The sequence below is a fragment of the Rhyacophila brunnea genome, unplaced genomic scaffold (genome assembly GCF_057557595.1).
Source record: "Rhyacophila brunnea isolate RB1 unplaced genomic scaffold, BYU_Rbru_1.0 scaffold_1, whole genome shotgun sequence".
Taxonomy (NCBI): Eukaryota; Metazoa; Arthropoda; class Insecta; order Trichoptera; family Rhyacophilidae; genus Rhyacophila; species Rhyacophila brunnea.
Genome location: NW_028232751.1, coordinates 4,474,498 through 4,546,586, shown reverse-complemented (window position 1 = coordinate 4,546,586; position 72,089 = coordinate 4,474,498). Strand labels below are relative to the sequence as shown.

Here is a 72,089-nt window from a genome sequence, read left to right as displayed (position 1 = left end):
GTTGTTCATGCGATGAGTGCTACACACACAATAGCACAATCAATTTCAATAATAGTCAATCCAAATTCATCATCGTTCATTGACAAATGGATTCCCCTCCACATCCTGAAGCGGGCCCACCTACCTATCGCTGAGGTTAATGGTAGTGTGGTGCTCTAATGCAGTGTTTCCTAAATTATACTTGGGAGTTATCGTTAAAGTATATCAATCATCATATAGGTATCACATCAAATTGCAACGCACAGCCACATAATTAAAATATTTAATAGCATTGAAACAACGTAACGCCGCAGGCGACTTTTTTTACTATTAATAAAATAATGTGAAAAGTGCATTAGCAAACGAACCAAGAACTCAGTAAAAAGATTTTTGTTTGGCTCAATATATCTGGCGCAGAAATCATTTAAAAGTGGAAACGTGGCGAACTTATTTTTTTGTAATTTTGATTTCCAAAGCTCCAATTTTTTATGAATGCAATAATGGTCATTACATTGATTTATTCACTATTTTTTTTAATTTCAATCACATAGACAAGTTTAACAACAAAGTTATCGTTCCTAAACAAATTTGCCTCAAATTTCAACATTATGATTTGACCCTTTTATTTCATTTCTTCACGAGATAGCCAGCGCGCTTCACGATAGTATAGAAGTGAGGTATTATAAAATTAGTCTCCATATTTTCAGACAGGTTTGCAAACAACCTTTTATGGGACTATTTTTTATGAAGTTTACAACTAGCGGCCGTTTTATAAACTATGCATTTGCAAACTGCAAACCTGTGGCTACATTAATTATTGTCTTAAACTTTTCACGCCTACCTTTGCTACACTCCGCGCCTCCCCAGAGAGGCGCGCCTCCAGTTTGGAAATCGCTGGATTAGATGAAAGGTAGCCGAAATGTTACATGAAATAATATTACAAATTGTAACACCGTCCCTTTATAAAACAAAATTGTCATAATCACAATAAAATCAACATTATATAACCAGTAATCAATTCCATGAGCATGGAAAAAATAGGAATTGTTGTAATATTATATACTTACCACTAAAATAAATTATAATAATATTATTTCACTGATTGGAAATGTAAGAGTAAATGCTTCATTGGTTTTATGATCATTATTTTTCCAGTTCAATAAATGATTTTCTGGTGTCAGAGATGCCTACGTTATTATAATGTAAATTATTATTATATATCGGGAATGTTAAGCCAAAATACTCTTGAATGATGAATTGCAATTGTACAGGAGACTCATTTGAAAATAATTTATTTTTTAGTTTCGTCATAATAAAGGTATCGATGACCCAATATTAAACAGTAACAACTCAAAAAACTTAGTTTTGAGATAATCATGTTATAATATTTTGAATATTTTACAATACACAAGATTTAACAAGTTTTAAAAGAATAAATGTCAGAATTTATTTATTCTAAGTTGAAACGTATGGTCAATCGCCAGTTTTATATGGAAATAATTCGAAATGGATCTGTACAAAACTGGTTTTTTTTTGAAAGTTTGTAAAATTTCATATGGGTTTTTGGCTCTCAAGGTATCTAAATTATTTTTTTCGAATTGTTTCTGTCCAAAACCGACAAGAGCTCATTTGTACGAGTATTTTGATACCAATATCGCGAAATGTCGAATTTTTGACTTGTTACCGTTCAATACTGGGTCATCGGTACCATCAACTTGTATAGATATAGAATTACAAATTTAATATCTGTTTTTCTTAGTGTCAAATTATATGACCGCAATAATAAATTCCCAGCTACTCGTATGTCCATTGACGCATGTGCCATTTGGTCGCTGATTCGATCAAATAATAATTATTTACTAAATTGTAATGTTTAGATATTATTTTGATTGTATAAATACCGAATAATAATTCATCGACGATGTCACTCGAATATACGTGTACGGCATGTTACTATCTCAATCTACGTACCGTCCTGCACAACATCTCATTGTACCGAGATTCGGACCTCGGAACATTATCATAAGTATTGTAACATAACTATACATACTATTGTACCGACTGTTTACCCCGCAAATAAAACTCGCTCCTGCATCCATCTTCGACTTCTTCATCATCATCCTCAACACCATGACCTACGACACGTCGACGACTCTCACAGTGGTAACTCACATCGAACCCCACAGACTCAATATATTATCTTGCTTAGTAAATTCTAAACATTCTAAATCCATAAATAACAGCTTATTTTAGGCAAATCCTCAATGCTTTTTAGCTTAGTAACCTCGGTAGGTATACTAGATTATAATAAAATTATTTTTATTCAATAATTAATAGTGTATCATTCATCGAACATACATAATTTATTTGAAACTCATCTGAAACATAAATATTTAAAAAAAAAATCTAGAAAAAATGTTATACTGAATACGTGTTATTTCAAACCATGTAATTAAGTGCGATCATCTTTTTTGCAACGTTTTTATTAGCTCGTATTCTTGTTTGTCCGGTGGTTGTTTGTCCAGTACAAATCTTGCAATCGATTTTTAACTAACTTCCCGATTAGCTAGACATTTGAAACTTTTAGAATATATCAGAACACGATGCCAATGCATTCTTTTAAAACTTTTAGCCATCTTTAAGCAGAATTGAATTCATTTTCTGTTAATTCTGTTTTGTATGAAAAGTTATTTCGGAAGAAATCTGTAATCTAATCCACTATTATTGGTTGCTAGGGGTCTGGGGTCCCCGTGCCCCGTGATAAATACGTGCTTTACTATGGAAATCAATATGTCAAAATGACATTTCAGTATTATTTCTACTAAGTTTTTTATATGATTCAACGGAAAATTTGAAAACGCTGTATATAAAAAGTTCTTTTTATCTTGTAATTATTTAATTTTAAATCAAGAATTGATTTTTTGGAGGCGTCGAAATCACATATTTTTTCAGGTTTTTTTAATTGGTGTGTTTATCAGGCTATTTCAAATTATTATACTAGTATGTAATAAATAATGTTTTCTTAAATGTATGTACCTATGTAGGTCCATTTTACTTTCACCTATCCTTTCACCTATCCCCAACACATATTATTTTTTTTATTTCAATTTTTATTCGACTTACGCGAAAATCTTCTGAACGAATTAATCACGTAAGTCGAGGATTTACTGTATGGTCTAATTTTGCCTTATCACTGAGGTACGGTAGAGAGAAAACTTTTTTTCAAGCGACATCTTGTTACGTTGTGTCAAAGGTACTTTTTTAAGCAAATTATGTTTTATAAGAATAATTATTGTAGGCATGTCTTCTAATTCCAACATTATGATAGATGTCTGGTGTACATACCAACATAGTAGGTACCGCTTGTCAAATTTTGCCACATTATGTTAGTTGTTGTTTATTAATTATAATTGATTGGTATCTAACAGGATATTAAAACTATTTGGGATCAACCAATGTTTCTAAAATAATCAGGGATCAACTGAATTTGCTCGCTATAAGCGGTACTCGTTATATCAGAGAATAGGTATTTTTAAATGAGCGGTCACAGCAAAAAACGTCGAAAAAAATTAGTGATCATTTTAATATTATTGAATGAAAAAAATATTTTATATAGGTACTTAATTGGTGAGTTTTTTTATTGTTTCAAGCTTCATCAATTATTCATCATTTTTTATATTTAAATTTCTCTTTTTATAGAATATAATAATAATCGCCAGCGTTAATAATGCTGAACTTCTGTTTCTCATGGAAAATAATTTTTTGAAATTTAGTTGATGTCAATTTTAAGTAATGGGGTATCTTCGCACTTCATGTCTCAGTTTAGAAAGCGAAACATAAGGATGTATGGGGACGATTTAATTTATTAAAAATCAAATACACGACAATGATTTGAGTTTCGCGGTTTTTTGCACGGCCGTCTTCATGACGCTATAAACGTGTCAGAATGAAAAGATTTTAGTGCCACACTTCCTTGTCCCAAAGCGATGCTGCACGGGACTGATGTAGCAACCATGCACCTTTTGATAAGTGACAAAATGTAGAAATGCATTTAATTATACTGTCATAATTTATGCGACGCCCACGATGTGTCACGACTACGCGTCGGCTTATAATGCCGTGGGTCCTAGGCTCGAATCCTGGGTCTGGCAAATACCCATATTGTTTTTCAAATTGTGTATGGAGTCAGAGTATGGACCTACTAGGTTGAGCAAGTGGCTAACATTCATTTATTGTAAAAACCAAAATATTTTAATACAAACCTCCACTATCTGGAGACCCATATGATCCTGTTGGGATTGCAAATGGCAAAAGAAGAAAAAGAATATTATTCACAGTAGGTAGCTTCTTCTTTTTCATTTTTCACACTACATCCCAGGACGGGATTTATCTTCCTCCACCACTTCCTGTTAATCCATCTCTTTCGTTGTCTTTCTTTGGGTCGCTTCCACTGGGATACCTACTTGATGAGGGTTTTTGGTATCTTGAGAATTCCATTCTTTCAGTTTGACGTCACATCGCAGTATTTGCGACCATCCCAATAGTTTTCTATTTAACTGTGTACCCGACACATGGTTCATCTTTATTCTGTAATTCCTGTTTTTTAAATACATTTATTTCATATTCAAATTAACTACTGGTATCTAAATAATATTTACAGATGAAGATCTGATCGCTGAACATATTCAGACGCAGAAAGGGACATCCTAGGGCAGTGGAGGGCAAACTGCGGCCCGCGGGCCGCATGTGGCCCGCCGGGTATTTTTTTGCGGCCCGCCATCATTAATTGTACTTTTGATTACGAATAACTTTTTTTATAATTTTTTAAAAAATATTGACAATAGATTAAAATTTTAAGAATTAGTTGTTTCGTAAATGTATTATCTCAGTACATCTTCCTTGCGTCTCGTCTCGCACTATGTAAGCACTATTTTCTACGTTGAACATCGATTTCAATAGATATTGATAGTGTACCGACAGAGCTACAACTTGAGATTATTGATCTGTAGTGTGACACTGATTTAAGAGAATTGCATCGTCGTGAAGAAATCTCCAAATTTTACAATGCCCTTAATTCAGACAAATTCGACCAACTTAAAGATTATGCAAGAAAAATGTTCGTTATTTTTGGATCAATCTATATATGTGAACAAACATTTTCGATCATGAACCTCAATAGAAATTCTTTACGATCAAATATCTCCGATGCCCATTTACAAGAAGTTTTGAGAATATCAACTACAAAATTAACATCTGAATTAAAAAACAATGTATAACAGTTTCATTCTTCTCATAATTTTTTTTAATGTTTATTTTTCGTGATAATAAATAGTGTATATCTAAAAATGGTATTTTACTTGCGGCCCGCCGCTCATTTTGAATTCTTGAATTTGGCCCTCCATCCAAAAAGTTTGCCCCCCCCTGTCCTAGGGCATGGCCCACAGGCCGGGATGCTTGGCGGGCCCACATACCAATCGCTAAGATTAAGGGCAGTGCGATGTTCTACACTAGTGTTCCATAAATGGTATTCCCCAATGGAACCCCAGGGTTCCGCAAGGTAAAATTAAAGACGTTTCGTGTATTTTTAGTGATTGGTAGTATTTTTAAATAAATCCTCTTGAATTATTGAGTTGTCGGCACTCGGCAACTATTATAAAGCACTGATCGCCATACCTTTTTATGGTAGGTAGTCAAGTAACATGCGACCCTTCAATATATTTGATGAATAGCCATTTTTATTTGTTTTGACACACACTAAAACCAAGTAAAATTAATGTCTACACGTGAATCATATCACACCGAATTGCACCACATAGTCACATATTTGTAAATTTTAATAATTGGTTTGAAGTAAAATAGCGCCGCATCAATGTTCCCTGTAAGGTGTGCGCGTGTGCGCGCGCACATCGACCAAAATGTGTCCGCACACATATTTTCATCCGCCACACAGTCCTAACACAAAAATATTGTAAAAGAAAGTTTCCTTTGCCTGATTTTAGTTTTGCTTGAATGAACGAAACCATCACATGCAGAATTCTTCGACTCATTTCTCGGAAGGCGAAGGTCAAGTGCGACTAACGCGAGCACGCAAGTGAAATTTTACGTCAAGCGAGATCACTATATCCGTCCCGTTCTATCGCGTGCCAAAGTATATGAAAAGAAGATGCGTATTTTAGTGTTTATCAATGACCACCTATGTGCCGGATCCTCAACATTATTCATAGTCTTTGACATGTTTCAACTTGCAAGAAACATTGTCAGTAGTTCCATAGTAGTCCTTATTGTGAAAACATGTAACATTCGGAGAAAGATTTTTTTTACGTAGTTGAAAAATTTATAAGAAAAGTATTTGTTACATCAACTTCGAATACTTTTATTTCTTTATTGCCTATTTTTTTATTTATGTACCTACTTCAAAAATTATTGTTAGTGTTATTATTATATAAAATCACGGAAATTAATAAAAACCTTAAAAATATAAGTTTTAATGAAAAATTGTATGTGTGTGTTTGTGGGGGGGGGGCGTAAATTTACCGCACCGGGTACACGGGCACGTCACTGACTCCACCGCTCAGATGCGTTGATGATCCGCACACACAATTGAAAAATTAGAGGGAACGTTGCGCCGCATGCGACTTTTTTACTATTAAGGAAAATTTGTGATGTGTGTTTATCTCACTTAACTGGTCGACCTGACACGCCGGGCCCCCGGGCTACAGCCCTGTCAGCCCCCCTTGTGGGGGCCATATCCTACAGTCTGAAATCACTCCCGGAGCAAGTAAAATAAGCACAAAATGTCTATTTGAACAGAATATTACTTACCGTGGTAGTATTATAACTTTGTAAAACACGGAAGAGTGCGGCGCAGACAACACAAACGGTCCTAACAATCAGGACCATTAGACCATGTGCATACGATAACCACTTGTGGGTATGACAGGTCGCATCGATTCATATGTCAGCATCCCACAAATGGTTGTATCTGCAAACTCTAGGACGAAACGCATGCGAGCAGCTTTTTGCCATGGTGAGTATAAACGACAATATAAAATTAAGTTAGTTATTATTTAACCCCCCCCCCTCCCTCCGTAAAAAAAATATAAAATAATCATAACTTTTTTCAAAATTGACCTCGTGGCATTTCCTATTTAAATATGTTATGCTTCGTGGGGCCGGTTGAAACCTCTGGCTGAGAACAATTGACGAGTCTATTACAAAAAGGGTATTTGTTAATCTTTATATAAATCGACATTTGAATGCCATTAGCGGCTGTCCACGATATATATCTATACCTGTTTTTAGATTTTACAAATACGTCATGTGTGAAAAATCATTGTTTCTACAAAAACGTCATTTGTTGCAAGAGTTTCAAACAAAAACGTCATATGTCACTGACAAATAACCTTTTTGTGAGAAAAATATGTTTTTTTTTGGTTGAGAAGCGTAAGTTTTATGATAATTTGATAGGATCTGAAGACCATACAGACCTTGATATTGAGGTGTCTGACAATATAGTAGTGGAGATAAAATTTGATTTATAAATCCATCAAATATTTTTCTACTACTTTATTTGTATAATAATAAAAAAAATATTTGGTCTTTAAAATTTGAAATTTTTACTCCAAGAGCCAAGAGCTTTATTTTTAATTATTCATAGTTAGTACTGTTGTGAGCATGTCTGATTATTAAATAAAATAGCTTTTTAAATTAAAAATGATTGATTTTTCAGCTGTTTTCTTACAAAAATGTCTTAAGTCAAGGAGTAAGCTATGTTTAGTATTTTTTTTCTCACGCTTCTAGATGTTATTTTGAAATATTTCTTTCTTTAAACCATGTCTCATATACTTCACTAATAAAACATATATTTTTTAAATATTTTGTTTTATATTATTACAGATTAAATGGACAGTTTTTTCTCTCTTCTTGTAATTTTTGTAATTATGTCCGCGTCTGAATATACTTTGGAGTAAACACCTGAATCATATCCCTCCAGTCAGAATCAGACGTTTCAGTTTATCGAATTATTTAGCAATTCTGCAATGAGAAAATAAATTAGGACTCGAATTGTTTACTCACTAAATCAAAAAAATACACAAAGCGTGAAGAATGAATTAATGACTCGTATCAAAAATATAGTCGACTCAACGATAGATTACGGACTATTCGAACATACTATTCAATGTTTTTAGTAAAATAGTAATATTTATATCGTTATAATATCGTCATATATTATTTCGAGTCATAAAGATTACGATCTATGATTTTAAATTACTTTTTTTTAAATGTATTTAATTATTATTAATTTGTTATGCCAAATACTGTATTATTTAATAAAATATGCATGTAGGTCGTGGCCCCTACAAGGGGGGACTGACAGGGCTCTAGCCTGGGGGCCCGAGCTCAGGGGGGGGGGCGTGGCAGGTCTACCAGATAAGTAAGATATACACGTTACAGATTTTCTGTAATAGTAAAAAAGTCGCCTGCGGTGCTATTTTACTTCATGATTATTAACATTTTAAAATATTTAATTGTGTTAATGTTATTTAAGTTACGTGGATATATTCAAAAGTACAAAAAAATCGCTAGAAATACACTGAATGCCCTTAATTTTACCTCGAACACCATTTGAAAAACGCTACTGTAGAGCGTCACACTGCCTTTTTTAGATTGCCCAATTTTAAGAAGCCCTAATTAATATAACCATTATAAAAATCTAGTTGAACCAATTATTATTTTAAATCACATCTTTCACATTACGGTTGAGTATTGACATACATTAATTTTTACTATTAAAACACCACAAGGGGAGGCTGACAGGGCTCTAGCCTGGGGGCCCGGGCTCTGAGGCTGCCACGCGTGGCGCGACTACCTTATAAATGAGATAAACACACATCACAAATTTGCTGTAATGGTCAAAAAGTCGCCGGCGTTTTTTTACTTAAGTTTTACTTTAAGAATATTAACATTTACAATATATGATTGTGTGATGCAAATTTCTATTATTGTATGTCGATATTCGAAAATTTGTGTAAAAAAATGTGTGAAAATTCAAGTGGATTTATTGAAAAATACAAAAAATCGCTAAAAATACACTGAATATGTACTCTTAATTTTACCTGGAACACCATTTGGAAAAAGTTTTTGTGGAGCGTCACACTGCTTTTAACCCTAGCGATGGGTAGGGGGGGGCGACAAAGATCCTGGCATGTGGGCCCGCTTCAGGATATGGGTGCCATGCATCTAACAGTAGTTTGGGTAGTTTTATTAGTATTTTGACGAGGTGAACAGAATAATGCTTGCCATCATGGCCCCCACAAGAGGGAGGGGCTGACAGTCGATTAGATAAGTGAGAAAATTGCACATTAAAAATTTGCTCTTATAGGAAAAAAGTCTATCTACTATAGTTTACTTCATGAATATTAACATTCTAAAATAGGTGGTTATGCGATATAATTTTTTATTATTTTTTGTCGACACTCGACAACTCTATAATTCAAGTAGATGTTTTCAAAAATACAAAAAATTGCTAAAATTACACTTAATACCCATAATTTTACATCGAACACCATTTGGAAATGCTTCGAAATGAAAAACGTCACATTTCCTTTTAGCGATAGTTAGGGAGGCCGCCAAAGAATCTAGCCTGGGAGCCCGTTTCAGGATGTGGGGGCATGCATGCTACTATATTAAAATTGGTGATTATTGAAAAAAAAATGCTTTTGATACTATACAGAACTTCTCGGTCCTTCCCAATTCGATTGAGAATGTCAACATTATTTGTGACCCAGTCAGTCCAGTGAATTTTGAGAGTATGTTTATCGAACCTTATCTAGAAAGCCTCAACTCGCCGTAGCATCTCCTGGTTTAGCGTCCATAGCTCCATACCATATAACACGGTTGAGAGTACATAACGTCGAACCATACGCAGTCTCAGATCTAATTGCTAAGGCGGTGTCTCAATTTAAGAAAGCCACTCAATTCTTTACAAGACACTCTTAACACCAGTGCTCACCTACGCATCGGAAACCTGGACATTAACTAGAAGCACTCTTTACAAGACACTTGTAAAGCCAGTGCTCACCTACGCATCGGAAACCTGGACATTAACTCTGCGAAATGAACGAGCCCTGAACATCTTTGAAAGAAAAATTCTCCGCCGTATATATGGACCGATCAGGGATGGCACCAATTGGAAGAGAATATATAATGCCGAGCTCTACGGGCTGTACGAAGATTGCAGCGCAGTTCAATCAATTAAGATTGGAAGACTGCGATGGCTAGGTCATGTGCACCGTATGAATGACAATGAACCGGCGAAGAGAGTGATGTCCAGCAATCCAATAGGACGTAGAAGAAGAGGGAGGCCAAAGATTCGCTGGTTAGATGGAGCTGCCAGTGACTGCCGTATTCTGGGAGTACCAAATTGGAAAGCGGCCACACTGGATAGGGACAGGTGGAGGGAGCTTTTGGAGGAGGCCAGGATCCACACCGGGTTGTCGCGCCCCTGATGATGATGATGACTCAATTCTTATGACTGGTCGCAATGATCCATATTTTTAAATATTTATAGTATGCTATACGTTTAATCGGTTCGCTGTTAAGGCTATACTTCAGCTGAGGCATGGTCTAAAACGATCGTGACTACGCGACGCGAAGATTGTGCAAACAACGCGTGACAAACAAAACATAATTTGTCATAAAAATTCAAGATGCGTCCATTTAATGTAATGTTTATTATTTTTTAAGTAATAATAATAATATATTCATTGTTTTGTTTTTCGAGTAAATAAATAACGTTTTTTAGTCATCTTTGCACGATTTAAGAATTAATTCCTCTGACGCCATCACAAAACAAATTGACGTGCTCACTGGTCGATCGTTTTAGACCGTGCCCCAGCTGAAGTTATAGCCTTAATAACGAACCCAGTATCCATGAGAGGACTGAATGCTGAGTTATTTTAACTCACGTTTGAAATATTATAGAAGCGAGTTCTTTGAAACTACCTACTACAATTATTTATTATTTTTATAGATAATATTTTGGTAGGACTATTGATGAAAAAGATGATGTATAAACTTGTCTATATAAAAAATAAATAACTTAAGTAGGCGATTTTATAGAAAACATCTGTAAAATATTTCTGTATTCAGCTGACGAAAAGTATAGCTATCCTCAACTTGGCATCCAAGGAAAGATCTGTGGTAAACGTATTAGAGCACGTCACCGCATTTAGTATGTTAAGAACCTCAGTGATTGGTACGAGTGTATCTCCACCGAACTGCTCCGGTAGCATATGCTAAAGCAAAAAGCGAAAAGAAGAAGATTGCAAATTAAAACGATCTGAAATATTTTTATTTATTTAAAAAGAAGGTTTTATAATTCTTACTATCGTTCCCAGCGTTTAACTCAAAAAATGTGTACTTTTGCATATAAAAAAGAACTTAAGCGTCATGAACAATAAATAATATGCATACCTACCTATCCTACAAGTAATTTTAACCGTTTAATTTAATCCATTTAAACTGATTCAAATTTTACCCTGCAGTCTTTAAATTCCTAAAAAGGGAAAATTCTTTTTTACCACGTTTTTAATAACTTGTATTCTTGTTTGTCCAGTACAATTTTTTTCTTGTTTATCCAAGATTTTTAACTAACTTTCCGACTAGCTAGACATTTGAAACTGAACACGATGACAATGCATTCTTTTAACACTTATAGACATCTTTAAGCAGAATTGAATTCATTTTCAGTTAATTCTGTTTTATATGGAAAGTTATTTCGGAAAAAAATTCGTAAAAAGTAAAACACTGTTATTTGTTGCTAAGGGGGTCCTAGCAACTATGTTATTAACGTGCGTTACTATGAAAATCAATATGAAATGTCAAAATAACATTTCAGTATTCTATATTTATTCAGTATTTCTATCAAGTACAAAAAAAGTATTTATTAATACATAGAATTGTCAAGTTTATATGACGTGGTATATAAAAAGTTCTTTTTATCTTGTAATTATTATAATAATTAACGTGTTATTTGGTCGGTTTTCAGTATATACCTACGTTTTTTTAAATATTTATTTTTATTTTCAATTGGAAGCCCATGAAATACAAAGATGGAGGCAAAAAATATATTGTTTTTAACCGATCCTACTACACTGTGTAAATTAAATTCTGTACAATATTATATAATATTATGTTTCATTTTAATAATTGATAAAACGTTTAGTATATCTTTTTCCATCGCTTTACTAATATGTTATTTTCAGAAATATGAGCAGCTCTGTGTCTTCTTTTAATTTTACTAAAAATGTTTATTCCGCAGAGAGTACTTAACTAATATCATCAATATCGATACATTAAAGAAGCTTTCTCATTTTTATCTCCAATGTCCTTGATTCTTTATAGCCCATACTTATGCTAAACTTGATTATCTCATCAATCTAACGGGTTTTTGGCAACCCTTTAGATTTATCCTGCGCTGATTTATTGTTATGGTTATTTAGAATGCCCATCTCCATTTCAAAGCCTTAAATAATATCTTCTTCTTCTTCCTGACGCTACAAAACTTTGTAAGTCTTGAGCCTCTTCTATCATCTGTTTCTCTCCATATTTGGATACTCAAGATTTTTAAATCTAGCTCGACACAATCACTACGTCTACGCTTTTTAAAACTTCCTAAATGTCAGTTTCTTTATCATGTTTTATTAGTCTAAACAATACAATATTAATTATTGTGACTACTTTTGAATGACCTAATTATATCTATCAAGCGACCCCTGCATTTAACAGTAAGTTCACATTGATGAAAGTATCAAGAGGCCCCAAGCCTCCTTCCAAAATAATCCAATATATACCTGATACTTATTTTATATACTTTAATAATATTTAAGACGTTTTAAACTAATAGAAGATACTGTCAAGAGCATGAAGTCAGTCCTGATCAGGGAACTCAGAATTAATGGGAACTGAAATACATAACGGGTAAGGCGATAGCAGGCAATGGCATTTAATAAAGACGAAGCATCTGCAAAAAAAAAATGACACTCACTTTTTTGTCGGGTCTGCCGAATGGCATAATCTGTTCTAACGCCATTGCAATACATGTGATATTGCTATAAATTCCCGATGCTTTTTGTCGGGTCTGCCGAATGGTTCGGTTCGAACGGGTTAGCTCAAATGAACATTGACACTAGAAACACTATTCTAACACCATTACAATAAAGGTCATATTGCTATAAATTCCCGATGCGTGATATCGCACAATGGAAATAGCGTGATGTCTACCTATACATGTGCGAATGTCGCTATTCTAATTTACTTGCTAGCTACTGTATTGAGTGCGTTGTCCATTAATAATGTCATTGATAGCAGGTAACCGACTCGAGTAAAGAAGAATCCGGGTTAAACTTACACACGTGTCAAGAATACGTTTTACGTCGATTACTGAAAACTGCTCTCGGTTTATGCATTTACGCTCATTTATTGTTGATGTATTACACACACTATTGCACGTGCATAATACTTGCTTCATTTTCGTAATATGACACTCACACATTCAAAACCCTGCATCAATATGCGGCGTATTGAATATAGCCTATCGGTATTCTATTTATTATCTGTTCTGTGGTCCTGATATTTGTTGAATGATATAGAATAAATTTTATGTATTGTATTTTGCTTTAATTAATACAACTTACATTTAAACTAATTTGCTTCTAATGACCCAAAATTTAACTAAGATTCTTTTTTTTTTTTAAATTTGATAGGGCAGTATAACAAACAGTATCGATATGTCTTCAGAATGTATTTCTTCTGAAAACGTATCTGTGTTAATTGATTTAGTGAGTGCGATTCTGTATTATAGGTAAATATTTAGCAACGTCTTACGCTCGACTAATTTGCTCAGGTCAAGCGGCATATCATTTTTCATTTTCGATCGATCTTCGCAGTTATAAATTAATATTCAGAAGTAAATATCAGTCGAATCAACCACTTCGTCAAAAGAACATATTATTTTTATTGCTCGTCGAAAATGTTTCTTACAGTCATGATGTCACCCATTTTATTCGTAAGCAACCAAATTGTTTAATTTAATTATTACTATAATATTATCATTTATCTGCTTTCTCTATTTATTATTATTATTATTATTATTATTATTACATTGGCGCATGCGTAGTTTTGACACGAATATAATACCTATGACCGTACAACATTGTAAAAATTACAATAATTTGTCTAGACACCATTTTAGGAGTGGCGAATGGTGGAGGTAGACTGTTAATATTCGATATAAATAGTGCACACTAAACTTTGACAGTCATACGTGATTGTTTTCATTGAACTAAGACTACAATTATTGCAGTTTAGTTTTTTTTAAATTCAATTAAACACTGTATCAACCGAGCCATAATAGATAATAGTCAAAAAATATTCATCTATCTATAAAATTTTAAATATTTTATAGTGACAAAAGAATATTATTTTATTTATTATAGTTTGGTGTAGACTGTAGGTAACATTAATTTTAAAAACTAACCAACACTATCTCCAATTTGCAGTCTTAGTTCAATTAAAACAATTAAGCATGATTGACAAAGTACACTATTGTTGTCGGATCTACTCAGCCTACCTCCACTATGATGTTTTTTATTAGGTAGGACTTAATTGAATTTTAAAAACTAACCAGCATCATTTACAATTTAAAGTATGGCTGATAAATTTTAGTCTGCATTATTTGTGTCAGATTCTAGCATCCTACCTGCACCCTTCGCTTCTGCATTTTAGAGTATGTTTTTGAATTTATTTTTAGATTCATCTGTAGTATATATTATTTTGTGAAATACATAGCGTTGAAGCGTCATTTAAAACTTTCTAAAATATGTCGTTATTTTTATTAATATTTATGATATACTTACCACATAGTGCAGATGCATGGGAGTCGTCTGAAGCTCCAGATCGCCCTGAAGGTTTAATAATAATAATAAGATAAATCTGTCAAAATTCACTCCTCAACAGCTACATAATAATATTTGGACACAACAAAATAATGCCTGTTTATTGCAGAAATATTTTTGTAAGCAATGACCATCATTTTTTGTGAAATATAATTTTAAATACAACCGAGCCTACATAACATTTTTATCTGTAGAGAATGTATTTTATATAATATAGTGCAAAATAATTTTATTTATATGAAATATTATCGTTTCAAGTAGGTACATTTGCTGTATTTCACGTTGTATACACCAGAAATTATTGATGCTTTTGCGTTTTATTATTGCCACGGTTAAAATGTTGCTATACTTAGTTAATAAAGCGACATGTACTTAAAATATTATGATTAAATGATAACCTGGAGAAAAACGACAGTTATTTAACTTATTAATTCATAAGATTGTTTTAAGTAGTTTTGGAATTATAAAATGTATCCTACTGCCACATTAATGTACCAGTGAATTGTTGCAAATGCAAAATCAATGAAAGAATTACAAGATAAAAAGAACTTTTTATATACTTACCACGTTTTTAAATTTTCTGTTGAATCATAATATAACCTTGACAATTACATGTATTAATAATTTAGGACAAATAAGGCAATTGTCAACAAATCATTTTTTTGCTATTTTGCAACAAATAAACATACAAATAAAGAATATTTAAATGTCATTTTGATTTCCATAGTAACGCACGTATATATTAATAATTTAGTTGCCAGGACCCCCTAGCAATCAATAATGGTATCGAAATAACTTTTCATACAAAACAGTTTTTTTGCTATTTTGCAACAAATAAACATACAAATAAAGAATATTTAAATGTCATTTTGATTTCCATAGTAACGCACGTATATATTAATAATTTAGTTGCCAGGACCCCCTAGCAATCAATAATGGTATCGAAATAACTTTTCATACAAAACAGAATTAACTGAAAATGAATTGAATTCTACTTAAAGATGGCTAAAAGTATTAAAAGAATGCATTGGCATCGTGTTCTGATAATATATTCTAAAAGTTTCAAATGTTTAGCTAGTCGGGAAATTAGTTAAAAATCGATTGCAGGATTTGTACTGGATAAACAACCACCGGACAAACAAGAATACGAGCTAAGAAAAACGTGTTAAAAATGAGGCACATCTATATGTCTTTTCATAATATATATTATGTGTTATAAATTCGGCTGATAAAATGATATTAGGTATATACTAAAGTTTTTATCATGCATACTAATGCTTATTATGAGTTCTAATAGATGTCGTGTGTACTTTTTACATATTTAATTGATTGTCACACATAATATTATGTCACACCTGCCACAAAATTACAGTTGCTCCACTGCATTAAAGACACTTACAAATATAATGTTTGAGGCTTTCACGGTTGTTTTTTTTTTATCTCAGTAGATTTTTGGGTTTCCACCGTGTGTCCTTCTTCCTTATTTCCTCTAATGGCCTCTGCAACGAACAACAACAAGTTTCAAATTAATATGCATTACATCACATAATATGTGTCATTAATATATATTATATATATATATATATATATACATAGGTATTGTTTTGTATTTTATTATTTTAAAAAAAATCATATCGTTCAATCGAAAATGCCTAGAGTAAAAATCTTTAATTATCTATTAATACAGCAATCTTTAATTAATTGTCTTGTATAAGAAATTAATTGAAAATAATTTCTCCAGTTCGCTTTACTCGCGACAATAATACGTTTAGCTTTAGATCAGTGATGCACAAACCGCGGCCCAACATAACATGTACTTCATCACCAAATTTTTCAATGAATACGACAAAATTCTCATTTCCTATATACTAAGTTTTTTTTTTTTTGGAATTATTAATAACCATGTCCTCGCTTTTTCGCACAAGGTGGTTTGTTAGTAATTTTGAACAATCACAAACACCCAGGCTTTGGGAAAAACACATAGATGTGTTTGTCATGACCGGGAATCGAACCCAGAGCTCTCGGGTGGAAGGCGGGCGCCTTACCCACTGCACCACGTGACCCGCTCTATATACTAAGTTCTATCGTGCAAATCAATGACATTAATATGGACGAATCATCTGGAAAAGAAAATGACACTCACTTTATTGTCGGGTCTGCCGAATGGGATAATCTGTTCTAACGCCATTACAATAAAGGTGATAGTGCTATAAATTCCTGATGCTTTTTGTTGGGTCTGCCGAATGGTTCGGTTCGAACGGGTTCGCTCAAATGAACATTGACATTAGAAACACTGCTCTAACGCCATTACAATAAAGGTCATATTGCTTTAAATTCCCGATGCGTGATATCGCATAATGGAAATTGCGTGACGTCTACCAATACATGCGAATGTGCGAATTTACTTGCTAGCTACTGTATTGAGTGCGTCGTCCATTAATAATGTCATTGGTGCAAATACATATATTATGCGTAATGAGTAATAAGAATTATAGAGTGAATAGTGATTGGAGTAACTGATAATATATTGTAACTAAGTATTTTTTTTTTTTAAATCGGTATGTGTACTTATGTACGCGCGTTAGAAGTTATACTTCTTTGGCGTAACAAAACAAAAACAAAACTTGTGATAAGCTAGATTCTTTGACTAGCTCTTAAGTATCTGGATAATTACACACTCAAGAAAATGGACCGCTTATTGGAACGCCATTGGTTTATTTCTATACACATTAACTTATATGAATTGCAAATGGCCGACAATAATAAATTCGCTGGCTAGGCAAAGTAACAATTCTAAACTATAATATTATACTGTATAATCGTCACGATTGCCGTATTATACTGTGGCGTAAAGGTAGTGCGTTCGGCTGATAACCGAACAATCGGTGGTTCGAATCCAATCGAGTGCGTTTTTTTCGTGTGAAAAAATAAATTATGTGTTACATGTCACACGCTCAAAATACACTCTGATCTGATTTCCCAAACGCGCCAAAATAAGTTTAACTTCAATAATAAAATGTATGTCGTGTTTAGTATAATACATAATTCTTTTCAACACTTTTACCCACTGCGGCCCGCGCAGAATAATTAGAATATGCATAAAATGGTCTTTCTTTCAAATAGGTTGTGCATCACTGCTTTAGATAAAGAAAATAACCATCGTGTAGTACATATTGGTGCTGTTTTCGCCTGTCAGTCTTCATTATTGTGTTTGCCCATTGTTCGCAATAATTAAATTATTCTCACATAAGCTGATGTATGAGAGATCATCGAGGAAATGTTTCACATTGAAAATAATTATTAAGTATAAGAAATTTTATTAATCTCGTTTTTTTAAATCTCTTTATTATACAACAACGTCTACATTTCTATTTATGACGCAGGGGTGGATCTACCGATAGGTACTCAGACTTGACAAGGGGCCCTCAAATTTAAAATCTTCAAAAAATATTAAGTTAAACTAGTAAAACCGACCGAAGCAGCAACCAAAACTGAAAATTCTTTTCTTACAAATATTATGAATATTAGGAAAAGATAAGTTAGTTATCGAGAAAGATGTAAAATTTCTTCAACAGAATTTATTCCCCGACCATGGGTCCATACTCTGACTCTACACAATTTGAAAAACAATATATTGTGAACTTTGCCAGACCCAAGATTCGAACCTGGGCCCCACGATGCTATAAGCGCGGCCATCGTGGGTTTAGAACAGAATTTATAGATGCTCGCAAATAGTATTTATTTAGAAGCAAAAGATAAATGTGTAATAAAACATAAAGATTCCAATATACCTACATTCGATACCGTAAATTTCCGAACTTTTTACGAAAGGAAATGAAAAATTATTGTGGAATACTAGAATCTGTGACAAGGTCATCTGTAGAGGATATTCATCAGTGACTCATAGTTGTGAAGTTGGAGAAGGCAATAGGTACACCAATGGGCGATCATATATGCCAACAGAGAACCTAGCGGAAAAATACGAAGCTTGCAGTATGAGATTTTTTTTTGATAATTTACAATTTCGATTGTATTAATTAATGAATATGTATCTAAAAACATTTAAACGATTTTTTTTTAAGTCAAAGATAAACATACAATTGTAAAAAAAATGTGAATTTGTAACATATTTGGTACATAGCTTTCGTTATTATTACATTATTTTTATGGTTATATTTATTATTAAAATTTAGTTTATTAAGTTTTCAAATTTTCACCGTTTAGATTTTTGACTAATTCATAGTTTTAATATTTTTTATATCTATTTTAAAAAACATCGATTATTATTAAAAAATATAAATATGTATAACTTGAAATCCTTTTTATTTATATCAAATCGACTTAAATATTGGGACCATACCTAAATAAGATTTCAATGCAATATTAATTATTAACCGAATTGATATATGAGCATTAATAATTAATGAGTATGTAGGTAGGAAAGTAGGTAGGTACATACTTGATCAGAGGATATTGCTTACGTATATTTTAGACTAATGTGTGGTTCTAATAGTTTTTTTTTAATTATTAATAACCAAGCCCTTGCTTTTTCCTACAAGGTGGTTGTTAGTAATTTTTGAACAATCACAAACACCCAGGCTTTGAGAAAAACACATAAATATTGTGCCCTCACCGGTAATCGAACCCAGAACTCACGGTTGGAAGGCCAGTGCCTTACGCACTGCACCGCGAGAGCCGCTAATAGTTGCTACGATTAGTTAAATCCACATCTTATTCATATTACAATTACTGGCGTCTTCCACATGATAGAATAACGTGTTATAAACACCAGATACAACGTCTAATGACGAAGCTGCGAGACATATTATTTATAATTAAGTACAATTGGCTGAAAATTTACCATTAAAAGTATTTTAATCAGGGATTTAAATCAAGGATTAAAATCAGGGAAATCAGGGATTTAAATCAATATAAAAAAAATATATAAATGCGTTACCTTCTAGGTATGGTTTTAAGAAGATTCTTTTCAATATTTACGTCTCCACCAATTAGTAATATTTGAGAACATTCGAGAGCCTTTGTATTTCCTGCGTTTAATGACTTGCCTCTCAATAAATCATAAATCAAAATAGCCGTAAAGTCTTTCTCAATGGCAACTAGCTTTCGCATTTATATCTTATTAATATGTATTTGTACAGTACTTATACTAAGCTACCTAGTTTCACCACGTTTTTATTAGCTCGTATTCTTGTTTGTCCGGTACAGATTTTTTCTTGTGTGTCCATTACATTTTTTTTCTTGTTTGTCCAAGATTTTTAACTAACTTCCCGATTAGCTAGGCATTTGAAACTTTTAGAATATATCAAAACACGACGACAATGCATTCTTTTAATACTTTTGGCTATCTTTAAGCAGAATTGAATTCATTTTCAGTTAATTCTGTTTTGAATGGAAAGTTATTATTGTCGGATTGATAAGAGGGTCCTAGCAACTAAACTATTAATATATACGTGCGTTACTATGGAAATCAATATGAAATGTCAAAATGACATTTCTGTATTCTATAATATTTATTCAGTATTTCTATCAAGTACAATAAAAAGTTTTTATTAATACATAGAATTGTCAAGTTTATATGATTCAACAGAAAATTTAAAAACGTGGTATATAAAAAGTTCTTTTATCTTGTAATTATTTGAAAATGGAACATTTTTGTCATAAGTTGGTAGTATGTCATACCTATTAGAAAAAATATAGATATAGACTCGAGCCTAAAAATTTCTTATTTTCTTTTCCAGGTATTCATATTGTGCTCCATAGTTTATAATGAAGCTGCTCCAACAACAGAAGGAAGTGATCTGGTTCCATTAAACACAACAGTAAATGATTCAAATATTACAAAGGAAATGTCTCAACACCAAAGAGCTGTCATCATAGTGAAACAGAATCTATTCAAACTCGCTACTTCAGAAGGGTCAAACGAGGGCAAAGAGACGTCAAGCATAGAAGTTGATACACGTCATAATAAAAATAACTCAAATTCTTCGTTAAAACTCGACGAAGACCATCATATAACTGCTAGTTCTGTCGAGATTACGACAATCATATCAATATCTTGCGAAAACAGCACAGAATCTGGAGATTTCACCACTGACAGTACGAGCGTGGACGACAATAGCTACGAAACTACTGAGGCCACGACGATACAGGAGGCGGAGTCCAGTTCCTCGGTACCAGTTTCCTCTTCGTCTAAGAGTTCTTTGGATTCTGAACCGGCGAATATTGAAAATTTATCCGTCAATTTGGCAGATGGTCTCTTTGTCTGAGAGATTGATGTATTGTTATTAATTTATTTCTCCCATATTAAAAATACATTGATATTAATAAAATTGTAATGACTGAATAAATTTCATAATGGGCTTAATATTACTTTGTTGAATAAAACATAGATCAGAATTCAGTAAGCGTCATTTTAATATACTTAACTAAATTGTTTTTTTTTTAATGTAACAGAATAAAAGTTAAATAAATCTATCTCTTCAAGCTTTCTGTTATCCGGATCATTCCTTTATATTTTCGACGAGCTGTTGCTATGCTGTATCTAATTATTTGTACCGAGTTAGTATTTCTCGGAAATCCACGCAGAGTCCAATGCGCGTTTCGGGTTTCAATTCTGTGAAATGTAAAATTATACAGGATATAATATAATAGCATTGTTGTTTTAATTTATTAAAACGCAATTTTTTTGTGGTACTTATTCCACTTTTAATCAATAGATTAGGACCGGTTTCGTCCGCCTCAGAGGGACATTTTCAACTGTTGAAAATCAAATTAGATACAGCATAGCAACAGCTCGTCGAAATTATAAAGGAATGATCCGGATAACAGAAGCGTGAAGAGATAGATTTATTTAACTTTTATTCTGTTACATGTTACGATGGATTCTCGGATGATAATATGCATAATAAATAACAATGCAGTCTAATTTATAAATGCACCATGGTGATAAGAAAATAGTTTTTAGTGAATTGCATTCATCATGAATGATTTCAAAGAGTAGGTATTGGATGTTGCTTCGGGTTTGAAAGCTCAACTATTGAGTTCATATACCTACCTTTGTCGATTTTAGTGGGATGAATCTTATCTTAGACTAGATGATATTATGAATGGAAGCAGTGACGTTCCGAGACAAAATGCCGCCCCTAGGCAGTGGCAAAATGCCGCCACATATTTTTATACAGTATTTTTTATCATCCTTTCATGACACCAATATCTAAAAAATCTGTTGCATATACCACTACATCCAATTTAAATGCCACCTCTGCTTCAATAGACAATATTTCGAGTCCACGGTTTCAGATACATTTAAAAATACACCTGACAACTTCCAAAACTCGCTAGTGACAGGTAAACATACCTATTTCGATAAATTTTGAATTAGGTAAGTATGTACCTACCTACAATTCAAATGTAATTCTCAGATCTGCACTTGTCATTGCTGGATGTGTCGTCCAAGAATAACGGAAGTAAACTAGATGTCGCGAACCCGACGAAAAAAATATAGTCCTGTTAAAACTTTTATAGTACCTAATTAATACATTTTGTTTCCAACCTGTGCTGAATTTTTTCATGGATATTTCTGTTATTACTAAGTTTAGGTAGCTATTAGCTATGATTCTCCTCGATTTTCCGCTCTTCGCGTAACTGCCGCCCCCAAGCAACGCTCAATCTGCCTACCCCCACGGGACATCACTGAATGGAAGGCCTCTTTTTCACCACTCAATGGCGTACATCAGTTATATTTAAAACCATATTGTATAATATGAATCTAAATAATATTTTAGCATTTACTGAAAGGACATTGGGATAATCATTTATTTAATTAATTTCACAAGCGGTTTTTGATAACAACTTTAATATCATTCGCATTATGCACTGCCGTATTAGTGGGCCAGATAATACATTTTATTAACCTATTTATAATTTATAAATTTTTCCAAATTGATTACGATACTCAGTCATGAGGATGACGGCAAGGAAGAGAACCTTCTTACATTTTTTTATATAAAATGTATTGTATAATAACTACAATGGCACTGCTGATCATTAGTATTAATTGAAATAAGTATTAGGGCGACAGAAGTGCTACACAATATAACGGGTAGAGAAATTTCAGTTCATTGTGTACAGGTCAGGTTGAGTATATGGATTGCAATACCGGTATTTGCAAATACCGGAATTTTCGGTATTAAGATAGCACACTCGTTTACACTTTTGAAAATTAATTATAAGTTATGTGCTGCTAAAATGCAAATATATTGAGTGAATCCAACAGAGGTGAAAAAATAATATAACAAATTTCATCAAATATATTTATATACGTAATTGTCGCGATGAATTATCACAATATTATTTCGAAATATAAAACATCCGTGACAAAAATGTTCAATTTTATTATTCTAAAATTATTGATGACTGTACAACCGTTGAATTTAAGAAACTTTTCCTGCAGGCGGACTTATTTGCACTTGATGAACTTTTTAGGGCTTTAGTTAAAAGTATCAATATATTCAAATTATTTGTAAAAAATCACTGATTCTACAATAATTATGATCAATATATATTTTCAAATGTCAACATAATACATGTAAATATGTACGTTTTTGCTATAAAATAATATTTTAATAGCTATATTTATTGATAAGCACCTACTTCTGTTTTTTTAATGTTTAAGAAATACCGGTATTAATACCTGTATTCAATAAAAATACCGAAAAACCGGTATTGACATTTCCATTCGGTATTGCAATCCCTAGTTGAGTATCCCTTGAGGCATCCATAGAAAGTGATGGATCAAAGTTCAACGTCGCACTTTCACATTAGATATGACCAGAGGCTACAACAACCTATCCACATGGTACTTCATCATCATCTCACTATTAGAAAAATCTTAATACCGCATATTATCTAGTACCCGCCACAAGCACAATATATTTATAGCGCCTGTACACGTGCATGGATTTACTTGCAGCAATAGTGCGTATTTTATACTATCGTTACAATAACTGTTTACACGAAAAAGTGCTTACTGTCTTTCCAATCTCATTCTTCAAGAGTAAGCGAGACGCGATGTTGTCATTGTATGGTACTATTTGACAAGTAGTGAATATCGCTTAAGTTGGATGGAGCTGCCAGTGACTGCCGTATTCTGAGGGTACCGAATTGGAAATCGGCCACACTGGATAGGGACAGGTGGAGGGAGCTGTTGGCGGAGGCCAAGACCCACACCGGGTTGTCGCGCCCCTGATGATGATGATGATGAATATCGGTTAACCTTAAAATGAGTATAATTCATTTTTTGCCGTCAGGTACGCAACTATCGTTCTACTGCGCAGGCGCATGCATGCATGCAAGCTTGCAACTGCATAACTTGTTTACCCAGACATTTTCTTATTATGGCAGCGATAATACTTACTGTCAACAGTAAATCCATGCACGTGTCAACGGGGTATTAAGACGGTACATCAGTGAAACGGCAAATAATTTTCAACTATAGGTGCGACGAAATTTCGGACTGGCTGGCAATCGGAGAGTGAAGGCGAGCTGTGAACACGTCAATTTGTTTTGTGATGACGACGGGGCAATTAATTCTTAAATCGTGTAAAGATGACTAAAAAACGTTACCCATTTACTTGAAAAAGAAAACATGTCAATGAATATAATTATTATTAGTAATAGAGCAATAAACATAACATTAAATGAACGCATGTTGACTTTTTATGACAAATTATGTTTTGTTCTGCACGCGTCATTTGCACAATCTTCGCGTCGCGTAGTCACGATCGTTATTAGACCGTGCCCCAGCACCGCGATTTCCTAACTGTCGACTTATGTGTCAGCCGACGACATGACGTAATTGTGACGTCAGCCAATACCAGGGCTCGAAATGCACCGGAACGCACCGGAGCGCCGTTCCGGTTCATACAATCCCCAAAATTATCGCTCCGTCTCGTGTAAATATTAATTTGACCGTCTGTGCGACATATGTCATATTATTATAAAAAAATCTAACAAAATCGTTTTTTTAAATACATATATGTATAGAATTATATAAGTAACAGTGTTAATATTTTCGTAAAATTATCAAGCGCTCCGGTTCGTAAAATTTTCCATTTCGAGCGCTGGGCCCAATACACGCTCGAGGCATGCCGCCCAGCGCACAGTGCTCACCATAGATATTATTATTATGAAACACCTATATGTGTATGGTGACAATGAATAGCGCCACTGTCTGACCAGCGTTATTTTCTCGAATGCTATTATCACTCCGGTAGTACGTCACAATGATGTCATATGACGTCATGTCGACCGGGCAGCTTGCACTCGCAAGTTCTAACATAGGGCCCCAGGTGAAGTATAGCCAAGTTCAGCATACACTTGCTCGAGTCGTCGTAGGGGAAAGTCGGTATTGTGAATATTGTGCGGACAGAATTTATTCCTTACTAAAATATAAAGATCTTCCACTTCTTATCGCATTAGTATGTAATATTATTAGTAACCTATCGAAGTAATTTACTGAAATACTTGTAGCATCCTTCATAACCAGAAGGCTTGCACAGAATATCGAAACTTGTTCTAAAAAACCGCAGGACTTAACCCAGAGTGATTACGATACTCAGTCATGAGGGGTAACCGAAGGAAGGAAGAAACCCTTATTAAGTTTCTTATACACTTTATTGTATAATAACTCCAATGGATATTTGTGTCAACTGAAATAAGTATTAGGGCGATAGAAATGCAACACAATATAACGGGTAGAGAAATTTCAGTTGATCCTTTACTTTGTAATAATATTGTTTATATTTTTCAACGAATCACAGCCGACTTTTTAAAAACAATGGCGAATACTACCAATGTAGTAAAATCATTGCCGACTCAAGTAGAAAGCTGTTACATTCACAACGACTGGTCTTACTTTTTCTGCCCCTCCCGTTGTTGTGTATGGATGACCTGTCATTGCTCTATAGAGTGCTCATACTGACTCGTCTATCGAATTCACACAGGGAATGGTTTGATTTGGATAGATGAGTTTCATGATAAATAATACACTAGCATTAACACACCTTCTACAGATGCAATGCATAGATCAATGCTACATATTTTTTAGAAATCGATATTACCACCGGTTTTTGTGTGAAGGACTAGTCTGACTTTGACAGCTGATGAATAACAGGAATGAATATTATTTATATTAATTAATATATTTGATTTGAGATTTTTTTATAATTCAATTTGAAACGAGAAAGGGCGAATCAATATGCCAAGTAATCTGGGATCTGATTTTGTCAGTGGACCACTCGTTGCTTGTGCAAAAAGATATGCTCAGGCTTTATCAATCTAAAGATGGCACTGAGTAAAATGCATGGTGTTGTATTTCTTAACGATACTCGACAAAGCAGTGGTAGCGAGTATTATTTATCTTGCATTTTTTATACAAAGCTTTATTTGACATAATAATTTATTACGAATATCTATTACGTAAGTATCATTTGTGCAAAAAAACATCCCTGTCGATAACACGTGCTTACTGCAAACATATGGCAATACTAATATGTACATGTCTTTCAGTCTTGATCGCTTCCTCATAGCTGAAGATCGTGACCAACCTGAAACGCAGTCATCGTTTAAGCAACTAAGACTCTCCATCACTTACCACCCTCCACTTCACACGGAGTAGAGCGAAGGTTGCCGCAGTAAGCTCTTTCAATTGGTCACACCAGTGCTCCGATGCTCTAGTTCTGCTTTGCCTTCCATGAACACTATCCCATACCATCAAAACAACCAGGTCAAAAACTGTAGAATGTATCTCAAACATATGGCCGAGAGCCGTTCATTTATCTGGAGTATATGGATGATTGACTAGTTAATACTATGGTCTGTAAATTAATTCGCCTAATTGCCTTCCGCTCCCTTGCACTCAGGGTCCGCGCAGTGACGTCCCTAGACAAAATGCCACCCCTAGGCAGTACCAAAATGCCGCCACATTTTTTATACAGTACTTTATATCATCCTTTCATGACTCCAATACCTAAGAAATGTGTTGTATAGATACATTACTACCACTAAATCTAATTTAAATGCCATCTCCGCTTCAATAGACAATATTCTACGGTAAGAGTCTACGATTTCAGATAGGTATATTTAAAAATACACTTGACAACTTCCAAAACTCGCGAGTGACTGGCAAATATATTTGGATAAATTTTAAATTAGCTATGCACGTGTCATTGCTGTTCACCAAGAACATGACATCTAAGTATAATGGAAGTGAACTAGACATCGCGAACCCGATACAAAATACCTGTTAGCGTCTAATTAATACATTTTGTTTCCAACCAGTGAGCTGATTTTTTTAATGGAAAGATATTTCCGTTATTACTAAGTTTAGATAGCTATTTCTATAATATACCTAGTGATTCTCCTCGATTTGCCGCCCTTTGGGTAACTGCCGCCCCCAAGCGTCGCTCAATCTGCCTACCCCCACGGGACGTCACTGGGTCCACGGCCTGACACCGTGCAAAAATATGAACAACTCTCATGTTTGAATTTTAGTGGCAGTTGAGATTCCTCGATCTTTCGACATGGCGGAAACACGTATCATCGAATTTTTAGAAATGTGTTTGCGCGTATGTGTAATAAAAAGAAAATACCATAATACAGGTACACAATCTAACATAATCGTCCCCTGTTGAAATAAAACGACAGAAACAAATTATATACTAATGATTGAAAACCTATATACTTTTGTATTCTTTTGTAGTTTATGAATGCCATGCTTTTTCGGGAAAAAATTCTAATTGTGTATTTTAGTTTGAATTGCGACTTTTTGTGTTATGTGACTGCTCATTTAAAAACACCTATTCTCTAATATAACGAGCAACGCTTATAACGAGCAAATTCAGTCGGTCCCATCTTCCTCGTAATAACCAAGTTCGACTGTAATTCATTTATTTACTTATGGTAAAGTATTTAAAATTCAAAAATATTTTTTATATTTACGTATGTGTTCATTTTTAATTATTAGTATCCAGGTTCCTTGACAAAATATCATTGTTAGTGTTTTTTATTAATCTTATCATCTTTACTGTTAAGTGGTAACAATAACAATAGGTCCTTATGTCTAAACCCGTTATTACATCACATTTTTTCAAAAACAATTGTTTTAAAAATTATAGCAAAATAAATGCCCGAAATTTTGCATTTATACATCTTTAATTGTATTAACTGTCAATTCATGGTGGAAATGCATTGTATTACTAATTTAATAAAACACATTTTTTGTACCGAATCCACATTTTTAGATTAAATATTTGTACCGGTTTCGTCTAACTCAAAGGGACATTTTCAACTGATATATAATAAAACAGATATTTAAAATAACCGAATTCATAAAAAAGAGCGACAATACATTCACAAATACATAGTAGCCTATTCAATTTATTCATTTTAATTAATAAATGTGAGTACCCAATATTGTTGTATATTATCCCACTTGATGTATTTTTGAATGTTTTGTTTCTCTTTTTTTTTGAATTCGGTTATTTTAAATTTATGTTTTATTTTATATCAATTGAAAATTTCCCTCTGAGGTGGACGAAACCGGTACAAATATTTAATATAAAAAGTGGATTAAATACAAAAAAATGTTTTTTTAAAATTACTAATGTATACCTCTATTACGAGCCGCCGCTGTTAAGCGTTGCAGAATATGCTTAGGTACATTGTCTTCATTCGTCATCGCAAGGCGCGATACGCAAGCATATGTAAATTTAATTTACCTCCTCGCTTATGCTGATACCCTAATACTTTCAACACATTATACTCAATCTTTATGTTACTTCTTATTAGCGATTTGATAAAATAAATATTGTGGGCGAAACGAAGAAAGTGTTTTTTGGCATGTTTTGCTACCAAATAGGTAGGTATATAATAATTATTATTGCATTCATAGTGATGCTTGTGCAAACATTAGTGTTCTCGATATTTTTATACGGAGTTGAGTCATGGAGTGTGGACCCTGAAGGCAAGGGAACGCAAGGCAATTGATGCCTTTGAGATGTGGTGTTGGCGCCGAATGCTTCGTATTTCTTGGACGGAACAGATTACGAACCAGTCAATCATCCAGACTGCAGATAAAGGAACGGCTCTCGACAATATGTCTGAGACGTATTCTGCAGTTTTTTGGACATATTGTCAGGCACGGACCGGACAACCTGGAGTGACTGGTGGTTTTGGGTGGCCTCCGGGGAAGGCGAAGCAGAGGAAGAGCGTCTGCGCGCTGGAGTGACCAAGTGAAAGAGCTGGCACCATCCATTCTGCCCTGAGAGAAGCGGAAGATCGAGAAGGATGGAAAGTCTTGGTCGCTCAAAGGATGACGAAATTCAAATGTGGTCACGATCTTCAGCCATGAGTGTACGGCCAAGAAGAGAGAGTGAGCAGTACCGGGCAGCTAGTACGTCATACCCTGTTTACGCTTGCATGAATTTAACGCCGAAAATACGTATTATCGCGGCCATAACAAAAAAATGCACGCGTAAACATGCATTACCGATAATACGTGAAGACGCGCAAACATTTTGACGTTTTCCAGTTTTCACAGCCTGTCAGTGTTGCCAACCGTACTATAATTATAGTATTTGTACTATAATTTTCGTCTGCGTACTATGTACGATATAAAACAGGTATAGTACGCCCAAAATACTATAATTTTGAGAAATCGGAAAAAAGGTTGCCAATAGAAGAAAAGCAAAAGAGAAGCAAAAAAAATAATCCCCATGTCTAAAAAAGACGGTGTGTAAGGTGACATTAATTACTTAACACAGCGATTTCCAAACTGGGAGGTGCGGAGTGTTGCAAAGGGAGGCGCGAAAAGCTTAACACAATTAATGTAGCCACAGGTTTGTAGTTTGCAAATGCATAGTTTATAAAACAGCCGCTAGTTATAAACTACCTACACAAAAGAGCAGTCCTATAAAATATTGTTTGCAAATCTGTCTGCAAATATGGAAACTAATTTTATAATCCCTCACTTCTATACACTTCTGAAGCGCAATGGCTATCTCGTAAAAAAATGAAATAAAAGGGTCAAATTAATCATGTTGAAATTCGAGGCAAATTTGTTTAGGAACGATAATTTTGTTGTTTAACTTGTCTATTTGGTTGAAATTGAAAAAAAAATGAGTGAATGAATCAATGCAAGGACCACTAATGCAGTCACTGATTCAAAACGACAAAGTGAAGGCATTCATAAAAAATTGGAGCTTAGGAAATCAAAATGACAAAAAAAAAAGAAGTTCGCCATGTCTCCACTTTTATATGATTTCTACGCCAGATATATTGAAGCAAACAACAATTTATTTACTGAGCTATTGGTTAGTTTGCTAATGCACTTTTCACATTATTTTATTATTAGAAAAAAAAACCCGGAGGGTCCGCTTCAGGATGTGGGTCCCATGATAGAATCCATTTGTCAATAAACGATAATGAATTTGGATTGACTACTAACTATTGAAATTGATTGTGCTAATAAACAAGCACATTCGTCAAAAAATAATGTAATATAAGTAGTAAAACCTTGTTTATTTTATTTCATTTTTGTATTCGAAAGTAGGTACATTGTTGACTATTTAAAAGGGTGTCTGTATTATTTAATTAATTGATGGGGGGAGGCGCCTACATTAGATTTTTTAAAAAAGGGAAGGGTAGTAACATAAAGTTTAGAAACCACTGACTTAACATTTGAATTTTGTCAAAAAAAACGAGACGTTAATTACCCCACGTTTAATTTTTTGAAAATGTAGAAAATTATTGGTCACTTAACGCGTACTATATTTTTTGCCGAAATACTATAATTTTGAAGGCATTGTACTATAATTCCACTTTCAAAATATGGCAGCACTGCAGCCTGTCAAATAGCACAACAACTATATATCTATAGTCTAAGACAACAACGCGTCTCGCTTACGCTTGAACATTGGCGAGACAGCACTTTTAGGTGTACACAGTTATAATCACGATAGTATAGTTCAATGTACACACTATTTGTGCCAGTAAATTCATGCACGTGTACAGGCACGATTATGTATTTATAACAGTGATTATTGCTAGTCCTAATGATATTTAGATATATGCAGGGCTTTTTTGTAATGTAACGCGTTCCTGCACCATTTTTCTCGGTATTTTTAATGTTTCAAAAGCAATTAGATGAAACATTGTACGCGATTACATAGTACAAGTTAATTTTCCTGAATCATCTCATATGAAAAGACATATCCTGAAAAACTATCGCTTTTGAAGTGTGCATTGAATTCTATTACCATTTCTTCAAGTGAATGTGAACGCGAATTTTCGCAAATGAATCTAATTATTACCATTGTGTTGTATGGGTAGTTACATTACTAACAAAATATATACCACTAAATCTAATTTAATTGCCATCTCTACTTCAATAGACAATATTGCGAGTCCACGCTTAAAGAAAAATTTAAAAAATACACCTGACAACCTTCAAAACTCGTAAGTGACTGGCAAAAATATTTGTACAAATTAATTAAGTAAGTATGTACCTACCTATAATTAAAATATAATTCGCATATCTACACGTGTCATCCAAGGACAACGGAAGTAAACGAGACATCGCAACTCTAACAAAAAAATACAGTCCTGTTAAACCTTTTATGCTAATTAATACATTTTGTTTCCCACCAGTGACCTGAATTTTTAATGGAAAGATATAAGTTTAGGTACCTAGTTATATATACTTATACCTAATGATTCTTCTCGATTTGCCACACTTCTAGTGACCGCCGCCCCTAAGCGACGCTCAATCTGCCTACCCCCCACGGGACATCACTGCATAAACTATGTAATAAAAAATATGTAACTCTTATTTGCTTATCAACAGTGTCAACTGAAATAAGTATTAGGGCGACAGAAATGCAACACAATATAACGGGTAGAGAAATTTCAGTTGATTCATTACTTTGTATTAATAATACATAGTAATAATATTGCTTACATTTTTCAATGAATCACAGCCGCGTTTGTAAAAACAATGGCGAATTAATACTACCAGTGTAGTAAAATGCATGGTGTTATATTTCTTGACGATACTCAAAGCAGTGGTAGCGAGTATTATGTTATCTTGCATTTTTTATGCAAAGCTTTATTTGACATACTTTATTACGAATATCTATTACGTTAGTATCATTATTTGCAGTGACGTCCCGTGGGGGTAGGCAGATTGAGCGTCGCTTGGGGGCGGCAGTCACTTGAAGGGCAGAAAATAGAGGAGAATCATTAGGTATATGATATAGAAATAAGTACCTAAACTTAGTAATTACCTAATAATGAAAATATCCTTCGATTAAAAAAAATCAGCACACTGGTTGGAAACAAAATGTATTAAGAATAATTAACATAAAAGGTTTAACAGGACTCTATATTTTTTGTCGGTTTCGCGATGTCTAGTTTACTTATGTTGTCCTTGGACGTCACGTCCTTGATGACCAGCAATGACACGTGCAGATTTGCTAATTATTATATTTTGAATTATAGGTCGATACATAAGTACTTACCTAGCTCGCGTGTTTTGAAATTTGTCATGTGTATTTTTTTAATGTATCTGAAACCGTGGACTCGCAATATTGTTTATTGAAGTAGATATGGCATGTAAATTGGATTTAGTGGTATATACTTTTTTAGTAATGTATCCATACAACACATTTCTTAAATATTGGGATCATGTAAGGATAATAAAAAATACTGTATAAAAATGGGGCGGCATTTTGTCTAAGGACGTCACTGATTAATTGTGTAAAAAAACATCACTGTCGACATAGACGGCAATAATAAGATGTGAATTGTGTAAAAAAACATCACTGTCGACATAGACGGCAATAATAAGATGTACATGTCTTTCATCTTGATCGCTTCCTCGGGTTCGTCACCAACCTAAAATGCAGCCATCTTCTAAGCAACTAAGAATCTCCACAAGAAACATATAATTAATGGGAACTGAAAGACGTGACGGGTGTGGAGTAACATGCACCCGATTTCGAGTGTGGAAGAATATGTGATAAACTTAAACACATGTCAAAAATACCCTTGTCCTGCGTTCTGACTCTTCTCTCGGTTTATGCACTGATGCTCAATTAATATTGGTGTATTTGAAGGTTGTAACACACACTATTGCACGTCTATAGTATGTGGTTCATTTTCGTAAGACACTCATACGTAAGACATTCAAAATTTGGCGTCAAAATGTAGTATATTGGAGTATAGCCTATATGAATTATATGTATTAATCTGTTCTGTGACTCTCCATCAGAACTAGTCTGGTCTAGAAACGTTCCTTTATCAGGAGTCTATGGAGTATTGACTGGTTCATCCTGTGCTCTGTCTATGTAAAACAACGCATTCGGCGCCACATTTCGAAAGCATATCTAAACTCTACATAGGTAAAGCGTCGATGAAATTGAGCTACTTTACAAGCTGCTAGTCGGCGAGTTTAAAAGCGGGTGAGTCAGCTACCTAACCGATTTTTTTTAAACGGTACATGTTCAAACACCCGCGTTAACATGATCTTACTCCCTACTTCATTTATCGTTTGTCAATGTATGGCTACGGCCGTACGTTGTAGCTTAGCCACTGGGAAATGCCAATAGAAATGGTGTATTTTAAAAAAATACTACCTTATTCTTAGGTCAATAATTATTATAAAGCAAACATTATTCGTAGAATGTTTATCACATTTGAATGGTCAAAGACATAGTTTACAATCAGTATATTTGGAATTATCTTCAAATGTGTAAATCTTGCCCATTTCTTGAATAATAAAATGCCTAATTCTTTCAAATTTGGGATCACAGAGATTATCAATATAATTTTTTATTGTAAATATTTCACTATAATAATGTCGACATAAATTTTACTATTTTAATGATGGTTTTATAAATGCTTCTAAAATTAATAAATATAAAAAATCTTAACACCACTTCACATGGACGTACTGAAATATGACTATATTCTAAAACATTAGCGACAGGTTAAAAATAATACTATGTTATGTAATAAAAATACTTTATGTAGTCATCAAATGTTTAAAACAAATATAAAGGATAATAAGGCTTCAAAATTGTGTAAATAGATTATCTACAACGTTTAAGGAATGTGCTTTGAAACTAGCATAAAAGCTCCATTTTGACGTACGCTGAGCATGTCCCCCTTAAGTGAAAATGATAGAGACAAATGGTTCCATGATAAAACAGAATAAGACAAAACAGAACACGACAAAACAGAACACGATAAAACAGAACACGACAAAACAGAACATGACAAAACAGAACATGACAAAACAGAACAGTGACAAAATAGAACAACGATAAATATAACTATGACCATTCAGGAAAAATATAAATTTAATATTGAAATTGTCCTATCAATATTATTATGTTGATAGATTTTTAATAGCAGAGATTTCCAATACGCCATAATAAATCAAATTATATACCTAATTTCTGCAATACTAATCGCTAGAAAGCCTCAAATAAAATTAACTCGGTGTTGCCGGCAAGCTTAGGATGGGTTTGGGTCGAAATCCCGAAGGCCGAAATCCCGAATGCTGAAATCCCGAATGGCCGTAATCCCGAATGGCTGAAATCCCGAAAGCCTAAATCCCAAAATCCCGAATGCTGGAATCCCGATTGACCGGAATCCCGAAGGCCGAAATCCCGAAAAATAATTAAGAGAGATAAAAACATGCTTTTGTCTCCTGTAAAAAATTGCCCAATCGGTTTTTATTGCGCAATCGTATCACTTATCTTGAATTGCGCAAATTTTACAAAATGTATGATTTTTTTAGTTTCTCTTGTAAAATATTCGCAATTCAAAATAAGTGTTAAGGTTGCGCAATTTTTCACAGGAGAGACAAAAACCCATTTTTCCTACAAAAAAATGTTTTTTGTTTCCCTTGTAAAATTTGCGCAATTCAAAACAAGTGTTACGATTGCGCAATTTTTTACAGGTGAGACGAAAAACTATTTTTACATGATTATTGATTTCGTTCGGCACCCCGATTATTATTAGCTAGTGCTCATACAGGTCGCCTTGAAGTTATAAAGAAAAAGTATGAAACACTTAGTAATCGAGTGGCAATAGTCGTGCATGATTATCAAAATCAAACAGATAAATTGAGGTATTTACGCCAATTAATGGCAAACATGCAGTGATTACATTATACAATTTTATATACTTACTTTATATATAAAAAATGCATTATTTTCAAAATAACGGTATTGTAAAATAAAATGAAAGGTTATATTATACCTTTTTAAATATGTATATATAAGTATATGTATTTCGTTTAAAATTTAATTAATAAATAGATTCCACTAAAATTAATGTTTCATTTTTCCCCTGGCTGTTCTGTTTTGTCATGTTCTGTTTCTGTTATGTGTTTATATTTAATTAGTATCCAGGTTCATTGACAAAGAACATTGTGTTTTTATCATTTTCAGTAGTTCCTTAGTTCTAAACCCGTTATTATATTATGTATTTTCAAAAACAATTGTTTTACTAATTATAACCAAATAAATGCCCGAAATTATGTATGTATACCTCTCTTACGAGCCGCCGCTATTAAGCGTTGCAGAATAATAATATGCTTATCAAAGGTTACACTGTCGTCATTCGTCATTGCAAGGCTCGATACGAAAGCAATTTGAAATTTAATTTACCTCCTCTCTTAAGCTGTTACCCTAATAATTTCAACACAATTAATACACTCAATCTGTATGTTACTTGTTATTAGCATTTTACTTGATGAAGTTGTGGGCGAAATGAAGAAAGCGTTTTTTAGCATATTTTGCCACCAAATTATAACTATTGCATCCATAGTGAGCAATGCCGCTTGTACAAATTATAAAAAGACTGGCAGTATCACCCGGCGCTGCCCGGGAGTGGAATGGTTTAATATTTGAAAATTAAAAATTCTAAATTTAATCCGTAGAGTGCAAAGAATTGAATTAAAAAAAAACACGGAAACGCGATGGAAATGTTTACGCCAAATCATCAGATTATCTATTTAAGCAATCTGTCAGAGCTGAAAATTGCACTTATGGTGGGTGGGGTGGGGTCTAGCTGAGCCTTTTTGAATTGGATTCATTAGAAAATTAATCACAATTATTTGCATCTAAATTTGCCATTTGACCTTCGATCGAGCTGAAATAAATGCCAATATTTTTTAAATGTACACATTCCAGCGACATTTTCAATAAAAAATGGGGGTTGCAGCATTAACTTCCGCGTTTCAAGGACCTGAACGCGGCGGTCTTTTTCCGCAAAAACCGTAAAACTGTCCCCGGGTGCAACAGAATTAAATCAAAAATTTGAGACCCCGACCGCGCACTCCGGCTCGTCGGCCTCCGTCTACCCTCCAAATTGTCGAAGAATAGCTGAATGTTAGTGCCAGAGGTATACTGTCTAAGCACTCTAAGCCAATAATGCGTAGATATTCAAGATTGGCGGTTGGCAATGTTGGGGACTTTGGAATCTGCTACCTTGAGTAGGTACATGCATTTCAAGGTATTCAGTGCGATGATCGCACAAGTCAAATCATTGTCATTTGAATGTACATATACATTCAATCCGGTTGCGATGATCGCATAACTAAAATTACAGCATTATATCTTTATAAATTTAAAATACACACAAATGGCAAAAAAATAGTAATAAGTATGTACCATGAAGTAAAAAAAAAAAATACAAAATACACATTTATTACATTTGCAATGACGATTCCATGCACATACACATATACCTATCATCGTTCTTCCTTGGAAACCTCACAAATCCAAAACAATGTTTTCTTCCTGGACTGGAGACATTAAAAAACCATTTCTGGTATTTAGAAAATTTACAAATTGTCCCATTGTGTGAATTCAGTCAGTCAATTTTGTGGATTGATTTTGAAATGATGATGACTAATAGGTGCAAAAATCTTACAAAGTGGCGGATATTCATCAATAATAGTGTATTCAATAAAAATTCTATTTTACACAAAAATGAGATTTATGACTTTTAGAAGTCTTTTACAGAAGACTTTTACAGAGCCGGTTGTCGTTCGAGGCTGCTGTGAAGGTGTTATATTAATCGGTTGCTTTTAAGGAGGCAAGGTGATAAGCCCAGCGCTCCCGAGGCTTGAGCCACGAGGGTTTTGAGGGTCTGCTCAACCGGGTTTTTCTGTCGGGGATTTCCTTCCCTCAGCCGGAAGGCTAGTTTTATGGCGCCGGTCACTCGCCCTTCGCCCCTTGCTGTTAGCTACAGCTTACGCTGCATTGCCCAGAGGCCAGCAGATGGGACTTGCTGGCAGTTTGGCATTTCCCAACTTTTGCTATGAACACATCTACTAGCGTCAATGTGTCCACTTGGGGCCGACCAGCCGTTGACCATCATTCTCCTCATTAATGTTTTGTTCATTTCTGAAAATCGAGCATTGCGATACTTTTCATCTTGACTAGTTTCCAGAATTATGTCCTAAACGAACCATGGCTTTACAAGAGTTGGTTCATGTTATTTTTTTAGTTAGTCAATATTTGTTTTTTAATTCATCGATAATGTTAATATACCTAGATACCTACCTACTTTTAATTTTAGAATATGTAGTGAAAATGTAGGATTATAGATCAATGTTTCAATCAATAATGTATCTATACTTGCCATAATTAGACGCTGATTTTTTAATGGTAAATACTTAATTAAATTTTGGTAATGCCCTATTTCAATTTTCGAAATTTTTCATTATTAAATATTTTAAAATTTAAATGAATTTTTGAAAACAAAAAAACGTTTCAGAAAACTAACTTTTGTTTGTTTTGAATAATCCGGATAATCGAGGTTCAACTGTACATTCATAATTTATATTGGTGTAAATACAAAGTTAAAATATACAAATATCATAAATACCTACATCAATAAAACATATTTTTACATTGTTGTCAATAAAAATTTCAAATAGGAGGGTGGTATTTAGCTGGATCCCAGAATGAATCCAGTTGGATTAAAGAAAAGACAAGTCTGGTTGAGACACTCTTGAGGCATTTGAACCACATGACATGGCCCAATGTCACATTTTATACTATTACTTATGGATCTGAATCTGCATGGTCCTTTTTCGTACTAGAATTATTCTTGTTTCTAACAAAGTTATAGCAGATAAACCATCGGCCATCTATTGTAAATATCTTATCCTAATGAAAATTAATATTGGTATTACTTATTAGGTACCTATACTAATATTTTCTAACAGTGCTCGAAATGGAAAATTTTACGAACCGGAGCGTTTGATAATTTTACGGAAATATTAGCATACTTACCTAGTTTTCTAATTGTATGTGTATTTTACAAAAAAAGTGTGTTATATTTATGTTATATGGCTTATCTCTAGCTTATATGGTCAAATTAATTTTTCCACGAGACGGAGCGATAACTTTGGGGATTTTATGAACAGGAACGGCGCTCCGGCCATTTCGAGCCATGTTTTCTAACCATATTATAATAACATTATGTTGACAATACAATAGGTAGGTACCTACATTGGAAGGTCATAATATAATCTTATTAGGATTTGACATGGTCAAAAGAAAAATAATTGTAGCACTACAGCAGCTCATGAGGCCCAATGACAGTAATGTACTGGAATAATAGTACCTATAGGTTGTAATATAAGTTAAACAATCACAAACACCCTGAATATGTAGGTAGGTACCTATATTATTGTCAACATCAATGATTTTTGTCAAGATAAGATTACTATCTCTCAAACCCCATGTCATAGGACCATGGATTTAATATACTTTTATTATGCTTTACTACATCGAGATACCATAGTACCTACTATACATTGGAGCTAACAGGGTTCTAGACAAGTGAGATAAACACACATCACAAATTTAATGTTCTCTGGTAGTAAAAAAAGTCGCAAGACTATTAATATTTTTAATAATGCAGTTGTACGATACAATTTTTGTTTATTGTGTGTCGATACCAGAACCAGATACCACAACTCCATAATTCAAGTGGATGTATTCAAAAATATAAACGATCACTAAAAATACACTGAATTACTTACCCTTAACTTTATCTCGAACACCATTTTTTGGAAAACGCTACTGTAGAGCATCACACTGCCTTTAACGTTAGCAATAAGTAGGTGGCCCGCCAAAGATCCGTACCTGGGGGCCCGCTTCAGGATGTGGGGGGCATGGTACCATAAATTATAATATATTAGTATCAATCACTCTAGTCATGGTGCCAATTCTCTTTCTGTGTGACCTACCTAGTATGGGCAATGTTAAATGAAAATAAGTGCTAATCGAGGTACCAGAAATCTCAAATATTTCAAAACACGTTCCATTTGCCTCTAAGTGAACACTCTTGACCAATAAAAAAAATGTTTCAATGATGGACACAAATTGTTAAAAACCTTCATATTATATTTTTTCAAGTCTTTTGTGTTGAAAAATATAATATTTTTTAATGGGGAATATATTATGTTCGCACAATTGAATAGACTGTTTTCACAAAACGCTGACAACATTTAAAAAGATGTTCGTCTCATCGGAAATGGATGATATTCACAAATCAACTACAACTCTCAAATGATCGATTTGCACTAGTAGACTTCACGTACCTATCAATATACTATTGTAACTAATTAATCGTAAAAGAATACAAACACTAAGAAATTAGGTTTAATGATTTAAAACAATATTTTGGCAAAACATAAGTATGTACTAGGTACCTACTTTCAGATTCAAATAATACTATAAGTATCTATTTAAAAAGTGATGTTAATTAAAACTTAGGTAATTGTGCTGCAGATGCCGTCATGAGGTTTTATGATATTTTTTTTACGAAAACAGTTTATTCCATGTCGACAATTATAATAAATACCCTCTTCTGTCGGCGCATGGGTTTTTCGATTCAATAATAATTGTTAATTAAAAATTTTAAATGCTCATAAATTCTGATGCATCATTATCACAAACTAAGAGTATATTAGGTCGGGGTAGGTTAGGTTAGGTTTGGTTCAAAAAAGATAGTTATACAATCTCATGGCGGCATCTGCGCCACATTTACCAAAATTTATATCGATGAACCGAAAAAGATATACCTAGGTAGTGTTATTTGGTTGTAGATTTACATCAAATTATAATATATGAACGATAGCAGCACGAATATATACCTACCTATTTATATTACTGCGTTACACATTAATAATATTGACACGCATCATTTTTGCCTTATAATAAATTGTATTTCCCCTACAATTATTAGTTTGACATTTGTGAATTTCTACATTTTCTTTGTGCGACATAATTTATCGGTGAAAACAATTTTACAAATGTGTGCAGTTGTAAAAAATTGAGTGAATTTATATTTAAGTACAATGAGTGATTTATGATTTTTGTTTTGTGAAACAAACTATTTTATGTGATTTCATCTATTTATTTGTGAAATCTTTTAATTTATTATGTGAAAACTACTTTCCAAGTGTTAAAAAGTTATTTTTTTGTGAATTTTGATTATTGCAAATCCCACCCTTTTTTAACTGGATTATTTTTAGCATAGATAAAAATATTTTTTTAGTAATAGCAACTTTTACTAAAGTAACGTTAGTTGTCTATGAATGTCACTTGTTCGTATTTTGCTATTTTCCTTTTAGGTAATTTTACCGGTAGTTGGCTACGTGTAGGTTAATGTATGTTTTCGACAATTGATTTCTTCTAGTTTTTTGATAACTTTCGGGGGATGTGCTCATATTTCTAACTGATTACATTCATCACAATGAAGCTGTCTAGTATAATATTGTTTGTAAGTATACTATTCTGTTAATTTTGCCGTTGAAAATACATAATGAAAGAGTGTCTTGATTATTTTCTTCAACCACACAGTTGGCATTCTGCATTTATTTGAATGAATTTCTTATAATGTATAACTGCAAACATACCAAAATCTTTATATCTTTTATGTTATAGGTATTTAATATCCATTCTATCTTTTATCTTCTATGAAGGTTTACCTTTTCGTATCTGTCAAATTTCATAACGCCGACAAAACGTACTGCCAAATAATATGTCAAAACAGGTACATTTTTATGTTGGCATAATATGAAGTCTACAAAAGTACTTAAAAACATGTAGGATCCCAAAACTTTACATATTATGTGTAGGCATATGACACCGAGCCTCCCACACTTAATTATTTAAACTCACAGTAATACAAAATTTGACTCAAACATTAATTGAATCAGAGGCTTGTTGATCTATATAGGTCAAACATCTACAAATCAACGCACAGTAAACAATAAAATGATAAAATTTTACTGCTGGATTAAGGCCACGTACTTCCACAGAACTTGACTATTCCATCGATCCAACTGCCTCTAGTCTACTTTTTGTGTACCACCAGATTGCCTCTTCTCAGAGTTATCCCTGCGTATTTCAATTTAATATATTTAGTAGACTCTATTATGTCAAATATCTTTGTCGGTTCCAGGCAATACAACAATAATAGGAAGTGCGTTACCTTCTTGGTATGGTTGTAACGAATTACAATTCGCGAGTGTAAAGAAATATGGAAAAAGCTTAAACGTGTATTAAAGAATATGTTATTTTCAATATTTACATCTGTATCATAATATGCATTAAGAGCATACCGTCTCTGTTCTGGCAGAACACACTAACTAGAGAATACTAGTTTTGAGTAATTTGACTTTGAAGTTGTTAAAATGTTTGAAATAATGGTCTATCATGTGAGTTTATTAAGTAATCGTAAAAAGGATGACTTTAAAATAAAGACTATTTATTTATTGAGAAGGTTTCCAGATGGTAAAGTTTGAAATAAGGAACATTTTGGTACTAACTCAATATGTCATTTTTTCGAATTAGTGTCTTCTGCCAGAACAGTGACGATACTTCAGTGAAACGGCAAATAATTTTCAACAATAGGTGGCACGTAATTTCGCACGCATTGCCAATCGGAGAGCAATAGTCGACCTGTGAGCACGTCAATTTGTTTTGTGATGGCTTCGGAGGAATTAATTCTTAAATTGTGTAAAGATGAATAAAAACGTTACATATTTACTCGAAAAACAATACATGTCAATGAATATATTATTATTATTACTTAAATAACAATAAACATAACATTAAATGGACGCATGTTGAATTTTTATGACAAATTATATTTTGTTCGTCACGTGTCGTTTGCACAATCTGCGCGTCGCGTAGTCACGATCTTTTTAGACCATGTCACAGCTGAAATATAGCCTTAAAGTTTATCACATAAATGGAATACGCATTCAATATTGGTGATATTTGAGCACATTTAATGATTTGTCCCTCATTAAATCATAATCTAAAACCGCAGTCAAAGCCTTGCTCTATGGCGCATTTCTATCTTATTCATCTGTTCTCGAGTTGTTTCACTTATCCAATTTAATTATTTTTCCCTATATCATGTTACACCCAATATGCATTATTCCATATCGTGTTGTGCTACCCAATCTCTGTTTTACCCAGAATGCATCTTTCACATGCATATGGGATTACATACTACCGGTTGATGTTGTAAGCACAATGGGATATCGTTTTGAATACATTATCTAGGCAGCCAGAAGCACTTCATCTGTAATTGTCTCTATCAACGCTTTTATTTTACAACGCAGGATGTCTCTATATATCCCAGTTTTATGTATCACAATTATTTCTTCTTAGCATTGGGGCATAGGGCAATCACAAGTTCGCGCCACTTCCCTCGGTCCATCAACAACTCTTGCGCCTCCCGCCATGTCAGACCTGCAGCACGTAGGTCGCTTTTGTCACACCGATCCATCACTTTTGGTAGACTTTGTCCCTAAGATTCGGCGGAGACATCAAAGCTCACAAGCCGAGACCCTTGAAGCTTAGTAAGATGCCATGTCTCACAGCTATACAGGAGTAAGTACAGGTAGCTCGCACGCATTGAATGAACGACAGTTGGTCTTCACAGAACTGACCTCCATGCGACTCCAAGTTGGCTGAACAATTATACAATTATTTTAGTTACAGTAAAATCTCGATTATCTGGACCCCAATTAACCAGATGTAATTAAATAATAATTACAAGATAAAAAGAACTTTTTATATACCCCGTTTTTAAATTATCTGTTGAATCATAACTTGACAATTCTATGTATTAACAAAAACTTTTTATTGTACTTGATAGAAATACTGAATAAATATTATAGAATATTGAAATGTCATTTTGACATTTCATATTGATTTCCATAGTAACGCACGTATATATTAATAATTTAGTTGCTAGGACCCTCTTAGCAACCGACAATAATAACTTTCCATACAAAACAGAATTAACTGAAAATTAATTCAATTCTGCTTAAAAATGTCTAAAAGTATTAAAAGATGCATTGTCGTCGTGTTCTGATATATTCTAAAAGTTTCAAATGTCTATCTAGTCGGGAAGTTAGTTAAAAATCTTCAATCGTCCAATACAAATCTTGGACAAACAAGAAAAAATCTCTACCAGACAAATTTGCGGTGAAAATATTGCTGTGCCAGGCTTGGTTGATACAGACGGTTTATCCTCTAGCAGGAGGTGTCCGCTTTAAATAATTCGAGGCCTCAGGATCCCCCTCAATAATGCAAATGACAATTATTTTTCTGTGATTCTAATTAATAATCCTACTGAAAGAGTTTAGGTTATGAATAATAGAAAGGTTGTCTTTAAGATTTGTGAAAACTACTTTCACTTTTAATAATATTTTAAATGTCGAAAGATTTTTGGATAGTACTAAACTAAAGTATTGTCTTTTAAATCATCAAACGATCCCAATCTGGCAATCCACATATTCTCACTGTTATAATGGACATTGTTAAATTAAATTAATGGTTTATTCTGACAAGAACTCTGAAAAGGCCATAACACATTTCAAACAATATATTTGCTACGCAAGCTTATTTAATTCTAATCATGCCAACCCCCAGCGGAGGTTGGCCACCATCTGAGCGATCTTTGCCTCATTATCAGCTACCCGGAACAGTTGGAGCGGCACTCGTACCAATCACAGAAGTTTTTAAGCCATGAAAAGCGGCGTCGTCCTCTACTACACTTACCGTTGATATTTCCTTGGGTGACATCTTGGGGAATGTTGTACTTTTGTCCTCTCATAATGTAACCGACGTACGTTAGTTTTCTGGTTTTGATACTACACGGAAATTCTCGGTCCTCTCCTATTCGGTTGAGAACTTCAACATTTGTCACCTGCTCAATCCAAGGAATTTTGAGGATGCGTCTATACAGCCACATCTCAAAAACCTCAACTCTGTCTCTTGGTTTAGCGTCCATACCTTCATTGAGAAAACATAACAATGAACCATATATATATATGATACCCGCAAGTTTTGACGGGCCTGGAGGCCCCCTTTGTGAAATGTAAGCGAAGCGAAGGGTGACACATTTTCGCCCTCATAGTCCAATAAACAGTCTGTTCCTGCCTGTTTCTCCCCGTTCTTGAACCATATTCATAAGATTGATCAACAGGTATGTGTGAATGCAGGCATTGTAGACGAATGAAAAGGTCAGGACAACACATTAAGAGCATACATAAGTGAAACAGCAAATAATTTTCAACAGTAGGTGGAACAAAATTTCGCAGTCGTCGCCAATCGGAGACTGAAAGTCGAGGTGTGAGCACGTCAATTTGTTTTGGGATGGCGTCAGAGAAATATATTCTTAAATCGTGTAAAGATGACTAAAAAACGTTCCACATGTACTTGAAAAAGATATATACTATTATTATTACGAATATAATAATAAACATAACATTATAAGGACACATGTTGAATTTTTATGACAAATTATATTTCGTTCGGCTTGCGTCATTTTCACAATCCGCGCATCGCCTAGTCACGATCTTTTTAGACCATGCCTCAGCTGAAGTATAGCCATAAGAAAAAAATATGTAAGAAGATACTTTTTAAATCCTTTTGTTAACTATCTATGAAAATTGTATGTATAAAATTACTAGTTGCATGGAATAAGGTAGTTGGTAGTGGCGAAGGGTGGAGGTAGGCTGTTAAGATTCGCTATAAATAGTGCATACTAAACTTTTTTAGTCATAATGTATTTGGTTTTATTGAATTAAGACTACAAATTACAGATGGTGTTAGTTAGTTTTTAAAAATCAATTAAAACCTGCCTAAACGAAACCATAATAGTTTTGGTCTAATTTGGGCAATACGACAAAATTGTGCACACTTTTTCATTCATAGTTATTTGTTTTCGTTGGATTAAAAATACATATTACACATATTGTTGCTAATTTTTTAAATTCATTAAGCCCTGCCTAAACCACACTATAATAAATAAAAAATATTATTCTATTTATAAAATATTCCAAGTTATGTATGATTTAATTGCATAATTTTAGATATTTTATAGATAGACATGTATTTTTTGACTATTATCTATTATGGCTTGGTTTCTCAGGGTTTAATTGAATTTTAAAAACTTACCAACAATATCTGTAAATTGTAGTCTTATTTCAATGAAAACAAATATGTACGTCTGAAAAAGTTTAATGTGCTCTGTTTATGGCGGATCTTAACAGCCTACCTCCACCCTTCGCCACTGGTAGTTGGTCATGCGAAATAGGTATCGATAATCAAAACTCAAGAATGAAATTATGTATCTGAACGATAGATACTTAAACAGTTAACGTTAGGTTAAAAGAATTAAGCGTAGAATAGAGCTTGAAATACAGCTACGAGTAGGTGTTCATTTGCTATGGGAGAATACTTAACTTGAATCAATTTATAATATATATATATATTTATTTATTTATATATATTTATAATAAAAATAAAATCAGTTAACACCGCGTAAGGTAGTTGGGTATTAATATAAAACAGAAAATCGTGACAACGAGGATATAAACTTCGCCAGATGTTGATTGCATCATTTCGGGTAGGTAGGTGGCTTGGCGTGATTGACTGCTGACCGACGACTCAAACCTAAAATAACAAAAAAAAACGGATGGGGAGAAAAAAGGAGATGGATCTCCAGGTGTAACCAAGGGATGAAGCGTGAAACATTATGAGCGCGACCAAATATCAGCTAAGTAAATTTGAAACGAAATAAAAATGAATATGCACACTCCATTTAATATACACCAGGACGGCGATTCCTGAATGAAGCAGTGCAAAAAACGTCACCAAACCGCTTCAACTGAAGCTCGTAAAATTTTTAGTTTTACAGGAGATATTATGTGTACAGAGCTTCGAGTGAAACGGGTAAACGGCATATAAGTGCGAGTGAGAATGCATTCAACATGCTTATACCTCATGTCCATGCGTTAGAGTAAGATAGAAAGTAAACATGTCAAGACGGCACTATTGTCAATGTCATGAAATTAAATAACATTTTTATCCAGTTTGGTAATGACTTCATATTTAATCAGTACTTACCGTTAACGTTGCATGATTAAATCATTCATTGTTGAAGTACGTAACCAATTAATCTTTAAACACGCTAGTTACGTCTCCAATATAACAATATTACAACAAGATTACAACACGGAATTTCTGTTGTATTTTGCAAACAAACATGTGTGTTTCTGTATTACAAAATCACAATAAATACATCCTTAAGGCCATTGGACCCGTTTTTTCCTGTCTTCTCGGAATCGCGGAAATGATAAGCATATTTAAAACGAATTGATACACAATAAACTCTTTATTTATTTAAAATCTAATAAATAGTATTCAACTAAAACGTTCTGTGTCATTAAAATTTTTCGAATCGCTTTACTTTTTAAAATAAATGACAAATAGTAAGTCCTGTTTTCGAAATTGGTCAAAACGACTGTCACGCCACAATGAATGTTGAACTTAATAATAGTTTTGCAGGTATATATTGTATGAGAGAAATGGGTAAAACAATACATTTCATTGATTAACCCACGTACTTTTTTTAATTTCAGAAAAATAAAGATTTTAAAGCCATTTTAGTTTGAGTATACATCAGCCAATTTTGAATGATTTTTTCTCACAAAATAATATATACTGCACAATAAAAATATTTTTTTATTATAATATAACATTTCCGTAATACTATAAATAATAATTTATAATAAAAAAATAAATAAAACCCCATAAATTCGGTACAATTAGTGACGCTATATTACCAAAACATGTCGTACATTTTCATGTATTTATCCTGTTTTCAGACAATTTAGAAATATAATTATTTTGCAAAATTAACAAAAAGAGACCATTTGATCGATTAATCCATACAGTTTTTCTAATTTCTTATTTCTAACGTTAGTACGGACGTCTTTTTTTTTCCCAAAATTTAGTCCGAAGCAATATTATTTGACTCATGGAAAAATGACCTCTACTCTCTTTGCAGTAACAATCAAATTGGCAAGTCGCAATTATTTTTATCGTTCTATTCCGAACACAGGACGCATGCCAGGTGCTATAATTTGTGTTGACTAAAATATCAAACATCATAATATAGTACCACTGAATGTCAAACTGAAAAAAATGTAGTTTTATTATATTTATTATATTATTTATTATCTTGTTATTGAAATGGTTGCAGCATGTGAGATATTGTAAGATAATTGAATCTAATAACCACGATGGCTACAAGGAAGTACTGAAGGTATTCGTTCGGTGACCCATTTATAAAAAAAAAATATTTTGGTCTTGAGCAGTTTAGATAAAATATAGGTGGACTTTAATTGTTTTGATAAATATGTACCTACTTGGTTAGGCTTTAAGCGATTTGAAAAACTTTGCATGTACTTAATACAGTTTTTATGTACCTGGGTGGCCATGTTTTGTTATTTTCAAAGGGACGTACGTATCCAGTTGTATGTTTATTGGCATTATCAAAATGCGTTTTCCGCTGTATCCGCTTTAACCGAACAGTACCGAAAATTTAAAGTAAAATACGTTTTCTAATGCTGTCATCGTAATGGCCACTGAAACATGTGTCACAATTTTATTAATCGTTAAAATAATAATAAAAAAAGTCTTTTGGGGCACAAAATCACGTATATGTTTTATGATATATGTATTTTTCAGATGGTTTTTGGTAAAATCTTTTTTTTCACACTGCCACAATTCAACTATTCATAATTAATTGTTTGTTAAATTTTTCATAGTGATCTTTGACTTAATAGGTAGGTGATAAAGTTTTTACCTTACTTTATTGTATTAATTTATTGTTAAGTGAGAATTAGCTGCTTTCGTTGTCAGTGTGTATTTGATGAGTGCGCATAGTGCCTGACGATGTCAAAAGGCCAAACCAGGATCGCATAAAACGACTCAAATGAAATAGTACAAAACTTAAATCCATTAGAATTTAATATATTTAATGCCGAGTTGAATTGAATGGAATCACCTTAGGCATTTATTAGTAATTATTTAACACAAGTAAAAAATATATTGAGGTAAGAACCTAGTTCATTGAATAATAAAAACAATATTACTCGTTACATCACAACTGACAAGATGTATATGAATTGTATATTGCCTGAACTCGTTGATCCTAGACTAACACGGTTGATGAATATAAGAAACCCTCAATATAATAATTATATTAGATGCTATCAATAGAGAAGAAAAAAAATTTAAAAAATAATAATTTATAATAGTTATTCTAATACATTACATACCGTTAAGCCTGTACACTAATTAAAGAACCAATTATTAATTTTATATACACTAATGTTCCGAAATCCTCCGCGGCGACCAAAACGTACTGCCGTCAAATACACGTTATTATAATAATGGTTTGTTAAATCTTGATTGTTGCGTACTAAATTTAAAAAAAATTGTGCCTCGACAAATATTCATTGAATTGCTTTCTTTTATGAGTCATGTTTTTATAATTCAATAAAAACGCAATAATAACAGACATCTTTTATGCCATCTTGTGAATGTTTTAAACTTATAATTTGTAATGTTAGCTCATGAAAAAATGAATGACTTTTGTATTCATACACACCGATATATATAAATAATATACCAATTTGAAACACCTCAGAAACATACATAAGTATTAGATTTTTTTTTGAAAAATATTTGGACTGAATTTGAACCTACAATATGATAGGTTCAAGAAAAGGTGTCACTTCACAAATTCAGCATATCAATAATATGAGGTTCTTATTTGGAGGTCTACTATTTTTATTATTATAATTTATTCTACCTACCACAAAAATGTTTATAAAATATGGTAGAAAAAAAATATTATTAATTCAACACTTTTAAGACCTCTGATTTCGTATGACGCCGAGTAAATGTAAAACAATAGATCAACAGCTTTCTCCAATATTACGTATGATACGAAATCTGACGTTTATTATGTCAAACGGAGAGTTGCGAGCGCCCCTACCGTCAAAGTAGGTGTACTACCAAAGCCTGGCCTAGTGACACCCAGCGGTTGACTTTTAATATACTACAGTTGAAGTATGTTGTGTAAATGTTTGCGCAACTGGTCACTTGTGCTTCATAATGCTTCAGTCGGGAATCGCCCTCCTGTAGATTAAATTGTTTTAACATTGATTAAGCTTTACTATTGATAAACTATTGCATATATAATACATCTTTTATGAACAGTATTAAAATTCAGTAAGTAATGAATCTGATTATAAATCAACACAAAATAGGTCACTTTTAATAAATACTATTTATACCTACGTGGTAATAATGAAGTGCAAGTGTAAATCAGAGCTGATACCGACTGTGTACAAATTAACGATAGTATAACTCGCTTACAGTACGTCAGGTTGTACAACAATAGTTGTAGGTATGGTTGTAGTACATACAATCTAGGTTGACGAATCAATTTCGAAACACATTCTCACCGTGTGGAGAATTCTAATAAACTTCTAGTAACGTTACGTAAGCTTAGATTACATATTTAGTAAGATTTACTTAAAATTTTGAAGTAGCTAGATTACAAACGTTTAAGATTATTAGGTATTTTGAAAATAAAAATCGTAGTTGCTAATAAACGTAAAAGAAAAGTTAGTTATGAAACTAACTTATTGATATAAAATTAATCTCGTAAAAGGGGATGTATTTTCGAAGTCTTCGCGAAAATAAATCCAACATTTTATATTCCAGGAATCACAAGCCGAAATGCGCGGAAGCTTTACCACGAAATAGACCCCGCGCGACTTTGTACTATTGTTACTAGGTTAACTACGCAGTACATGAGCAAGGTAGCATATTATCTAGGACGATGAATTAATTTTTTTTAAACCAAATGACTTGGCTTGCCCCGAAGTCCCACTTCGTGGCAAGCCCACAACTAACTTAAAATTGGTAAGATTTCTTTATACACGCTTAACTAATCGTCCAATCAGGGAGATGCATCATTTTTGCGCCCAAATCATCTAAGCTGATAAAAAGGGGTCGTGAAACTTCAATCGAGGCAGTCGTCTTTTTGTGCAGTTTGGGGAGCTGGCTACATGTCTCTCTGTACCAAACCTGCAGATCATAACTGTTTTACTTTTTAAAATTTTGTGTTGATAGGTATTGTAATAGGTATAGGTATATCTATAGTACAGTGGCGAAGACTCCATACTAGGCGATTATTTAAAGCCTACCTTCTTAAGAAAAATATTTTTTAATTTTATATTGACATATTAAATAATATAATCACATAATAATATATTCAATATGCCCAACGACATCTATCGTATAATTGTCATAATAATTTTACGATCTTTTCCACTATTTCAATAAGCACCATTTATGGCATGTCTCGAAGGTTTAAAAAAATAAGCGACATATCTTTTCGCTTCATATATTGTATGGATTACGTTCGCGTGAATCGAAAACTTTTTTTATATGAAGTTTGTTTCTCATAATTTCAAGACGTCTGCGGCAGCCCATATAAATTGGTAAGCTATTTAAGGAGCGCTTACGCTTACAAATTACGTAAGTGCACATTTATTCAAAATAATTTATAAGATAATTTAAAAAAATAATTTCTAGGGATTCAATCACATATCTATAAATATTGGTTGTTGTTAAAAATAATAAATAATTTATCTGGTGACTTTTATTTGTCAGTTAGTTTATTCATAGACTAACACAATTTATTCAGCCAATTATGTAAGTTGAAATCTGATATTGTATCTATGTCTGTGTTTTAAATATAGAAGTATTTTAAAATGTCTAGTTTACGCGTTAAATTATAAATTGTTATGGAACAGATTCACAACAACGGATATTTTCAATATATTTTGAGCGTATCTTGCGTTTATATTTAAGAAAATACATAATTCAAATTAATTGCTTAATTTTATACCATCAGTGAGCTTTTGAAATTTCATCGGTTTTTGTGTACCTACCTAAAAAGTGTTTTCTCCACAGCCTACCTGTTTCCAAAAGTCACCCTTCGCCACTGCTATAGTATAGGTAATCTACACGCGTAGATCCCTACTAAAGTTCTACGCCATAGCTTCTGTGACGTGTCCGTCTACGAATTAAACTTTCAGTTTGGATTAAAGTGACATTGTCGAACTTATCTCACGATGGCATAAGGCGCCCAAATTTTCCGAATAGTTTCGAATGTTTATTTTCGTGATTTTAATTATCAGGACCGGACTTTGTAAAAATAAATAATAAATTCGAATTTTATTTTTTTTCTAAATTTACTAAATTAGGTTTTTCGTGTGAATCGCTCACATACATACTGGGAAATCTATTTGGACATTCTTTCATAAATCATAGTGCAACCATGGAATTATTTTTCGAATAAACCTTTACGAACTTTTAAATTTGTGACACCACGAAAATATACATTGCGAATTTAGAACAATTCGTCGACATGGTGTTACTTTTAAATATTTTTAAACCTATTTTTTGTGAACTTTACTACGAGTTATGATATGTGAACATTTACCTACAATAAATACTCAGGACCTTAGTATCTCATCACCGAGTGTTTCATTTTGTTTACCAACTGTCATCATCAGCACACACACACATCAATAACTAATTACCCAACTGACAAATATATTCGGTACACACTGACGTGTTCTACCAACCGAAACCCAACTTCTATTGACCACCCTTGAACGTCAACATCTCCTGAGCTAGTCCAAAGGGTGGAAACTGGTCGTGTATTCTATCATCTGATACACGTATAGACCGACGGCGCTACCTCACGTCTGGTCTACCGGATTACTGTGAGTGGGTGTCTGTCTGGTGTCATCCACTTGACTTTCCCCATACCCACAAACTCCGGAGTGTCATATATATATATACAATGTAAATTCCATTTAGAATGGATATACATTAATGTACAATCATTATTCATTTATTTTTTTGTTGAAGTGAAAGTTTTGTTCTATACCACTACTCAGTATTGATTGGGAATCAACCATTTTTCTAATACTGATAGAATTTAACTAAGCAGTATAACATAACATTTGCTAGAACATTTCCAAAGCTTGAACATTGAATAGGAATTAGAATTGAAAACAGACTTAATTCTTTTTGTCATCATGTTTTCAGAATATATTTATTTCGTTCTACATCATACCGTCGCATGATGCATCGAAGACTGGCAAGCAGAAAACTGCCGTGATAGACGACATTGTAGACATAAAAGAATTCAAAAAGCTGCTGAGAACGAAAACCAACATCCTTGTGTGCTTCATCTCTTATCCAAGCTCTGAGACCACCAATATTGTGAAGGCCTTCAAAGAGGCGGCTGTGATTATTAAAGGCCACGGAACTATGGTCCTTGTCGACTGTGTTGGGTAAGATATGAATTTTTTCCGTTCTAATAGTTTACCTAAATAATAACACTTGAAAAAAATATATGGCGCCGCACAGGACACGAACTTGCATCCACCGGATTTCGTCCAACATGCTTGATCAAGTTAGCCACCTGCACCCTACCTAATTACGACGAAATTACTAACCAAATTTTAGTTTGAATGTACTTACACTTGCAAATAATTTAATAAACTATTTATGTTTATTTAAGATAAATATTGGTAATGTGTTCAATTATTGTTTAAAAATGTGTTATGTGTACTCTCTCAGTAATCCGCCACCTCAAAAATCAGACAAATGTCCAATTAGTGAAAGCGGCGGATTATAGTGCATACATACAAAATATAGTAAAAATTAAAACAGGTATTTCGTAAAAAAAAATTTGAGAAATTTGTACTAGCAAATTAAAGTATTCACTAAATTATACATATTTATAAACTAAGTTTATTAACTTAATATTAAACGGTAAATCACTTGACACAACCAGTTGTTCAGTGAGGCAGATATTCTTGAATGGCTTAAGATTCTTGGCTTTCCCTATGACCAAAAGCTTCATTTTGTGTGTCCCGGTTGCATTGGGGCACGGCATAATTGTGATGCGGTCCTTGGGCACTTTCCTCCCTGGTACATTACTTTCATCGCGATGAACGTATGTTTTACGATGGAGAAGTTTCCAAAATAAACCCGTTTCATCTGCGTTGTATACTTGTACGTGGCAGACTACTGAATTTGACAATCGAATACCGGCGAATTATAGAGCTTGATTTTGTGCTTTCAACTAGTAAAAATAACGGCGGATTATAGTAGTTGTCGGACAATCGAGCGGTGGATTACTGAGAGTGTACCGTACTTTTATTACCTACTTAATTAAATTTTAGCTGTTACTGCTTTTGGTTTAAATACTTTACATATAGCTCTTCGATTATCTGTACATAATATCGTCTCTGTTCTGGCAAAACACACTAACTGGAGAATACTAGTTTTGAGTAATTTGACTTTGAAGTTGTTAAAATGTTTGAAATGGTCTATCATGTGAGTTTATTAAGTAATCATAAAAAGGATGACTTTAAAATAAAGACTTCAATTATTAAGAAGGTTTCCAGACGGTAAAGTTTGAAATAAGGAACATTTTGGTATAACTAACTCAATATGTCATTTTTTCGAATTAGTGTCTTCTGCCAGAACAGTGACGATATAATAATATATACAAAGGCTGTACAGTGGAATCCCGATCTACCATTCTCACGTAAATCGTTTTCCAGCATAGATCGTGCATTTTTGAAGCCAAGCACCCATAAAAACAATGTTAAATAATCCCGCGGCGGCTCTCGTGGTGCAGTGCGTAAGGCGCTTGTCTTCCACCATAGAGTTCCTGGGTTCGATTCCCGGTCAGGACACACAATATGTATGTGTTTTTCTCAAAGCCTGGGTGTTTGTGATTGTTCAAAATTACTAACAACCACCTTGTGCGAAAAAGCAAGGACATGGTTATTAATAATTCTAAAAAAAAAAAAACCCTCATTAACCGTTTCCTCGATCTATCGTCTAAATATTATGGTCCCGTCACAAATATTATCCTGATTGACCTTTTTTTTAATATTTTTCATTTCGCTTTCAAAGAATTGTTTATGATACTTTTTATTATGCTTTGTTTGCACAGATTGGTAGGCGCTCAATCTCGCCTGACCGTTCAGTCGCGTTGCTTTGTTTACACAGGCTGCTCAGGCTTGCCTCACATCTTGTATCACGAATTTTTATAAGTCGCAACGAAGAAAACTAAAACTATTGCTGAGAAACTTAAAATAATTAAAGATGTCGAATTTTTTTTTTTTATTTATGCATTTATCGTTTCTTTTAGGGTCCCTTGAAAATCGTAGAATCGGGGTTTCGCTGTATCGGTTTTCTTCAACAATGTTATTGTTTGATAACCAGTGGGTCTATTCTATACTTATCTACCGCTAAAGTGATAGGATTGTATCAAAGTTAACATAACAATAATTACAATAAGTTGTTGTAAGCTGCAAGAGAGGTGCTGTTAAAATATAGCATTTATTGCAACAATTACAAATATCTTATTGGAATTGTTACAATAAGTGCTAATACTTTGGTACAAACCAACCCTAAGTTTGATAATATTTATCACTTTAGCGGTCGATAAGTATAGAATTGACCCACAGGTATAGAAGTGTACTAACACGGCCATCTCCACACAAATAATCCAACCATATCATTAAAATATTTGGCACTTTAATCTCCTACTATGATATATTTGCTCTAATTTAGAAGATATGTGAATATATAAAATATCTAATTAAGAGGATTGATTGTTAGCCATCATTAATAGGGGTAGTGTGAGGAACAGGGCAACCAGGACTATTTTACATGACATAGAGTTAGTATATTTATTTGATATATTTATAATAAAAACAGTCATTATATTATGTCAGCAAACAATAAAGTTTTATGATACTTCATGACATATTACAATATTCTTTATCAGTAATATTACTCCAGCAGTAAAATTGAGCTGTTGTAAACTAATTTTTTAAAGTATTATCTTATCATTTTTTATGTATGTATTCACATAATATTGCATACAAATCAACACCGCCTACGTAAAAGTCGGAACTGCAAAATGGTAAAGGTTCTTTTAGATGTCAGTTCTGTTGTCCGTTCAGCCAAGGTTACCGTTTTGAAACTGCGGTGTATTTAGACGATCAGTTCAGTTATACGTTCAATCTCAGTTGACAGTTTAGTTGGGAAATAGCGATGTATATTTTACATATTTTTTATCCACTAAAAATGAATATTATTTTTATAATAACTTTCTGAACATGTCGGTCGGTATAATACAATACCTGTATTTGAATAAATAATAATATTTCAATCGAAATTAGAAAAGTAGCATGAAAAATACGGCAAATAGTAATTTGCATGTCAATTTAACAGGCAACTCTAAAACGGGTACGATAACTAATGAAAAATCCATCATGTCTCGTCTCCATATAAGTTTTAGTCGGCCGCTTCAGTTTTACATTTACACATCAATTTAACTGACAGCTCGACTGAAACGGAGAGTGATCGGACAGCAAAACTGATCGTTTAAAAGCACCTTATTTTTTCAATAGTACGATTTTAATATTAATTTTAATGACACCACAACGTTAATTTAAATGCTGGAATTGTATTTTTCACTTATGCCTATACAATATTGATTAAATTTTTCTTCGATGTTTACGATATCAACTTTAAATAGCAGTACAATTTTGCTACCAACTCGATCATGTTGACGCTTGATTTAATTGGTTTACTAGTGTTAAGTCTAGTGTTAACGATTATAAGTAAACCAAAAAATTATCTTTCTTAGTGGCAACACTAAACAGTCTTCCCTCATATGTTGTTACTTTAAATGTAAAATGGAAACTAATTGGAGATTACATTTATTTTAGACAAAATAACAAGTTGCCTATTGTTTTTGTTCGTATTAATATTTATTGTCTGTTAAAATAATTAATAAAGTCAGGCAACCATCATTATGTAAATGTTAAAATCGCATTCTATTGAAGGAACACGCCACATACAGCCCTACTTGTAAGCTAATTAAGTAAGTTATTGTAATATTGACATTAAATTGTAAGAATATTATTTCTTTCCAGAGAGACAAAGAAAATGTGCCGAAAACTGAAAGTGAACCAACACGAACCTTTCAGTTTGAAGCATTACCGTGATGGAGAGTACCACAAAGACTATGACAGACGAGACACGACATCGTCGATTGTCAATTTCATGCGGGATCCTACGGGAGGGCTTCCATGGGAAGAGGATCCTACCGCTTCAGATGTTGTCCATCTACCCGATGCACAAGTAAATATTACCAATAATATGACATCTGTGGGTCTATGCTATACTTATCGACCGCTAAAGTGATAAAGTGATAAATATTATCAAACTTAGGGTAGGTTTGTATCAAAGTATTAGCACTTATTGTAACAAAAATTACAATAAGTTGTTGTAAGCAGCATGAGAGGTGCTGTTAAAATATAGTACTTATTGCAACAATTACAACCAACGTATTGTAATTATTGTTACAATAAGTGCTAATACTTTGATACAAACCTACCCTAAGTTTGATAATATTTATCACTTTAGCGGTCGATAAGTAAAGAATAGACCCACTGGTCAGTGATGTACCAAGGCAAAGTACTATCTTTGCAGAATAAAATTTTTTTCCCCTTCCATTTTTTGTCTCAAATTTTATCTAAATTGCCTACTGGATTTTATTATTTCTTCAAAGATAATCTTCCATGAAACCTACATTCAAAGTCGTAATTCTCCTAACCTTCCTCTATTTGCCGCTCAGTAGAATGTGCAACCCGTAGCCAGTGCATGGATTGCCTGCCCTGACAGGACATCAATATTCATAAAAATTTTGAAGGGTGCCTTGTTTTTCCACGATATACACCCGCATAATGGGTATTGAGACATGGTGGCTGAAACAATGTGTGTAAATAATATTTGGTGTTTCATTTCAGTCCATAACGCGTTTTCTAAAAAAGGGACCTGCTTTGAATAGACCGTCAATGGTTATGTTCTATGCGCCATGGTGTGGATACTGCAAAACTTTAAAACCAGAATATGCCAATGCGGCTTCTGATTTGCGGGTATGTAACATAATTCAATTTTTCTTTTTTATCATCTCTATAATATATCTAGTCGTCATCTGAAAATGGCAATCGGGGGATGAGATATAATAATGAGGACCTATATTCTCACTGAGGGTGAAATGTTCATGTGGCATATAAAAATGCAGGGCGGACCAGATATGCATTTCCTGGTGACATAGGAAGGCCTGGCCAGTCAAGACTGAGATGACTGGACTGCGTCACGGGGATTTAAAGAGTCTCGGCCAAAATAATTATAAAACAGCAGTGTCATGATCGAGAAGAAAGATGATGATCTATTCTTCAATTTGATGAACTCTATTTCTGGCTATATTCACTGTGCTAGTATCAAGCTTTTACTAACCAATCATTTATCAGTTGTGATATATTTTATGTTGATTAATTCCTTTGCTAATATTATGATAAGCGCCTGCGATGGTTGATCGGTATCGTATCGGCTTGGTAAGCTATGGGTCTCTGGTTCGAATCCCGGTTATAGCAAATTCATATGTTGTTTCTTAATGTGTTTGTTCGTAATAAGTTGAGCAAGTGGCTAATATACATTTCTCATAAAAAATCAATGTGTTACCAAACGTTATTGTGAGTCCAAGCTCCACATATTAAAAAATATAGATTAATTTTGACCTCATTTTAGTATGTAAGTGTACAAATTTTATTTTAAACCATATATTTAAAAATTGTAGGGTGAAGCATTCTTGGCAGCCATTGATGTCGCCAGACCTGAAAATTCAGGGGTACGACAACAATATAATATTACTGGTTTTCCTACGCTTCTTTTCTACGAGTAAGTATTTAAACCTCATTTACAATGTTTCTCATAGTGCATGATAGTAAAGGCTGAGATTTACACTACTTTCCTTGATTTCAGAAATGGTAAAATGAAGTTTCCATATGAGGGAGACAATAACCGTGCTGCATTGGTCGAGTTCATGAGAGATCCACAGCCATTCCACAAGTCCAGCTTGAAGGCTCAAGTACCAAAGGAAAAAGACTGGGCACTCACCGTCAGTGATGTTGTCCATCTCACAAGTAAATGTTTTTTCTTTATTCTTTTTTATTATATATTGCTTGAAAAATATATTACTTGCCACAGCAAATTGAATATCGTTATTTTCATGGAATTCAATCCTGCAGCTGGGCAAAAGAAAGTACATGTTGTGTTTTTCAATTTTTTGTATTTGATTTAGTGCAAGGATCCTTTGTATTGAGCAAATAGTTAACGATCATGAAATATTTGTTAATATAACATCCACCTTGTAGCATGCACCGCCGCCGCATGACCATAATTTTGAAATTCATACCGTAATGCCCCTGCTCCATCCCCACGAACTCAGGCGATTTAAAGTTGTCAGACTTTTTTCCGGGTAGAGCACCCCAAATCCGCAGACCTGCAACTTCCTTAAAACCTGCCACAAATGCTCCAAAAAATGATATCTCTAAAGCCCATGTTCAAATCCGCAAACGGTGACGCGGATCGTGATATTTGCCGCAAGTTTTATTCGCGATCTCTAATAAGGCAATGGCTCTTAAACACCTCCACCCTTCGCCACTGCAATAAGGCAATAATTCTATACATCAGGCGTGTCTAACTTCAAGTAGGCTGCGATCTACTATCCAGTATCAAAACTGGTTCTACCATTGTCGTTCTTCAACTTGAATTGAACGTATTATATTTGTATAATGTTTGAGACTTTCACAGTTGTTTGTTACCATGTGTTCTTCCTCCTTTCCTCAACGTTTCGGGCTCCTTGCAGAGGTATTATATTAGGTTGAGGACACTGATGTGTGTGTTACAAATTAAACACTTCATGTTCACACTTCAAATTTCATCGTCACCAAGAAATACTTATTTTCTATTCGTCGTGAAAATAATATGGGTGAATCCCAGGAGACGCAGGTTTGAATCTGCTGGGTGTCATATTTTTTTCAAAAACAATTTGGTACAGTCCGGTTATGAGGAATACAGCGGAAAACACATTTTGAAAATACCCGATATACTGGATTATTTGTTAATTTGGGTTAGTTTAGGTTTGGTTAGGTTATCCTAACAAATAATCCAGTATATCGGCTATTTTCAAAATGTGTTTGCCGTTGTATTCCTCATAACCGAACTGTACCTAATCCTAGTGGTTAGGTATGTATTTCTCAGAAATGTTTCAAATTATGTATGTTCAAAACCTTATAAACTTTTCACTCCATCTTCAACATTGCAGGTGATACATTCGACCCGATGCTAGTAGACGAAAGTTGCGCACTTGTTGTCTTCCATGCTCCGTGGTGCGGTCACTGTAAGCGCATCAAACCTGAATATGAGAGAGCTGCCACATTACTAAAGGATCGAGGAGTAAGTTAATCTGTAATATCGACCTTCATTCTTTGTTTGACTTTTTTTCAAGGTTATATAATTGTTGTTTATATTGACAGCGTCTTGACAATTTTATTTAGCACTAAATTGAGACACCATGACACTAGCGTAACTGCTTTATGGTGTACTAAACCTGTTGCAGTCTTCTACGCTCCTATTTATACTCAAACAACATCTTCTTGGCTACGTGTTAAAGCTGTGAACTAAGAAGCTCCTCCCATTTAGTCGACAACAGCGCCTTCAGGCTTTTGCCTAAATCTTATTGTTGAAGAGTAGCCTGCCAGATTTTTGGAGTTGGGATTAATTCACTTGTGGTGAAGATTCCTGTAAAAGTAACAACACTAATAACAATCACAAACAATATGGAAAAATATTGTTCCACTGAGTTGGTTTTATCTACGATAGTTTTCTTCTTTGAATTCCTCCCATTATTTACTCCCATGTAAGTGTCTTCTTCCTTTTTCTCTTTTGCTATTCATTAAGCTAATTAATTATTTAATTTACTAAGAAATTTCCAGACAAAGAATTATAGATGCGTCATATTACTTGTCGTCTCTCAGGACAAGTTTTTGCATTAAAAGTTTTTGACGATATTTACATTATCACTGTTTTAGATCAATGGAATGCTCGCAGCTGTGGATGCCACAAAGGAACCTGAATTGGCATCAAAATACGGTGTGAAGGGCTACCCCACTATCAAATATTTCACCCACGGTGAATTCAAGTATGATATAAGTGCTAGAGATGAAATGAAGATTATTGAATTCATGAAGGTAAAACAATTTTATGTTAATTTGCAGCACTAATCTATTCAGTGAACTTATTTCTTAAACCGTTTTTGTCACCAAATTATTTCCACTCTATACAGTCCACTATTGCTTTTAAATCTCTTACTCTTTTACCTGGTCACTAAATGAAGTTAACAATATATTAATTGTGTAATTTTTTATTCAGAGTCAGATTATTTATGCATATTGTGAATCCTTAGCGCGAATGTTGGGCGAATGATAACAATGCGTTGATTGCAATGCAAGGTTTTGTGCGTCATTTTTAAATCATGACACTTGTAGCTCAAATTACATTGATAGAGTCGCATATCCAACGATCGTCTGCCGCAATCACAACCGATTGGATAAACAATCTCTTAAAACGTACGATGTCACCGAGTATATTGGCCACACTGGAATGATCCAAAATGACATTTCACGGTTGTTGGATCTGATTAGATCTGCGAATCTACCAGTGTAATTCGAGCTTTGGAGATTTCCATCTTTGCGTGAATCACTAGATATCAGCAAATATTGTGGATTCTCACAATGGCCCAAATCAGACAGATGTTTGTGGTCATGCGGTGCTCACTATTTTGAAGAGAGCGACATTCGCGTCGCCCAACAAATGTTTGCCGTTACCGACAGTCTCAGTAATTTCAACACGTATCAAAGGACACGGACATTTGCCACAACAACTTACTTAAATCCATTGTGAAGGGGGCGGGGTGTCCGACTCATAGTCCCTAAATACACTTGGAATATTTTTTGATTTTTGATTTCATTACAAAGAATTGCTTTTTTACATTTTTTTTATTCTTTTTAAAAATGGGGCTTATTAAATCTGGTATTGAACAATTGAGGGTATTGGTTTCAAAACCTTCACCATATTTAAGTTTTTCTTCATTATTGTTCTCTAAATACTTTTCCATATATTCAAAAACAATCAAACCCAAATTTCTTTTGTTAGTAAAATATTATTAAACCGGAGGTTGTTTGCAAAGTCAGTTATGTTTTATCAGCTGCCATTTTTTTTATATTTCTCAACCAACTTTAAACATGGTTTTTATGTATCTACTTTATTCTATTTAGCTATTCCTATTTTATAATTACAGTTGAACTCGGTTATTACGATCTCGGACATAGCGAGATTTTGGATGTAATGAGGAAACATTCGTTGACATTTGGTTTATGATTTTCTACATACATTTATTCACTGTTATAACGGGCAACTTATCGGATTTACCGAGCTAAAATACTGTTAATGTGTCGATTGTTTAAAAACATTTCGACCCTAAGTAATAAAATCCGATCGGACAGGATGCCGCCAGGGTCGGATTACGTTTATGACACTAGTTAAGTGTCTAAGTACGTACCTAATTGGTGTTTCGCCGACAATAATAAAAAAGTATCCACGCATATGGTTGAAAAATCCAAGATTTGTGAAGTCCGTAGGTACCTACCAGCGTTCATTACAATAAACAACTTCTTTTGTAGTTTATGAATGCCATGCTTGTTTCAGGGAAAAATTCTAATTGTGTATTTTTGTTTGAATTGAGACTTTTTGTGCCATGTGACCGCTCATTTAAAAATACCTATTCTCTGATATATCGAGTAACGCTTATAAAGAGCAAATTCAGTCGGTCCCATCTTCCTCGTAATAACCAAGTTCGACTGTATGTAATTACCAATATGTTCGTAAAAAGAAAATGTTTTATTTGCAGTCCAAAATGTGCTTGATGGTTACTGATTTTGAAACTAATAGCCTCAATTGTGTAAATGTAAGATGATGAAAACATTAACTTTCTAGGAAGTTTTTTTACACACCTACCAACAATTATGATGAAACTATTTTTGATAATGAAATTAAACTATTCCTTACAGATTAATTCAAGTGGCGTTTACTTGGTAGAAATCTATTATAATGGCTTTGAAACAAAAATTTTTTTTGTAACTACAATATTCTTCAAACATTATTAATCAATGACAAATGAATTTTTGCTATTGCGACATGTAATTTGTTTGCATATATTGTTATGAGATTGTAAATTATTTATGATTTCTTTAAATGTTGCAAGCTGAAAAATAAAATTAGTTGTAATTGTTTTTCATAAGAGTAGATTATATACAATCGTTACCGAAACATTTTAACAATATTCACTACGAATCTCTATGAAAGTAGTCAACACCTCATTTTTCGTAAAAAAATATTCGTGTTTCGTTAATGAACAGGAGAACGGTGTTCCTCTAGCCATAAAATAAAACGTTTAAGTTTATCTATCTTATTGTTAGAATCCCCAAGCGCCTCCACCTCCACCGCCTCCAGAGCCCGTGTGGTCTGACGAAGAGTCACACGTCGTCCATCTTCTAAAAGACAACTTCCGAAGTCTTCTCAAGAAAAAAAAGCACGCTTTTATTATGTTCTACGCCCCTTGTAAGCAATAATTTATATTATTTATTTTTACATGTATATTTACGGCATATGGTTAGCAACTCAAATTTTTTTTTGAGTAAGATATATATTTTCAGCAGAGAGCGTGGTGCGTAAATTTCTATGGACATGCGAGCTGTGTTCTCATATTGAATGCGTTAATTAATATCACAGTATATCATATTAACATGGTGAAATTCTGATGACCAAACCTGCAGGCTCAAAGCACGGAAAACCTATTTTCAAGCAAGGCATGGCCACTGAAATGCAACTTTAGCAAGGTCCTACAAGCTGAGGATAATTGTGTTAACTTTGCTAACTTCTGGAGTGATACTCTAGCCATAAAAAATCTGAGAAGTTTGACTTTAAACTGATGAAACAGGATTGTATTTTGAGCAGCAATTCTTACAGATAAAATAAATATACATTTTAGAAACTGAACATTGTCAGTTTGTAATTTTGTTTTTTTTTTATTAATCGTAGGGTGTGGTCACTGCAAACGGGCTAAACCGGAGATGGTAAAACTCGCAGACAATTTGAAAGAAGACTCACGCACAATCGTCGGTGCTGTGGACTGCACCCAAGACCAATCGCTCTGCCAGGAGTATGAAATCAAAGGATACCCAACTATTAAATATTTCAGTTTCTATGATAAAGTGCGTGCAGACTATAATGGCGGGAGAACTGTAAGTTAATTCACAGTGAACAGTCCAAAATATGTTTTACGCGAATAATCAGCCATCTGAGAATCTTCAATTTTTGGAAAGTATTTTGTAGTTAACTTTAAAAACAGACTCCACAGACATATTATCATGTTTCATTCTTAACCGGTTCTTTGCCTTTAGCGAGTTTTCTCACTCTGTGAGGCTGTAATCGACAGGCCGCACATACAAATATGCGAGTTACCTCGTCCGACTTTAAACTCAAATTACTAGCCACTGTCGATTGATTTGCATAATCTAAATAATTAAACACACAGTGACATCTGTTTGAATAATTATGAAATACTAAGCCACAAATTGTCGATATTACAGCGATTTTAGTAAGAGCTTCTAAGAAAAAAATCTTCCTCCTATCGGATACTGCCATAGTAATATCGTGAGGCATAGAAAAGGTTAATATACCAAAGTAAACTCATAAGTTGTCATATAAAAAAGGGTAAATTGCTTCTAAGCAGAGCGGTTTATTATCTTGAGTAGTAAAAAAGTTTCCTACAAGCACACCCAGAGGAAGTTTCTTCCGTTGTCATTATTTGAACGTAATAATATATTATATAACTATTTTCCTTTCAATATTTCCTAGAAACAAGTATTTTGTGAAAAAAAATATTCAGGCCATGTTTGCTCTTCATTCATTTGAAGCTCGTGAGTCACATCTGCTTTTAAAGCATTTTTGTCTGCTCTCACTTATGATGGTTTCCAATCCTGATGTTCTAAAAAAAAATTGATTTGCCACAGACATGAATGACATTGTCTGAATCAAAATCATTTCCTCGTGTCAGGCTTATCAGGCATGAATACTTTATCTGATCTTTTAAAATTTAAATGCATGTTGTGAACATCTTGAATTAATAATCTGTTATGTTCACTATCTTTTATTACTTACTTAAGCTGGCGCTACAGACCATTCAGGTCCATGGCCAGCTGCACAACCGTCCTCCAGGTCTCTCTATCCTGAGCTCTCTCTCTCCAGTTGGTCACACTCGGACTCTCTGTGTCCCTCTTGACATTATCCATCCATCTCCTTCGCGGGTGAACCCAGAGGCCGAATGCCTACAGGGGTTCCATCATAAACTTTATGGAGAGCTCTAGATCAAGTACTTATTTTAATTTTTTTGGTCCATTATTGACTATTATGAATATGTTGTAGGAGACTGAAATGACAAACTTCCTGAAGGATCCACCTACTGCGACTGCGTCCAACTTCTCAATGCCCGTAGCCACCGATGATGATGACGATGAAGATACAGCTGTAGTTACATTAACAGAAACCAATTTCGTAGAAGGCATTTCGTCTACGCCAACTCTAGTCATGTTTTACGCCCCATGTAAGTTAATACAGTGGATACGCCTTAATTTATAAAAAAAAACATTTTCTCTAATCACCACAGCAAACATGGGAATGGTTATTAGCCAATGACCCAAGCCATCGTGGAAAAAGCGTGAAATTTTTGCCAGACAGCACTATGCCACTGTTGGGCACAAACTATATGAGCTAATTTTTTTACTAGCAGGGTACTTTATAGCAACATGTTAACATATGTGTATAAATATTAATATGAGGCGCCAAAACCGATAAATTACACATATTGCCAAAATCTAACGAAAAATATTTACATACTTATTCTATGTGCAATTTCACACAGTATGTAATGACATGTTATTATTTTGGTATTTCAATTTGTTTATTTTAATACTGAGGATGAAACTGTATCACTAACGATAATAAATGGCGTTTAACTCATTCGCTGCTGACTATATAATGATTTTTTTATTAGCACCTTTAAAATGCACGTTAATTACATCGATCGGCCGCCTGGTCATTACGCGCATGTGCGTCTTCAGTGTCCAAAGTATTAAACTAGGCAATTTGAATTATCAGAAATACCAATTTATAAATGTAAAATGACAACCACCAGACGTTATGACACATCACAGACCGGGTATATATTCCCTGTATACGTCCGTCTGTGCTGGATGTTTTAATGAAAACCTGATTTGTGACTTATCGCAACGTCTAGTGGTTGTCATCTGCGCGCTACCCTAGATTGTGCAATCGTGTAATAATAACCAAAATATCGTCCAGAGACAACAATCATTGAATTATACACTTCTAAATAAATCCATTTTTACTCCTAATGCTGCATTCTCACATGTCGATTTTTGTCATTCAACTTTCTCTCGAATGTTGAAAAAGAAATTGATAGTTATGTTCACATATTATATCAGTTTAAGTCGAATCATTAGTCATCATCATGATGGCGTAAAGTATTTAATTCAGAAACTAAAATAAAGGCTCTCTGTGACACACGGCAGGCAACTACTAATTCCATTAAAATCTAAATAATTCATTTCCGCACGCTGGTGCATTGTCGATTCGCAGTTGAATCTACTAAGAGTAAAAAGAACCTCATCAATTTAACTTACAAGTTGATCAGTTTTGTTGAAACATGGGTCTCACTTAATTGACGGGAACGCGGCATAAACCTCCATTGAGTGAAGGTTGTATGGATTTTTTTATGACGAATTCATTAGCCATTCTTCCATTCTATTGAGTCCTTGCATTGACACATGTAATTTTTTTGGCAAATCAAGGTATCGACCATGGCTTCATAAATAACCGCTCTACTAAATCAGCCCGTGATTGCAGTGCTCAACTCTTACTTAATAATGTTTTTCTTCACAGGGTGTGGACATTGTAAGAAAATGAAGCCAGCATTCAAAGCCGCCAGTCTTCAAGCGAAGAAAGAAAAGTTCAGCGTAAAATTAGGCATGGTGGACTGCACGACCAATCCAGAACTAGCTTCACAATATGGTGTCGCATCTTACCCGCAGATTAAATTATTTAATAAGGGGAGTTATGTTGAAGACTATTCCGCTGGTCGAACTGAAGACGAGTTTATATCGTACCTCCGAAACCAACATATGAAGAAATCTATCAAAGAAGAGTTATAAGAACTTTTGTTTTCTTTATATGCTTTTTCATTTAAACTATATTTTCCGAAAATAATGTAATACTTACATATACACTTACATATGCACATAGTCTTACAATAACATAACAGTTTTTGGGGAGTCACTCTAACTTAAAACTTTACCAGCCGCCCCCGCCACTGTGGCGTCCTGTTGCAGTTGAAGACACCAATGTGACGTCTTTAGACATGTGCAACTTTGGCAAACAAAATTAAATTCAATATGCAATTTTTACTTTAAAAATTTATCAACACATGGTTGAACGTACGCTCGAAATATGAATTCACAATAAAATAAATATATGTTGCGCATTTGGTTTAACTCACATAAGTTTCTTTTATCCATACACATTTTTATTTATCAAATCTCACAGTCGTGTGGAGCGAGTATGTCAGATGTAATAATTGTTTAGTGTCGTCATACAAAAACTGTCACTACATGTTTTTGTTTCACTATATTGCAGTAATAAATGTATTTGGTAGATTAGTAACGATAGTCGTTTAAAATTTGATTGAAATATATCGGGTGGTTCAAAAGTTATATAATTTTTAATTTTGTAGTCGATATTTGCTGATTTTTATCAAACCTCGTTAGTATTATCTGTCATTCTACTTTGCATAACTTTTCAATAATTTTATATTATTTCAAATCATTTTTTTGCATATTATTTATATATGGTTTAGTAATTTGTTTATATATATATATATATATATATAATATATATGTTGAATTGATCACTGTAATACAGTGGTTCATCTCATTATTTTTTAATTAACTAATACAACGTAGTATTTAGTCTGAAGTGTCCAAATCTCAAATGAACCATTTTGGTGGTCATACCAGCTTCTCTGTGATTTATTTTGTAATTTTGTCGTCTATAAAATTCTCGATAAATAATAGTAAAAACTATGATTTATTTGCATTTATTTTAGAGTGAGAGTTATCTTCCAATTGTATTAATACTATAATTTAATTAAAACAACAAACAATTAAAAAACTTCATCTAGAGTTGATTTCATTTCAGATCTAAAACTGCATTTATTTTTCTATTACTATTTCAAGTATAGTCAAATATTTCATAATGGTTTCAATCTATTCTATGATATTAATATGTACCCATGGTGTATGTCCATTTCTTTTATAATTTTATAGTATTATTGTGAAGATATATTTAAACAAATTCTTCCAGTAGTATTTTACTCCTTTTTTAGTTGATTAAGATTCATTCCGAAATATAGTAATATACTATATTCATTTTATTTTGTAATTTAAAATACATAACTAACTAAACTAAAAATGTCATAACTTAAAAAATAATGAGTTAACTGTTTCTAATTCTCTTGGTCTTGGAATAATATTTTTTTTAGATTTGTGATACTTAATTTTGGTTCTTGTGTATATTGTTAATAAATTTTATGTATATTTTTTTTACATAGTGTACCTATTGAAATTGTTGCCACTTTTGTTAGAATCCAATAAGACATGTATTAAACAATAAAATTACCTAATTTGTGATTTTTATGGAAACTTAAAAAACAATGACAAAGTCTTGCATCTGTCTTGTTACTACTGATAAAATATACTAAGAACAAATCCAATGTGTTTTATTTCCCCATTCAATTTGTGACCCATGTCATAATTTCAAATAAACAAAAAGACGCCTAACATCTTGACGGAGAAATAAAATAACTCCTGTTCTTTATGAAATGAGTCGCTTAGTCGATAAACCCGATGTGGTGGTTTTTTTTTAGTTCCGAGTAAATCACGAAAAACTGTTTGTGCATTTACTGATGAGTGGTGTTTGTAAAGGTGTTTTTTTAGAGGTTTGTTTTTCGAATTGGCAACACTTTCCACCGACAGCCGATTTGTGCTAAGTTTTGTTTGCTATTTCACCTTAATAGACCTACGCCATAACAATGCTTGCAAATTGTGTAAATTTATTTCGAAAATCGTGGTTCATTTCAGATCATTTTCACCACAAAATTTCAGCGATGAGACTCATTTTTGGTTGAATGGCTGTCAATAAGCAAAATTGCCGCATTTGCAGTGAAGAAAATCCACAAGCCATTATTGAGACGCCGTTACACCCACAAAAAGTCAGTGTTTGGTGTGCTTTATGAGCCGGTGGAATCATTGGTCCATATTTCTTCAAAAATGATCTTCAGAACGTGAGTCAATGGAGAGCACTATAGATACATGATTACTGCCATTTTCGTTCCCCAATTGAATGACATTAATGCGGAAGAGCTGTGATTTCAACATGCCACAGCGCGTGCTACAATCAATTGGGTGTTGTTTGGGCATAAAAATTGGGTCACTATCTTCTATTTGGTAATAACCCATAAGCACATAATTTCGCATTGTAGACCTGTGAAGTAGCCTTCAAGGTCGAGTGATTTAACACCTTTGGATTATTTTCTATGGGGATATGTGAAGTCCTAGTTTACGCCGATAAACCAGAGACGACTTGGAAGCCAACATTTTCCGCGTTATTGCCGATATACGGCCCCAGATTCTCCAAAGTGGTTGAAAATTGGACTTTCAGATTGCGTTTTCTTCAAGCCAGCCCATATGCCCTAAATCATATTTAAACATTAATGGCATAAAATTATCTTTCCAATAAAGCCAATACCATGGCAATTACCATGATTTTTATGTATTTTATTTCATTTTAAAGTTCTATACCTCTAAAAAATCACTTCTATTGAAAAGTATGCTAAAAATCATGGTTTGAATCGCGACATCTGATTGGTCGGCCTTGTAGAGTGGATTTAGTAACATGTTATTTTATCCTAGAACGGATTTGGTGACTCAAGTCAATATTCATTTTGATTTTTTGACGAAACGGCTGAATTTAAAACTCGTATCTTGATGGGCTGGTAGACCTATCGATATAGCACATACTACAATCAAAACTAATTTAAAAAAAAAAAAGTAATTAGAATTGTGATAAAATAAATAACCTATTAATACAACAAAGAAAATAAGGCAAGCTCCAAATGATTCATTGAATCATAATATGAATATTCAAAGAGGGGGCTCGATAAAAAAGAGGTGATTTTTTGACGAAACGACTGAATTTAAAACTCGTATCTTGATGGGCTGGTAGACCTATCGATATAACACATACTACAATCAAAACTAATTTTATTAAAAAATCACCCCAAATACACAATTATTATATACTAGGTGGAAAACTCATCCAAAGATATTATATGAAAAATATCTTAATATTAATACTATCGACCGAAGGTACATGATGGAATTTAAATTCTAATGGAGTTAAGTTTTGTACTATTCCATTTGAGTCATTTTTTGATATCCGGGTTTCACCTTTTGGCACCTTTAACAACGAAAAATAGTCTTGTAATATATCCCATATCGATATTTGACATACAAAATTAGCATTTTTTGCAGAGATACGTGTTGCTCGTATATCCGTACTTTCATCAACAATTAATGTATGAAACCGAGACTTCCGTAATTCGTCAAAAAATCCATTTTAATGACAAATTCGAATGCATAATTTTTACTTCACCAGCTTTCGGGAATATCTGTGTTTTTAGATACATGATTGTGAATATCTTGTACAGAAAGCATAGAAGCATTTATTTTTATAGCCAATTTATCAATTAATACTTTGACTAGATCGCAACCAGATTTTTTTCGCTAAGCGATCTCAATCCTATTCTTTTGTTCTTCGGGTGTTTCTGTCATTATTTTCAAAAGTCCGCCTCTTTTCAAATGTTTCAATTTCATAAAAGCATCCCGGTGTACTTTTTTACTTAAATGCCTTTTAAAATATACAACCTCCATTCAATCCACTTCTTTCCAGACGTGAATTCTTTTTGCACATTTTCTGTATACCGAAATAAACAAATATATCACCAATTCTTTCTTTTTGCGAATGCATTGAAGATGGCATTTCTGTTTCGACGATTTCAGAGAGCCATTCCAATTTAAATTTATCGCAGAATTTCTTTTTAATGATCGCATTTGAAATATCACATCCTATCCTTTTTGACATTATTATGAGTCGAAGAATTGTGCATGTGATAGTTTCGTGCATTCGAGCAAAACCAGCGCTCGGAGTGGAACAGAACGCGAATACCGTTCTTTATCATGGAATCCTAGAAGATAGCAAGATGTCTCGTAAAATTCTCGAGCCTCGAAAATTTTCCTTTCGAAATATTTTTAAAACAATGAAATAAATTTAAACCAGCGGCACTCCAATAAGCGGCCCTTTTTTGAGTGTGTAATTTAACAAGATAATTAAAAGAGTGATAATAAATAATATTAATAAGTACGGAATTAAGCAACAAGATAATTTTAAACCAGCAGCACTCCATTTGAATTTCTTACCAATAAGCAAAACAAATAATTTAACATGTCGAGGAAAGAAGGACGAAGTACACGTGGTAAAAACCCAAAAATCAATTACGACAAGGTATCTTTACTCATGTTTCCATCTACACTTAGTTATACATTTATAATTTACTCAAACTACTGATGAAACCAATGGGAAATTGTATTGGTTTGTCCATTATTTCATGTATTTTTATGTTTCCTACTCCAATTAGATTCATATACATTTAGATATTTATATTTGTATATTAATGTTATGATTTTGTAAACGATTTCATAAACTTATATTATTATATATTTTGATGTCACAAACAACTGATTCGGGCGAATGTGATGATGAAAATGTTTTATAAAGTACATTAGGTATGTAAAGCTGAGACATTTTTTGTATTACAGTTATTATATCGAATATTGCACATATTTTTTGAAAAAATATTTAGCATTCCGGTTCGTAAAATTTTCTATTTCGAGCACTGAGCAAAACTAAAATCTAGCAAAGGAAACTTTCTTTTACAATATTTTATTATGAGGACTGTGTGGGGGATGAAAATATGTGTGCGGACACACTTAGGTAGGGAATTACCTTCACCCTTACAGAGAACATTGCTTACTACTATAATAATAAATTAAGTGTATAAATTTTATGATGCCAAAATGCAAATATACTGACTGAAACCAACAAAAGCTAAATAATAATAAAATAAAATCCCTGAAATATACTAATGGAATTACCATATTAAAGAAAACATTCGTGGCAAGTATTTCCAATTATTCTATAGGTAACTATTTATCCAACGTTGATAAGTAAATCCAACAAGCGTTGAATTTAAGAGAGATTCTCCTGCACTCGGACTTATTAGTTTTGATATATTCATTCGGTATTGCAAACCCTAGGATCTTAGCCATATCAAGAGATTTCGTAACCGATTTGTTTTTATGGGAAATGGACATTAGTCAAC

The 72,089-nt window shown here is 33.5% G+C and overlaps 1 protein-coding gene across 1 annotated transcript; it reads left to right on the top strand.

The window, feature by feature from the left end:
- Positions 1-40,672: 40,672 nt before the first annotated feature.
- Positions 40,673-68,360, top strand: LOC147079392 (protein disulfide-isomerase A5). Its single transcript, XM_085940644.1, has 12 exons — positions 40,673-40,829; positions 52,562-52,809; positions 56,485-56,692; positions 57,361-57,489; positions 58,194-58,294; positions 58,379-58,539; positions 59,724-59,854; positions 60,490-60,648; positions 62,935-63,076; positions 63,557-63,759; positions 64,943-65,120; positions 66,479-68,360. Exons 1-12 carry the CDS (start codon positions 40,803-40,805, stop codon positions 66,745-66,747), a joined length of 1,956 nt encoding a protein of 651 aa, XP_085796770.1. The 5' UTR covers positions 40,673-40,802; the 3' UTR covers positions 66,748-68,360.
- The last annotated feature ends 3,729 nt before the right edge of the window (positions 68,361-72,089 follow it).

Bases quoted from the DNA above. Each gene is read 5' to 3' on its own strand.
- LOC147079392 (XM_085940644.1), top strand. From the start codon at position 40,803: ATGAAGCTGTCTAGTATAATATTGTTT. The intron at 57,490-58,193 runs GTATGTAACATA...TAAAAATTGTAG, and splicing joins ATGCGGCTTCTGATTTGCGG to GGTGAAGCATTCTTGGCAGC. The intron at 58,540-59,723 runs GTAAATGTTTTT...TCAACATTGCAG, and splicing joins TGATGTTGTCCATCTCACAA to GTGATACATTCGACCCGATG.